Raw genomic sequence first — 64,667 nt, 5'->3', positions numbered from 1 at the left:
GCAAAATTAGTCTAGATTGCTCCTTGAACTGTGTTAATTATCCAACATGTTGACTTTATCAGCCCATGTTAACAGGTCACAAAGATTCAAAATGGTATTTGAGAGAATTGCAGGGCAAGAAATGGTGATCCAAGGTGGACCTGTTTTCTTTTGATTTGTTTTGTTTTAATAGGAAGCAGCCTAATTAATAGATGACTTCTACACAGGAAGTGAGAGGCTAATCTCGGAAGCTGCATGCACCCATGACCCTGAAATAAACAAACAAGACATCTGATTTTCAAACCATTCTCATATGAATAGATCGGTGTTTCTAAAAGCAGAAAATTATACAGGCGGATATCAATTCCTTGGAGATTTGTTCTTATAATTAGAAATTGTTTTTTAATCATGTGATTTTTTTTAAAAGCAGAGATACAGGTATACTAATAGGAACAATATTACAATTGGTCTAAAGCATCTCTATTAAGAAAGACTTTTTGTTCATCCCTCTTAAACAAAAACACTGTACAATGCCATTCATTTCTTTGGCTATTCTCGTCGGCAAATGCCCTTTAATCACAACCCTAATTTTATTGCAACAAGTACCAGAGTCTATTAGAACAGGGGTTCTCAACCTTTTCCTTTCTGACCCGCCCCCCCCATAACTTGCTATAAAAATTCCATAGTCCATCTGTGTGACAACTGTTTTTCTGCATATAAAAGCCAGGGCCAGTGCTAGGGGGTAGGAAGCAGGGCAACTGTCCGGGGCCCCATGCCAAAGGCAACCCTGCTAAGCTAAGTTGCTCAGACTTTGGCTTCAGCCCCATGCGGTGGGACTTCAGCTTTCTGCCCTGGGACCTAGCAAGTCTAATGCTAGCCCTTCTTGGCAGATCCCCTGAAACCTGCTTGTGGCCTTCCCAGTGGGCCCCGGACCCTTGGTTGAGAACCATTGTATTAGAGCAGACCAGTATTGTCAAATACTAGCTGTCAACAATTTGACCATTGTCCAGATTTACATGCTTATTTCTAATATTTCTTACTCTATTTCTAAGTCAGATCCCTCTGTTTTTCAGTTTAAACATACTTAAATGGATTGACTGTGACCAAATTAGACATTCTTTAGGCTAAGCAACATTTAGGTTTCATACGGTTTTTAAAAATCCTAGCTCTTGGAGTTCTACCTATACTAAGAGTTAATAAGATAAATGATTGCTCCCATCTTAACTGAAGAAAGAAAATATTGTAGTCCATAGTGTGCTACCAGATTTCTTATTCTTTTAAAATAATCATACCATTTATATTTTTTCCTCTATGGGTGCAGAATAAAAGCATTGACACCAACTTTCATAGATTTTAAGGCCAGAAGGTACCATTATGTTAATTTCTTCTGACCACCTGCATCACACAGGCCATAAACTCTAATTGAGCTAGATCATTTCTTAATTAAAGTCATTCCATTTTGTTTAAAGACTTCAAGAGATGGACAGTCCACTACATTCCTAGGCCTGTTTTTTCCAGTGGTTCATTATCCCTACAGTTAAAAATTTGCACCTTATTTCTAATCTGAATTTGTCTAGTTTCAGCTGCAAGCCATTAGTCTTTGCTAGATTACAGGTCCCTCTGCTCTCCGAAATCTTCCCATGTAAGTACTTACAGATTGTGATCAAGTCATTTCTTTGGTCTTTGACTGTAAGACTTGTGTCCCAGATCTCAGGTCATTTTTGTAGTCGTCTTCTGAACACTTGTTAATTTTTCAACATTCTTTTTCAAGTGTGGACACAAGAACAAGACACAGTATTCCAGTAAAGGTTCCACTAACGCTCTATGCAATTACTATACAATTCAATATTCTCTTGTTTATAATCCAAAAATCACAATCTCTTAGCCGCTACATTGTGTTGGGGATTTATGTTCAGCTGGTTATCCGCCATGACCCCCTAAAGTTCCTTTTGGAATCGTTACTTTGCAATACAAAATGGTGGTACCCAATTTTTAAAAAACCTGCAAAACACTACAAGAAAATCTCCTGGAACCTCAAATCTATCAGATTAAAATCTTCTGCCTAACTCTGTGTATAATCACTTCCTTCTGGATACAATGTCAGACCTCAAGTGACTGGCCTACAGAGGATATACTGCAGCTAGCAGAGATTTTACCTTCACTCAAATTGTAGAGGCCTGTGGCTTTGGATGAATGCCTGTTTTTGAGCCCCAATGCTAAAGGGGCGAGAGTTAGCTTGGTAGTTTGTGTCCTGTTTGTGACCATGGATTTATACACTAGATGCATGCACATACCATAAGAGCTCTCTTCTGGGCCCTCCAAAAAGTCTGAGAAGTTTCTAAACCAATTTCTGCACATTAGCCAGTATTTGGTCCCCAACAAGCAGTACTAATTCTAGTTTTCAGTTCAATTTTACATCCCCAGATTATTGGGAAAAGATGTGTTTTTGCATGTTGTTTCCTTTTGTGAGATTTTTTAAAATCACATTATATCAATCAACAGTAGATAATTAGATGTGTGTGATAAATTTGGGATAAAGATTACTGCATGTTAACAACTGGTCTCTGTGCTTTTTTGTATATTCTCAGTGTTCTCTTTTAACAGTACGTGGGGTTTGTCCATTTGAATTAAAATCACCTTAAATCACTAAACACTACTCATTCTTGGTGGCCAACCAGCATTGCTTTTCAGATTTGGGACTTTGCATTGCTATTCAATTGTGTCTTTCTATATCTGTGAAGAAGGCCTGGAATCGACACTCAGGAGTGAATGGAGAACTCTTTGGGATCAGCCAGGCCATCTATTGTAGTAGCGATGTGTTTTGTCTCTTGTTCAGGTGCCATACCCAATCTTATTCAATCGTTTCCTGACCAGATTTACATCATCAGCCATTGGCTGCTTACACCTTTAACCAGAGAAGTAGGTTGTAGACCAATGGCAATAAGAGACAAGGTGATAGGAGCCTATTGAGGGAAGAAAGACATGGCTGATGGACAAATGACACTGTCTGGAAAGGCTACTTCAGTGGAAAAAACATGGAAGCTAAATGTAGAAGTACAGTGCTCTCTTCTGCAGTTGTGGGCCAAATGTAAGGTGCTACACTTAGGGAAGAAAAACCAAATGCACAAATACAGAATAGGGGAAAACTGACGTGGCAACCTCAACATGAGTCAGCAATGAGATGCTGTTGCAAAAAAAAGCAAATGCAATTTTAGGTTGCATTACCAGAGGCATAGCATACAAGTCATAGGAGATGATAGAACCACTCTGCTGGGTGCTGGTTAGGCCTCAGCTGAAGTACTGTGTCCAGTTCTGCTCACCAATGTATAGAAAGGTTGTAGAGAAATTGAAAAGGATCCAGAGGCAAGAGACAAAGATGATTAAGGGGATGGAATTCAAACATATGAGCAATGGCTTAAAGGACTGGATATATTTAGTTTGGAAAAGAGAAGATTAAGGAGGATATGAGAGAGGTCTTCTGATGCCTGAAAGGCTGCCATAAAAAAGGATGGAAATAAATTGTTCTCTTTTGCCACAGAAGGCAGGACAAGAGGCAATGGGTTCAAACTACAGCATAGCAGATTTAGATCAATTCTCAGGAAAAATTTCTTAACTGTAAAAACAGTAGGAAAATGGAACAGACTGCTTAGGGAGGTTGTAGAAGCTTCTTCACTGGAGGTTATTAAAAAGAGGCTGAATAGCCATCTATCTTGGATAGTTCAGACACAACAAATCCTGCATCTCGGCAGCGGGTTAGACTAGATGACCTTTGCAGTCCTTTCTGACCCTATGATTCTATGAAATATTCCAATTGGTGTAAATTGGTGCAGCTCTATTGAAGTCAACAACTGAGAATTTGAACCTGAGTTCCTAAACACTTCCAATATGCATTTCTGTTGTGGGTTAATATGGTCTTTCCTTTGACAGACACTCAATTTAACATGCTACCAAAATGCTTTGTAAATTCAAACAATTCAAGGAAGCATGTCTATGAGAATCACTGACAGCATCATTTGGTTTTATTTGCATCATTGGCATTTCGTGTGTGAGATTTTCTTTTTTCTTTTTTTTTAATGAATAAAAACATTCCATCAGGTAGTAGATTGAAAATTTTCCATCGCCCAATGTATAAGTAAGCAGGTAAACAAATAAACAAACAAGCCCCCCAATGTTATAGAGAACAAAAAAAAATAAAACAAAATAAAACAAGTTAAACATTAGTACTTGGCTTTTTATGTATAATGCATTGACCTCAAAAATCTGAGTCATTCTGTCCATATAAACAAGTGATAGTAGTAACAAAGTGCATGAAACAAATTGCTAAATTTTAACTAAGATATTAAAATAAAAAGTACTTTAAAACAATACTTTTAATACAGTTTCTTGCCATGATTCCATCATGCATCAATACAAATCAAATCCTGAGGCAACCTGTGCCTTTGACAATCTTTCTGTATGACTATGTAAATAAATGGAAACGATGACCAAAACCTGCAAGAAGGTGACAAGCGTTGAGGCAAGTCCATCTATATTCAGAGTTGTATTAAAAAAAAATAATCAAAGTGCACTACTGGTACATCTCATTTGGGCCTATTTGGGACTGGTACCCCACAGGGGACATAACCAAAGTCCAAAGAAGTCAGTTTCCATTGACTTCACTGGATTTTGATTCAGGCACCAGGGGAATAAAAGGTGTTGGATATTCTGCTACTAGCATCACTATGACTATCATGAAAACTGGAAAGTTGTGCCATATTTTTGGGATAAACATCTTTTGTATATTTAGGAAGTGCACACTCTTAAATTATCTGATGAAAGAAAGTGTAGAGTACTGGTACTTAGTGTTTTGGTACCAGTACCAGACTGGTCCATTAATTAGCATTCAGATCTATCTCTAATTACAGAAAAGGCATATAACAAAGAGTAAGTATTTGGTTATTAATATTTTGTACAGTTCAGCATCCCAGCCAATCGGATTTTACATTGCCAACTTTAACGATCTTCAAGCTAGTGGCTTCCAGTTTTAGATAATACCAGTCCTTGAAAAAATAGCTGTACTCTGTGAAGAATAAAAAAAAAGATAAATATTATGGAAAACATAATTCTTGATTATAGTTTTTGTTTGTTTCTTTATTATTTTAGCTAAACCTATAGGAATAGAAGAATTTTTTTAATGATATTTAGAAGAAACTGAGTTTTATTTTTAACAGGGTTTTTTAAATGACATTTGTATTAATAACTTTATACATATATATATATATATATATATATATATATATATATATATATATATATATATATATATATATATATGAAATCCAAAGTGGATATCAAGGGAGGACTGATTTTGAATGAAGCCCATTTTGTGAGCCTAAGTTTTATGCACACAAATATTTGCTGGCACAATCAATGTCATTTAAAAATTTAGCTCCATGGTATGAAGGTGCAATCAGGTAGGCACCTCCATGACATCCCACAAACACTTGTGCCTGGGAAGTTGTCAGTGCAAAAATGGCAGGCCACTTCTGAAAACCATGGACTAGGTCCTTAGCTGCAGCTGAGCTACATTCAGAGATGAAAGAAGCAAAGATGACTCCAAGCTACCAATATATATCCCCCCAGTCCTGAAGCTTACCATGGTCTGATTCAGATCCTGGGAGAATTAGAACAGTGCTGGAACATGCTCTAACTGGCCACTCATGATTCCAAGAAGCCATGTGGGGAAATCTCCTGGTCACGCCCTTTCCTCTTGGACCAGTTCTTATGTCAGAGGCCATGAGGCAGGATCTTATGCTGACCCTGACTAGAAGAAGCCACCACAGGAAGGCGGCTATCTGGTTTTCAGGCTTCACACCACCAGAATGGTGCAAAGCAGAGGGATTTGACCCAGACATCCATTCCAAACCTTAAGGACTGTGTCATACACATTTATATTCCGTGTGTGACTGATTCTTCTCTTATATTCCTCTACATATAGAACAGGTTTGTAACCTTCTAAAGCAGAGTTTCCTAAACTTGGGATGCCGCTTGTGTAAAGAGAGCCCCGGCGGGCCAGGCCGGTTTGTTTACGTGCCATGTCCGCAGCTCCAGCCAATTGCAGCTCCCACTGGCCTCGGTTCCCTGCTCCAAGCCAATGGGAGCTGCTGGAAGTGGTGGCCAGTACATCCCTCTGCCCGTGCCACTTCCAGCAGCTCCCATTGGCCTGGAGCAGTGAACTACAGCCAGTGGGAGCCATAATCGGCCGGACCTGTGGACGAGGCAGGTAAACAAACCAGCCCTGCCCTCCAGGGGCTTTCCCTACACAAGCAGCATCCCAAATTTGGGAAACACTGTCCTAGAGGATAGTGACAGAAAAAGCTATGGCCTTCAAGCTACCCATGCACAAGACGTGGCATATAAAACATAAAGACAAAATGATGACCCAGTATACAAATTATATTGACAATGAGGTAAGTGTTGGGTAAGTGCCCAACAGTTCAGAATTGTTATTCAATTCAAAATTTCAGGTGTTTAGACAAAATCTAACATTGCCCTGACTTTCTCATGAGAAGTCTGTTTCCCCATGAGCATTTTGGCAATCTGATTCTGGTCAAGTATTCTGGCAGAAGACCCTTTTCTGAGGTATATTATTACTTCCACTTCTGATCCATGATGGAAACAAAGTGGAGAAAACTCCTCCAAAGTAGAGATGTTCCGGTTGGCAAAACTTGGCTTCTGACTCCCTTCAGGGTTCCATATTTCACAATATGGCTCAAACCCATCTCTGCTCCAGCCAGTTCTCTAATGGGCTGTTTTAAACATGGTTTTGGAATGGGGAGGAACTGTGTTATCTAATTTGGTTTGCTCATTTCTAAAAAGGGAAAATGAGAACTAAAAATCAAAGGATTCCTTTGCTACTAAATCTATTTCTAAGAGACTTCCTTTCCAAGGGACCGGTGTCAGGGGAGCTTAAATACTTTCAATATCAACGGTAGCAGATTTTTTAAATACAAGTACTGCATGAAAGTGGTACTGATTTGAAAGGATGGTTGTTTTTTACAGGAACCGGAAACGTTCAGGAAACGTAATAATTCCTAAATATTTTTCTTTAAGAGTAAATTGAGAGCAATGGGATATTTAACTGAAAAATTTATTTCAGCTGGCAGCATGCCAAGCAGAATGATTGATTGGCTGCATGTTCATTAGCCACTAGAAATGGATGTCTCCAGGAAGTCCAGAAGTAGACAAGCGCAATACACACTTGAAAGGAAGCTCTATAATGACTTATGCCATACTGCTCACCACTTCCGCTGAGATCCAGCACAGCATCTAGGTTATCTGGAACTCCATTCCAAGCATCAGCAATTAATTTAGGGAACCCAGGGTCCATTTTCTTCTTTACTTCATTGTACCTGCAGAAGATAACACCCCATAATCACGTCTTTATTTAATTGTAACATTTGTTGCTACCTTTCAGGAAGTCACCAGTAACTTTGGCTGTACAAAATATTTACATGTGAAATTCAATAATCGTGTTTTCACACTGTTTCATTTTCATTAAACTGGTCCAATTTTGTGAAAATCCTGTGAATTTTTGCAGCTTTTCCGTTTGAAAATGCAATCAGTTCTGAACTGAAAATGGACCTCACTTTCACCCAGACAATCTTTTCTGATTAATGCCATCAATTTCCCAAAATTCATATTTAAAACTTCAAAACATAATTCCAGTGAAGATCAACTTTTGCTCTGCAACCAACTTTTCAAAATGGCACATTTTGCTGTATAACAGCCGGTTTGTGAAGATTCCATGCAAAGCTCCATTTCTGAGCTATAGAAATTACCCAGAATGAAATTACAAATAGTTTTGCATGAAATTTAACCACAAATCTCCACTGTTTTCACACAGCCCTACCAGTAATGATAAAAATAATGGTTACAAGAGCTAAACTTCCTTACAATGTGTTACTACCAGTAATAGCTTAGCTTGGAAAACCCGAGAAATTAAACCAACCCAATTACTTTCATTTGTTATACTTTTGGGGCCAAATCCTCAACTAGTATAAATCAGTTTAGCTCCACTGGACTTATATCTACTTTCCAACATCCTTTTGAGGTGACTGGAGCTTTGCCAATTTCTACCAGTTGAGGATCTGATGCTTTGTTCACTTTGAGCACTTCACTCTAGACTAGCCTGTGCACAGGGAGAGGAAAGATGTAAGAAGCCTTTTCCCTGTTTTCATAGTCCACATACAGTTAATCCACAAGTGACTGTCCCAATGCACATAGGAGCATAGGGACTAATCCCATTCTGTGATGCTTGGGATGCAGGATATTCCCAAGGGGGCAGGGGGGCTATGGCCTGGCTCTCTACCTCACGTGGACCTAGGGACTGACACTGATTCCCGGAAGGAGGGGAGAGGAGAGTCTGCAAAATTTACCAAGGGATGGTAGCAATTGATGTGCCTATGCCCCTAGTACAGGACTGCATCAGTGAGCCTCAGTTTAACCTGTGGTGGTGGATTGATCTCTTCATGATCATCTTCACTTCCTACACACAAATACCATACAGAAGTGTTTATATTCTTGTTCTATACATAGCCTGATTCTCCTCTCCCTTACTAGTTTTACACACATAAAACTCTCTTGATTTCGACCGAGTTACTCCTGATTTATACTGACGTAATTTAGATCAAAATTAAGCCCATACATTCAAGAAGAGATTTAAAATTATGACTTTTTTTTCTATTACTAGTTAAGCAAAACCTACTTTGGGGGCTAAACCATCCTGCAGTGAAGTTTTAAAAGTTTAGCTGTGGAATTTATAAACCAACTCCCCTCACCACCAGCCCAATAAATCTTCCTGGCTTACCAATCCTGTCACGAAGACACTGAAAGGGAGGCAGTGGGCTTCATTCTTATACCTCTGTTTAAAGCTTGTGATAATGACATGAAAACGACTTTGCAAAGTAGTTATTTTGATTCTGTCTGGCAGAGTACTTGTATAAAATAAAACAGCTGCATATTAAATGGTTATAATGTCTGTGTTAAACACAGTTGCCTTTTCCCAAATGTTTTTTGATTGCTTGCTATCTTCTTTACGCAGATATAAATCAGTTAAGCTGTTAAGTTGCTTAACAATAAATTATACATTCTACAGTGACTGCAACTGATAAGGGGCTTTGATAGAAATAGTGTCTGAGATCAGAGTGATAAATTTCTTGAAGACCCAAAGGTACAGTTAATCAAAACAGTGAGTGTTAAGGAGGAAACTAGCAGCTTTGCTAACTCCTGGTCTGTAATTTCCAGTATTACAAATGGCTATATTATAAATACTTGAAAACATTAAACATGATCAGCTGCATAGTTAATATTTTCAAAGTGAGTGATAAGCAATCTTGCTTTTTAAGATCAATGCCTGTATTTTCAGATAATGGGGAAAAGAAGAGTGCTGTTCTCAAAGGTAATTAATCATACTTGTCTTTCAAATGGTAACCTTTGTGAAAGGATATTTTATGTACTTATAGGAATTCATAGCCACTAGGATATAAAAAAGACACACCATCTACCCTGTTCACAACATGAAATTATTGTTCATATAAAAAGGATTCATGCATTCTAGATGTATCTTTGATATGTGATATAGCTTACATTTCACTGAAAGAATACTTGAAACCTTGGGAACATATTACATCTGTAGTAGGAGCGTCCTGGTTTTTCCTTGTTTCTATATTGTCAATTAATGAATGGCTCTTATTTCTACCTGGAATTTAAAGTGTATGTTCTTAAAACCAAACCCTGCCCTAATTCTATGTGCGAAGAAGGTCTGTCTGGTGATTAAAGCAGGAGCCAGGATGTCAGGATTCCGCTCCCAGCTTTACTACTTTCTTCATGTGTATTCCTTAGGTAAGTCATCGCAGTTTAGCGAAGCACTCAGACAGGTGACTAATTTTAAGAACCTATTTTTGTGCCAAAACCTGCTGACAGTTATACTCATGCAACTCCACGAAATAAAATAAAATGAGTACATTTTTCTTCAGATACAACTTAAGATATTTGATACTAACCTTTCAATCACACTCATAGACCTGCGGTTAAAGACATTTCCTTCTAGCACAGGACTCAGTTAGACTTTCTAGACAGGGACAGGTGTGAAGGAGCTGTCCTTTCCTTCTAGCACAAAGTTAGCCAAAACTTCCTGCTGTCCAACTCTTTGAGTATTACTTTGATTATTTGGGAAGGAAGAATAATTTTCAGGAAACTGGTTTCAGTCCCCAGGTCTGCCACAGACTTCCTATATGACTTTAGTCAAGTCTTTCAATCTCTGTGCTTCAATTCCCTTTCTGTAAAATGGGGATAATCCTTATTTTCACCCAGTCTTTGTCTGTCTTGTCTATTTAAAGTATAAGCTCTTTGGTGCAGGAACTGTCATTTACTATATGTAACTACTATGTCTGGCACAACAGGATCTCATCTTTGTTAGAACCTCTGAGCCCTATCATAATACGTGACAAATAATAAAAATAAGAATATGACATTTGAATTCTGCCTTTGGTTACTTATGTTGCATAATATTATTTTAACTTTCTGACAGACATTTCCAGCATGACTCTTAGGGCACATTAATATACACACTAGTATTTCTGGGTTATCTGTGGACATCCTCACAAAGACAGCTTGCCTTGCTGTGCATGGAAAACATATGAAAAGGATTGCAGACGCAGTCAAAATAAATTTCAAATTAAGGTGTGACAAAAGATTAACAGATATATTTCAGCAGGATGTGCCCAGCTCCCCTCAACACCAACTAGATAAGTAGAGCAAATATGTTAGCCCTTTGTTATTTCTGTTGCTACATGAAGAGCAGTTATCCCAAAGTTTGCTAGCCCTATATTGTCGCCTCCCACCCCCCCACATATTTCTGGCCAATGCCCTTCAGGAATAGCAGTTTAAGGGGAGATTTTTCAAAGGCACAGATGGCAGTTAGATGCTTTCTGCCAGTGACTTTCACCTAGCTATGATTTGTGCCTCTGAAAATCTCAGAGATTTATTCCAGGCCTTGTCACCTGACCACCTTGTTTCTGTGCTGCCAAGGGATATAATTTTCTTAGGCTCTTGTCTGGCAAAACATTTTGCAGCAAACACCAGAGCCTAAATGAGAACAAGTATCCACCACAAGAGCTGTAAGTTTAGTTAAGGGCTCACCACCTTAACTGTAATGTGTCTCACCTCCAAAACTTGTCTCCTGCAAAAATGTATGTCTTCTTGTTTTTGCTCCAGTTAAAAGCTGCATTGACGTGTTGTACCTCGGGAGGTAACCCCAGACTGGTGAGTTTCTTTGGATATCCTCTCTCCAAAGTACTGGCGGAATAAACCCAGTACTCATTTCCTAAGTGGGAAAAACACTTAGTTACATGGTAGTTAACTCTATTACAAAGTGGATTAACCAAAAAAGCTATTTCTGTTTTGTGACACTTCATAGGATCTTTTATCATCCTACTTATATTACTAGTAAGCAATGTGTTCCGGTAGGCAGAGCACTAGACTGAGGCTCAGGAATTATGGTTCTGTTCCTGGTTCTGGCATTGACCTGATGCTTGGCTTTGGACATATAGCATCCCCTCTCTGTGCCTCTGTTTCCCTTCCTACTTGTCATCTGGCTTGTCTATTGAGATTGTAAGCTTTCTGGGACAGCGGGTGCCTCTGACTATGACATGCATAGGCCTTGCTGTCAGTTGGGTTTATTGTAGTACAAATAATTAACAATGATAATCTGGTTGGATGATGAAGTCTTAAAGCAGGGTAGTCTGAAGGCCAAACACAGCCTATATCCTACCCATACCCACCCTCTCCATGTATCTGTGGTTTGTTTATTTCAGAAATTTCTATTCATCCATCAAGTTAGATACAAGAATATCACATATTAAGTAGTCGTCTATATCTCTATTTTAAAAGGCCCTGATTCTGTGGTCCTTGATTTCTAATATGATCCAAAATACATACAAATCAAAGGGCCAAATTCTGCAACCTTTACATTGTTTGGTATCTTACTCAGTGAATATTTCCATTGACTCCAGTGAAATTACCCACCGGTGACCATGGAAACTTTCGCCATGAAAGAATATTTCTATTGGCCCTAATTATATTACAATAACTATGAATGTCAGAAAGCTTTCCGATGACTTCACTGGAAGTTGGCCAGAACTAAGTTATCTAACACAAGAAAGGTGCAAGGTGCAACATTGAACTTCCTGGCAAACTCATAGATTCGCAGATTCCAGGGCCACAAGGGATCACTGTGACAATCTAGTCTATAATGCAGGCCATAGAACTAACTCAGAATAATTCATAGAGCAGAGCTTTTAGAACAACATCCAATCTTGATTTAAAAATGGTCAGTGATGGCCAGATTAGATTGTTCCAATACTTAATTACCCTCACCATGGAAATTTACTCCTTATTTCCAGTCTGAATGTGTCTTGCTTGAACTTGGATCGGGTTATACCTTTCTTTTCTAGACTAGAGCCTATTATTAAATATTTGTTCCTCATGTAGGTACTCATAGACTCTGCTCTACTTCAGATTCCCCTGTTTATGCATCTCAGAATTGCAGTAGCTATCTTGGCCAATGAGTATACTAGGAGCTCATGTTCAGTTGATTATCCACCACAACCCGCAAATCTTTTCATAGTTACTGCTTCCCAGGATAATCTTCTCCATCCTGTAAGTTACCAGCATGGCCTTTCAGAAGCAAAATGTGGCTGCTCCTGTACAAAGCATTTTAGGGTATTTGGGCTAGAGGCAGTTTCCTACTGATCTTTTAGTGTTTGCTGGTCTTTCCTGTTTAGAATTTTTCTAAAGCAATTGCATTTCTCTGCAAAAAACAAAACAAAAAACTACACCAAACCAAACAAAATAAAATCTCCGAAGTCCGCCACAACTAACAATAATATTTACTGGAGATGGCATATCAAAGCATTTTGACTGTGCTGAGTTTTTATTTTTTTACCATGTTTCTTAACTCCAATAGCCAATCAAACATGGGGAATAAATTAACAATACTTTTTCCCCCTGAGCAGAAAATGTACAACAGCATTAGCCATGTGTTTTTTACATGACTGGAGATGTTTAGTCATGTTGCAATGGATTCTGAAGGATAGTTTTTGCTGGCTCAGTTTTCCAAACATTGAAAACAATCTCCCAGCTGTATTAGTTTGGCTAAGCTCACTGGAGCATATATATGACTGACTTAAAATGTACAGTATACTGATTTGTATCTATTATTATCCTCGCCCGTCAAGCTAGCCAGCATGCCCGCATGCGTCCTCTCTTCCTGATGAGTAATCCGAGTTAGACTCCTGGAATGCAGAGCAGGAATTTGTCTTTGACAGACAGTAGAGGTGCAGCAGCAGAACATGGAAAGGAATGGAATAAAGTCTAAGATTCTCAAAGAAAAGTGATCTGTACTGATACTGTAGCTGACAGTGAGGGTGACCTGGACAAAGGGAAGGGTGACATTCAGTGTGAGTGAAATGCCAGCATTCTCATACAATGAATCAGCTTTGCATATTGCCAAGTTTTTCTTTCAAGATGCTAACAGCCTTTCAGCACCCAGTGGGTTAATGGCAGCGGAGGGTGCTCAGCACCTTGCAGATTCTAGACCTTTAGTCACAGGAAAGGAATAGCTGAAATCCGACATTCATAATAGATCTGATATGGCTGCCCTCAGAGGTACATTTCCCTCATCCAGTGTAGCATTTAGAAGACTGAATTTGAATGCAGTGCTTATGCAAGCTATGTTTACAACTTCAAACCAATACCTGAAAAAAACACCGTCTTCTCTTCCTGAGGGGCCTCATAGACAGCATCGATTTTTTCTGGCACCTCTGGCCAGAATGTAGCAACAAGCAAGGGACCTGTGGGTTTATTTCGGGGGTTTACAGTCCTCCACATGAATCTGAACAGAACAGAAAATGGCACAGGCTTTACAATGAACTGATTCATCAGCACATCTGTTTCTCATCATATCTGGCAAAGGCATATGTGCCTGAACACGCACATGCTCTCACGTGGTCTAGCAACAGCAGCACAAACTTATAACTGCTTGGCTATACATTCAAAACTGTGCCTGGGAGGTTAAATGAATCCTCCTGCAGCAGGCTAATGAAATGGTTGCATAATCTGTGGCACGCCGGAACCCCACTGAAGTGAAGTAGATTAATGGCTGAAGGGTTCATGTTGCTTCTTGCGCCAGAGTAAAATGTATTCTGTGCTTCAATTATACAAATAAAACCATTTACAAGGCAGTTACATGATTACAGTTATCCTGCTGTTGTGTATGGAGCAGATGGACAAGCATTTGACAAATGCAGACATTTGCATCCCATGAATTGCTCTTGCAATTATTATTGTAGGGACTAAAAATTCAAATTGAATAACTATATATCAAGCAGCTGGGAAGTGAGTTTGGCTGTAAGAGAAACCTTAAACATTAAACATGTTCATTAGAGAAATGCTTATTTTATGTACAAGCAGTATCCTGATTTGATTTAAGATTTTAAAAAACTGTAATTATCTTTCAGTGGCAGTGCATTGTGCAGAAGGCACTTGATATTAACAAAGGCACTACTGTTTTTCTCCCCTGTTGAAGGAACAGCCTCCCGCCACCCCCAGCCCCAACAGAACAAAAGCATATAGCAATTTGCCAATTTTTTAAGATGAAAAATCAACAAGCTAGCTGAAGCCCTGTTGCAACATACTTTAGCTGGTAGCTAGTAAACTAATTATCAGGTCAAATCCAGCTTTAATCATTCTGAAAATTAGAAGCTGAAAAAAATGTGCCAGTTTTTCTCACCCCTAACTGGAATCCTTTTCTCATGAAACTCTCAAAGACTGAAATTGGATTTCAGTGTTGCCTAAAAATTGCAGGATCAGGCCCTAAATTGCCTTTATAGATTGCTGTACCACCCATCAGTTGAAATCTGACTATGAATAAAAGGAGCTAGCAAGGACACAAATTTAGAGCATTTTAATATGTATTTGTAGGTACGATAGTTTTTTGTCTCATTTCTAAAATTAAACAATTATGATGATAGGGTGTAGTAGCTGATATGAGGAAGATAGCAAATGACTAAACGTATGTTACTTTTCCTCTTTTTTCACAAAAGTTTTGTTAGATATAAGTTGGTCTTAATAACTGGGATAATGATGTCTTAATGTGTTCTATTTTTCACTGATATAAACATCAATTTCATATTTATTTTTAATGAAGAATAATCAGAGTAGCTATGGCAGGCCACACACACACACACACACACACACACACACACACACACACACACACACACACACAAGCAAATTTACTGATACACTATATGAAAAGAGTCCTTTTCCTATTGCCTATTATATGTTTCTTTTCTTTCACAAGCAAAGCAGATCACGTGACATAAGGAACTCCATGTAACACATATCTGCTACTACATATATAGCTTTTGGTAAACGATTATCCTTAGAGAAGGGCCTAAGTTGCAGAATTCTGATCCATTTTAGTGGCTCTGCTCCCTTTTGCAAAGTTTGGTTCAAATTTAGGCTCTAATCAGAGAAAAGGGCCTGTGATTCAAATCCACATTAGGATTCTAAACCTCCCAGAGCCCAGAAGGGTTCGAAAGCAGGGATGTGGTTCACGCCCATCTCTACTGAATGGAGCCCATCAAAATATTTTTGACACAACAGTTTTCTGTTGGAAAATTCAGTTTAGTCAAAAGTGATATGTTTTGTGGTTACGTGTTGATTCCAGCAAAAAATTCAATGCAAAAGAGGAGAAATGAACTTTCTTGTTTCATTTCAATAATGCTGAAACATTTTGTTTAGACTTTTATACTAAATATTAATTTAACATTGTGTATTACATATATATAAAATGCATATAATATATTCTGTTTTTACATTCGTGAAACAAAATGAGTCAGTGGATTTGAATTTACATTTTTTGGACTTTTCATTTTGCAGGAAATTTCTAATTTTTTTTTGTTCCAATTGAATGAAAACAAATTTCTAAATGCTGGAATTTCCCACTGAACATAAATTCCAATTTCCTCCCAGCTCGACTAATTAATAAGATTGCTTCCTATATCCTCATTGGAAAGGCTAGCAGGCCTTTTAATACGGGACCTCCTGCTTATGTAGAGTAGCACATATACACAGTATTTCCCTTCCCTCATTTCTTGATTCTACATACATCTGTACGGAGAGGAAAACCAAAACCAAAACCCTTTGCTTTGAAGAGTTCATCTAGTCGTTCTCCTTAGTCCTCTCTGTCTTACATCTATGTGATATAAAAATTGGATTCTTTGGTCATTTTTATTATTAAGGTGGGTGAGTCATAAAAGTCACAGGCCCCATGACTCAATGTTATTTCTTAATTCCAGAAATGGACCACAAGGTTGTTTTCTGCCTTCTCCTCTAATATTGGGAAATACAGCATACAAATATAGGCGAATGAATTCCAAAGTAAACCAAATAAATAGTCACACCCTCTCTTTGCTGAATGTTAGATAAAGTATGAGTCAGTCTGAACAATTTGTTTTAATCTTTATATTGTTCTTGGAACAATTAAATTATTCCGACTGTGTGTTGAATTTCATATTTCCCTATGATTTTGTATATTATAAAATGACCTGACATGGCTGATGCCTTGTACATACACATTCATAATACTTGCATGTGAGTTTCAAGAGCAAGAGATCTATGTGAATAATATAGTTGATTAAAACAAGGCAATTGCTGATTACACTAATGCTATGACTTGCACTACCACTAGCAGCTGCCAAACAAAGAAAGGAGGGGAGACAGGTGGAGAGGAACTGCCAGAGGCTGTTGCTGGGCTCAGCAGAGGTGCCCTTCATAAGGAAACGGAAGTATGGTGTATTTATACCTGACAACCTCCTCTCTCTTTCCCAGGACATTGAATGGAAATTTCTTCTGGAATCTTGGATTTTAAAGGCTGGGAAACTGTTTTTAGTAGGATCTGTTTTCAGAGATGATCTCTATTTGTGCCAGAAAATAATTATGGCAAAAATGGAAGCTGGCTTGGGGCCTGGCTGAAAATTAGGCCCTAAAAATGATACATATGGCACTGGAGTATCAATTTTAATACCACAATTCAGAAGTGGTATGAGCTAGCCCCTAGTCAGGCAGGTTTTGCAAACATTTCAAGTTACTTTTTGTGCATGCAACAAATTTGACTCCACAGATTTTTTTCCCCTGCATTTAATCTTTGTTGTTGTTTTGTTTAAAGGTGATTGACGTTATTGAAATGCCATGTGTTTAGCTAAAAGGAAGCCTGAGCTAAGGGTTGCCCTCACACATCGAGGCTAGCAGAAGTGTGTGCCCTGTGTGTGGTAAACAGAAAGTGGTTCAGGTCCTGCGGTCCACTCCTTTGTAGCTCAGGCATGGAACGGTCCAAAGGTGGCTTTCTGCAATGTTTGCCCTCCATGCAACTGCCCACAGCCCACAAGGGACCTTTCTGGCAGCTGCACATCACCAGATTGTAGGGAAGCCCTGGTCACACCTACTTTTTTGGGGGTTGAAAGGAATAGCACGGGAGCTTCTAAGTGCCCCAGTGCCAGCAGAGATTCCTTCCCAAGGGAAATCTCCTGAGGCCCCTTATACCCATAACACCACAAAGCAGCTTCAGCGGGAGTTTTCTTCATAGTCTCTCTACTGTGTTCCTCTCTCCTCCATCTGTTACCCCACTCTCTGTTACTTGACCAGAAAACCAGTAACAGAGCAAAAGTTAACCTCCCAAACCTTGGCCCTTGATTCTGATCTCACATGCATGTAAATTGGGAGTAAATCCACTGTGGAGTTACATAGTGGTGAAGCAGGCCCCAAGAGCTTGCCTCTCCCTTCTGCTCTTTTTCTCTGAAAGGATGATCAAAGAACATGGCTTAGGCAATATTATTTCGCAGAAAATCATAAGTGTTCCAGCTGAAAATTAAACGTGGAGGAGATTTCTGGGCATACAACACCAGCAGGCACAAATGATTATTAAATGGCCTGAGACTGGAAGCTCCACACCAGATATTTTGTGAGCATGCCCAGTTTGGTTATTTAGTTCCGTTCTGTGCATCCAAGTCTCTCTTGTTTCAGCAGAGCACATAGCTGTTGTGGTTTCCAGTACTGCTGGAAAAATGGCCTTTGTGCCTGTTTATCTAGGACAATAATATAACCATCGACATTCGGATTCATGCCAATTTCATATTTTACAGCACTGCATGAGCAGTTTCAAACAAGGAAGTCTGCTTCTTTTAAACAAGTGAGATTCATTTTTACGTTTTTAGCTATTATTAAAAAGCATAATTTCTAAAATGAATTTACTCACGCACAAATGAGTATGAATGTGCACACATATATACTCCCCCGCACATACTGTATCATGTATATAAACACATAGGCTGAGTTCATAGATTTTATGGCCAGAAAGAGCCATTATGATTATTTAGTCTACTCTTCTGTATAATACAGTTCTCTGTTTTTGTGGCAATAATAAAACATTGGATTATTGGAGCAATGAGTGTACTTTTCACTCTTTTATTGTGTGTTACTTTTTGCAACTCACAGACACAGAAATTGGATGGGTCAGTTCCATTTGATAGTTTGGCCAGGTTCACTTTCTGGTCCTAAATCTAGCTGTTGTGTTTGTCTCTCTCTCACACGCACGCACGCACGCATGCACGCACGCACACACACACACACACACACACACGGCCAGAACCTTAGCTATAGCCAGAGAATGCTTGGTGTAACCGAGCAATGAAGAGGCGGGGGGGAGCACAAGAGTGCTGTTTATACTCCCCCAACTGAAGCTGGTTGGGAGTTTTCTGGCTAAATGTTTTTTCATTACTGAGTCATCAAAACGGAACTAGTTCCCAGAAATATATTTGTTTCAATGATCTTCTGGCAAAACATAAGTGGGTTCCAATGGAGCCCTGTCTGGTTTCCTGCCACCTTGCCTAGCATGCTGCTGAGAAGTCCAGGCTCCCAATGTCAGTGGCTCTAGGAGCACCCCTGCTATTCAGACTGTCTTTGAGTTGGGGACCCCAGGGGTCTCCCTGTGGCAGAGCCCAAGCTACTGCAGAGATGGGATCTGGAAGCCCTTGGTAGCTCCAGCTCTAGACAAACCTCCCAAACCTGCAGAAGAGAGTCTGGGAAAATCTGAGGATCCTGAGACTTGTAGGTTCCTGGCTCCCAATCATTTAAACAAACAAACAAGATTAATTCTAAATCCTGCCCCTCCCTCCCTCTTCTCCCCCCCCCTCTCCCCACGATTTCCCTTCCATGAGAAATTTCATCATTTCCACTTTGTTCTGAAACAGAATATTTGGTTTCTTCAGAATTTTGGATTTTCCCTTGGATTGAAATTCCAGTTTTCAACCAGAATTTTACAGAATTGCTTTGACAGTATAGCACAAACTTTCCTTCTGCTTCAAGTAATCACAGAATCATAGGGTAAGATGGGACCACAAGGGTCATCTAGTCTAACCCTCTGCCAAGATCCACAGATGGCTCCAGCCTCCTTTTGAAAACCTCCAGTGAAGGAGCTTCCACAACCTCTCTAGGCATCTGTTCCGTTGTCCTCCTGTTCTCACATTGTTTCCTGAGATTTAATCTAAATCTGCTATGTTGTAGTTTGAACCCATTGCCTCTTGTCCTGCCCTCTGTGGCAAGAGAAAACAACTTTTTTCCATCTTTTTTATGGCAGCCTCTTATCACTAGGCAATGTGTCTCACTTACCTGTCTTTGAAGAAAAACGTTTCTCCTCTAATTTGGGAGACACCATCAAATATGACGTCTTGTTTGCATAACGTTGGGGTGACTGGTCCAAGTGTTGGAGCTGGCTCTGGCCCAAAATCAGTGGATCCTCCTACAATGAAGAACAGATTTATACTCTAATGTTTGAGTGTATTGTTGTTCTAATAATGTGGAGACCCCAAACTGCTATAAATCATTTAAGGGAAACAATCACTTCAGTTGTTTGGAGGTTATATTTGATGGAAATTAGAAAATGTTTCAGAGGCTGTGTAGTTCAGTGGACAGGGCACTAGGTTAGGACTCAGAAAGTCTTGGGGTGGGAGGAGTCTATTCCCAGCATTGCCAGTAGACTGCTGCGTGAGCTTTGTCAAGATAGGTCATTTCTATGTGCCTGTATTTCCTCTCCTACCCACAGTTGATCTAGTCTATTTAGTCAGGAAGATTTTCAGGACAGATAATTTTTGTTAGCAATTTGCAACTATTAACTTTGAGAATTTTTTTGCCCAGTGATGGGATAGTTTAAGATATAACAAACTAAAGTTTCTTAAAACAGCGTATGCCATGATATCTGAACTGATGTGCAGATAATTCTGAATACTATACATACTAGCTTTTGTACTGCAGTTTTTCCAGTCTGCTAATAGTTTATGAGTCATAAATACTCATTTTGAGCCATTTGTTGCCTTTCTTCCCTCATTAAGAATCAAAATGTTCTCTTCAGAACATGCACTTTGCCATCTGTTGGATTTTATTTTGTTTTGTTATTTGGCCGTGGCTGCGTTGCCTGGTGTAGCATCTGGCTGCTCCTTAGCAATCAGGTGATTTTACATCATTAAACAAAATGTGACTCCAGCTGATTTGATGTAGCTCCAACTAATGCTAGAAAATGTGTAATGAACAATAATTCCAAAAGAAAAATACAAGTTTGTTTACAAAAATGAAAAGTTCTTTGAGTTAAAGTATTACTTCAGTTAGTTAAAGAGGCAGGAAGGATGGTCTTCTGGTTAAGCCTTAGGGCTGTGACTTAAGAGACTTGGGTTACATTCTGAGCTCTTCCAGAATCTTTTAATTACGAACTTGTGAATATCTCTTAACCTTACTGTGTCTCACTTCCCAATCTTTTGGTAGTATGCTGCATCCTTTTCTGCTTCCATCCCTTTGTCTTGTCTATTTAGATTGTAAAATATTCCAAGCAGGAATACTTTTTACATGTTTATGTGCAGCACCTCACACAATGAGGTCCAGTCTTGGTTGGGCTCTCCAGACTTTACACAAATGATTAAATAATTTCAATTAAAGAGCCCAGGAATTGGAAAAAATGAATATCCGAGTCAGTTTTTTGAATAAAGAACATATATCTGGTAATTATTTGGTATTATTATTAGCATTCCTAAGGTGTCCAGAACTACAGAATCAAGGCACCAGTAATTAAGAAGTGATGCAGTTAGAAAACCAAGAAATGATATGATCCTTTCAAACTGTTCAGCAGTCTTATTTTCAGTGATATTTTCATCCCTACATGGTAGTTTAGCAAGTCTATAGACTGAATGGATTTTAACTGATCAAAGTTATAAAACCACCACCATGCAATATATACTAAAATGATCTCTGGAGAAAAATAAATAAATATTAAAGATGAACACAGAATACAAATATCTGATGTCCTCTTCTTCCCCACAGAAACATCTGGTATATACAGCTATCAGCTTCCACACATTATCGGCAAATGTTGTTTCTCCTGTTGTACAGCCTAAATCGTGGGCTGATTGATAGGATGGTGATAGAGGTAACATACTACACATTATACTCGTAAATTCTGGTCCATCATCAATAAATCAATCAGGTGAGGAGGCTTATTATTCACATATCATTCTGAAACTTATCAGGAAATAACAAGAAACATCTATCATGTGGAGAATAATCACTATATTGAGCAGAGTGGAGACAAGAAACTCATGAAAAGCAACTTGTCCCTCCAGCACAATTTATTCTCATTTTAACCACCACCAGCAGTCACCAGCTTCTAAGTCTAGGGAGTGTCTCCTTTATGAACACGGTAGAATTGCTCATCTGAAGCATCCCTATTTGAAAACAATAGTACGAGGCTGAAGAGGACGTGTGTCTCCATCTGTGAAACAGCTTTACCCTCTTTGCATTGCTTTTAGACAAAAAAGGCCTTTGGAGTATAGACTTAAATGTCCTTTACAGGCTAAAAGAGTGAGCTCCCTAGTTGGCGTCAGAAGAAGAAAATTGTGTACCCAGCCATTATACTCTTATCACCCCATTGCTTCCAGGAGACTAAATGAAGAGCTGAATATCTGGCATGAAGTTTTCTCTGGTTAGTACACTGTCCTTGGGAAAAGTCTCTACCCCCATGTTAGGCCCAGGTTCTGCCCAGAACTATGCATGCACATCTCCCATAGGGACAGGGGTGTGCGCAGGAATTTAAATGTTACCGCTTTGTATGTGTGTGGGGCACATGATACACGTTAAACCGTACCAACCCATGTACATGCATCATATGCAAAGAAATAAACAGCTACGTGTTCACCATTTAAATGAACTGTACCTTTAATCCACTTTGAATATGGGCTCCGTAACCTTATGGGGGAAACATGTGCAAACCAAGTAGGTGCATGTGCATCCATAATCTCAAGTTATGGGGATATGTGTATGACCTCACTGACTTTGCGCACTGCATGTTAGGAGGAAATATCTTAATAGAAAAAAAAGCAGGTTGGGGGGGAGGGCAGAGAGCTTTTCCCACCCTGGGGCTGCAGTGGAGAGCTTCTCCTGAACTGGGGGGAGGGCTTGGTGGGGGACACAGAACTCCTCCTGCCCTGCGGCTGCGGCAGGGAGAATGAGAGAGCTCCTCTTCCCCAGGGTTGCGGTGGGTACAGTGGGGAGGGTCCATACCAGGACCCTTGTACTGCCCTCTGCCATTTAGTCAGGATAGACCACTCCTTTAGCAATATGTAGGGCAAGGTGATTATGGTCCCCTGACATCTGGTCATGATCCCTGACTTAAGGACTCCGTGTTACAGAGCAGGTATCCCACAATTCCCAGCATGGAGTTTCATAGCCAAAGAGAGAGAGGGCCTTTGAAAGTTCCACCTAAAGATACAGGATTAACCTATGCTGCTCTGGGGCTTTTACTGCTCAGAAGCGTAAGTGGCTGCTTGTTGCTGAATTGAGCCATTAGTAGGAAGTAGGAACACTAACAATATCTTGAGTGAGGCAGGCAAGGAAATGGAAATTTGCATCTCTAATTACTCAGAAGTACACATTATTTATAATAGCATCTGAAAATACTAGGTCAGCCCGTACTTTTGATAAACGATGAATACTTTACCATAAAGTTCCTGGATTCCTTTAATGTCATCCTGAGACAATCTGAAGTTCTTGGTAAAGGTGTAGATTGGAGCCATAAGAGCTCCTGGGTCCTCAGAGTGCTCTAGTCCCATGGCATGGCCAAATTCATGAGCAGCAACCAAGAAAAGACTGTAACCTGAACAACACAATGAGTCAACACAGGTTGCTTGTATCTGAATAAAGATATATTGCATCTATTATCCCAGGCCCATAAAATTGCCACTCCTCCTCTCTCCACCAAAAGATTCCCATAATAAATATTGCTTGATGTGGAATTTTATATAATAATAATAAACATGCCATGCATATTGCCAAGTCTTAGGAAATGTCATTAGACAGAAAGGTTTCTTTTCAATCCTATTGTACAGTTGACTCTTTCATATATTTTCACTGCCTCCCATGTAAAGTGCCCTTGAACATTGACTTAATACTTCTGAGAAGGAAGGAAGCAGTTCAAGTGAAATGTTTGATTTATTTAGCCTGGAAGAATTAAACCACAATCTGGACCTTGAGTCTTGCTTTCAATCATTAAAAAACCATCCAGGGGATATACGGCTCTATTGAGGGTTTTTTTATTTTATTTTAACAAAATTGCTGTTTTCATTATTTGTCTTGCTTGAGCTGCAGATAAGATGAGGCAAGAGGAGGCCTAGGATTAGTGCAGTAGCCTTTCACCTCTGGATTTCTGAGTTTAAAACCGACCTTAGGTTACTAGTACTTTGGTACTGCCATCTTAGACTCTAGTACATATTTGTCAACACCCAGTCGTCACCTCCATAATCTTTATTAGTACAGGAGGGCATTGATTCAGTATGGTTAAAGTACTACTGATGGGGAAAAATCATCCATATTACCAAAGGGCAGCATTTTATCAACAGTTACCAAATCAGTGTCTGAATATAGCAGTTATTTCCTGTTCTAAAAAAATGGAAAATGCTTCTGTATGTCAGATACCTGAATTTAGCAATTGTTGGTAAATGTTGCAAGTACTGCATTTAAAAAACATCTCTAATTTATTTACAAATAACACCAAAGATTATTAAAATGAAAATAATTTATTTAAAAAAATATTTCCCCCACTTTTTCAAGAATTGTGGGGTTTTGTGGGGGGCTTTTTTTTTTTCTGCTAACCCTTTCTGGGAGTGGTGGGCAACCTGCAGCCCATGGGCCACAAGTTGCCCGCCACTGCTTTAGGGGAACATTAATGATTAAAAACCTGTTTCCTTTGCTGTCTTTTAAAAATATCATGCAAACATTTTTATGTATTTATTTTGACAAGCTTTTTCCAAAACCTAACTTTGAGCACCAGATGTACTCTGAGAGTGTTCTTTTATTTTCAAAAGTAAAATATGCATTCCCAAATTTTTAGGGAAAGTAATGCAAGTGAACGTGAATTATAAATATGGGTCCAAACTTATCCTGGCTGTAATGCCAATTACATCAATTACTCACAGCATTTTGGTCAACGTTCTTCTATCATTAGTTAGCCTGAGACAGAGGCGGGAGTAATACACATTGTTAAAGGTTTTCAAGTTATTGTTTGAGAAACTGTGTTACCTTGATCTGGACAAAAGCCCCATTTGCGGTCATCATCATAGTTACTAGTGGAAGCACACCACATCTTGCCATCACTACGTCCAGCGCTTGTGCAGGATTCATACTTATTGCCAAGGAAGGTGAAAGGAAATACGCAAGGAGCTCCTTCTGAATTTCCACCAACTGTTGACATTGCTATGGGGAAAACAATATTTAAATGCAATAAGTACAGAATCAATCAGCTTTTGTGACATAAAACTGACATCACCTTAAATCGTACCTAAGTCCAGAAAGCAACTGGAAAATCTGAACTGTTGTAACAAACACGGAAACAGTGACTGAAAATGACAGTTTGAAAAGGAAATTGCCTGCAACTGAGGAAAAGCGAGGGAAAGTCTAATTGTTCCTGCTGAAGCCATGGAAGCTAAAGACAAAAACTGCAACTGGCAACTACTTGAAAGAAGCAGTTACTCTACTGCAGCTCAATGGCCTGTGGAATTGGAGGGGGAACTGATTAACAAAGTGATATTAACAACTGGTATTAGCCTAATTAATAAGATCATTTCTGGTAATGCTTTCAGTTGTCTTCCATGAGTAGATTTATTGATAGAAACTTATAATTTTGTTATATATCAGCAGATTGTGAAGCGTCACACTGAAGTTTACCTAGCTTCTGAGGCAGGGCCGGCACTTGCATTAAGGCGACTTAGGCAGTTGTCTAGGGAGCCAGGATTATGGAGGGGGCGGCATTTTGCCGGGGGAGGGGGAGGTGGCAGGCGGCTCCGGTGGAGCTGCCGCAGCCGTGCCTGCGGAGGGTCCCCTGGTCCGTGGCTCCAGTGGAGCTGCTGCAGCCAGGACTGCGGCAGGTCCACCGGAGCCATGGGAGCAGCGGACCGTCTGCAGAAATGCCTGTGGCAGCTCCACTGGAGCCGCAGGACCAGCGCGGGGGGCGGCGAAATGGCCATGTGCATAGGGCTCTAAAAATACTAGCGCCGGTCCTGTTCTGAGGGCAAAAAAAGATCTTAGAGGAGTCAAAAAGTCAGATCTTGCACACTGAGACGGTCGAGGTGTACTGTTAGAAAGGATCCATTTAAAATCAGTGGTTTTTAAACTAATCTAATGAGAAGGATATAAACTATATGCGATACATGCTGTGGAATAAAATTTCTACCTTTGGTACTCACGGAGACCGCTTTTTGTCTTCCTATTCTACTATATCCACCCACACTTTTAAATATGGCCAGTGGGTCAGAACCATCATGGAAAGGATGCTGAAGAACCGCACCCCCTATTTTGTTGCTCAAGGTTGGAATGAAGGATATTGAGTAGCCACAGTGCAGGAGCGTGGCTTAGCCAGAATGCATGTAGATAGCACGGGATCCATGCAGGATGTACTGACTTTCACACTGTGAAAATAGGGAGTGTTAAATATGGCAGGGTTTGGGGTTTGCTTTGTGGAGTTGCAGAATCTACACCAATGCCATATGGTCATTCCACTTCCACAAACACTGTACTGAGGCATCACTGGGCTTAAATGGCATAGGGGGATTTGTGCCATAATTTGGAAAGAGCTCCTATATTTACTGTAAATCCATAGAAAGTTGGAATCAAGACTAACCAGGCCAGTTAGAAGATTGGCATTTTGCATAAACCAGATGTAAACAATAAACAAATGCAAAGCACAACAGGCTGATTATGTAGTAACTTCTTTAGTTAGTCATTATTGTATTACCAGAGCACGTTGGAGCCCCAGTCTTGGAGTAGGACCCCGCTGTGCTAGATACTGTCCAAAAAACCAAACAGATGATCCTTACAGGTAAGTGTATGAACTACTTCTAGTTATTGTTAAGATTTTGTGTAAGAATTTCAGTATATTAGTCCCAATGTTCTCCTGCTCATTTATCCTTCTCTTAGAATTTTCTGTGTCCTCATTACCAGTTATGCTAAGTTTGATCCTTTTTTGCTGTTAAGAGTAATGATGACTCAGAAAGTCAGAAATAATTAGCAACCAATCAAAATGCTGCAAGTACCTATTTTAAACAGAGATGGCATTTTAAAAAGCTTGGAAATGGATTTAATCGCTTGTTCATCCAGAGCCAGCCATTGCTTCCGAGTTAGGCTTACATTTAGTTTTGGTTTCATTACATTTGGTGGCTTCACCTTGGCTCTGTTAAGTGCCAAGAGTGCTGAACCATCATAGGCAGTTTAAATGAGTAACTGTGCTTTTCATCTGTATCTCAGAAAAATGATTCCTGCCAAGTTATACAATCCTCTAAACTAATTTTGTTCCTGTGACACGCTATGTAGTAACGACTGATGTTAACAAGCATTTAAAATTGTCAAGAAAGCAGAAAGATCATTCTTCTGGAGAGAAGACATAATTTTCAATTTGTTTCCTAGTATGTTGTAAATTTGTAAAGGCATATTTATTAAGTTAAATTTGACTGTGCTAAACACTCTTTTAAAAAAATAAAAAAAATGTTAATCATTAGTCATTTGCTGTTTAAGTTTCACATTTCCTTTGTACTGCTTTTTTCATTTGTGACTCATATTTCAGGGATATTAAAAAGTAATAATCTACCCACATTTACCATGTAGTGGAAGACATTTATACCTACAATTTAAAGTCATACATGTGTGCTTATGCTCATTTTTGATTTAGCTGTGCAAATTCCTCATGTCCATGGGCAAACTATCTAGGATTGTGGGCATGCATCCAAGATTTTTTCATCTGAACTGGGTATATGTAAAATTGTATGCAACCTTAGATGCATATGTTTTTACAGATCTAGGCCATACTTTGGTTGGCCTATACAGTATACCTCAAATATATGACTGTTGTAGTAGGTAATTCCATTTCCATCTGGAAGCTGAAAGAGCCAAGGAATCTGGGAAAGTTGCTATTTGTGACTTGCTTACGTTAGAAAAACGCAAGCAAACTCTTTCAAACCTCAGGAAAACTTCAGCTCTGAGCTTTGGTCCAATGTTCCAAGTGTGGTTCTGATTACATCTGAATGGATATATTCACTGCTAGTCAGGTGACTAGTGTGGTGTAGGAAAAAGCCATACCATGGCCTCAATTCATTTTTGGGTGTAATTCAAGGGGTTAGTTCTGATTGGTACTACACAGCTTTCTCTAGCGATTTTCCAGCACTTGGGCTGATAAATCCGGAGATTTATTTATCTGGGGACTGCTGGAAGAGCATACTCAGTAAAGGGAATGGAATTCTGGAATCCACTTCCCTTTTGGTCTGACAGAGCACTGCTCCCTACAGGTCAGGCATATTGAATAGCTGTTTTATTTTCTCTGACTTTTCTTGAGATGCAGAAAGGACTTGAGGATTTTTGTTTTTTCTGGGGGTTGGAGGGTTGGATGGGAATTCAGTAGTTCTTTATTCTTGTTAACTGATGTTGCCTTGGTTTAATGTTATATTGCATATACACACACATAGGTTTGTGTACGGGCTTATCTATAGGTTATATTGTGCATGTGCCTAGAAGCCACAATCAACACATTTTCAATAAAGTGGAAGTATCAACACATCCAAAGGCACATATACCCCTAACTCAACTACTTTTAACAATTTTATTAAAGGATGGAAAATTGCATGTGCAACATACAGATCAATGACAAACCAGACCAGCATATCAAATGTCTATTTACCAGTCTCTGGGCAGAAGCCGTATTTCTTATCTCTGTCGTAGTCTTCTGTAGTTCCACACCACCGGTACCCATCTGTCCTCCCCTCTGTTGTACAGCTGTCATAGGATGTGCCTTGAAATTTGAAGGGGAACTTGCAAGGCTGCCCTTCACTATTTCCACCCATCGTGAAAAGAGCTGCAGTGAAAGTGAAACAGAAAAAAAAATAGAATATTTTAATGAGTAATTATATAAATTATAACTAGAAATTGGTAAGAAAAAACATTATTGGTTAATTATCTGTAGTATGGCAGCATGTAGAGGCCCCAAATAACATGAAGGGCCCATTGTGCTCGGTGCTGTACTTACACATGGTAAGAGACCAAAGGGTTCGTGAGCTAAACAGACAAGGGTGGGAGAAAGGAAGTAATATCCCCATTTCAGAGATGGGGGACCTGAGGCACAGAGAGAGACAATAATTATTAACATGGCTCAAGTGAAGTCCACAGGGTTGCTCAAGTTTCTGGCAATATATCCTTTATACCCTGCCTCATAATATACTACTGCCTATTTGTAGCTAATACTTCTGCTTCAAACAAGGCTTTGAGGGAGTGTTCCAGGAAGCCATCTATTTTCCTTAGTGTTTTGCTAATTAATTTACACTGTGCTACAGAGGTGACTAAAATAGCATCTTAAACATGTAGACAGGTTTGTTCCCACTTTAGATGACAATTTTCCTAACGAGCATGTTATGTGACATTCCTCTGTTTGTTTAGTCAGCAGACTACAATAGAAGATACAAGTAGAGGAGACCATATCCTGGCATTTTTCCTATCCCACTTTTCTGTCCTTTAGCTTCTCAATAGCTCGGCTTTACTTTTCTGAGTGTCCACACAACAGTCACTTGATGCTGCAGTGATTGATACTCTATAAATATCCAAGCTAGCTAGGCTGAACTTCACTCCTCTGACTAAGAGGGAGAGATGGGCATGGCTCCTGTGTTTCCTCCCAGTTAACAGTTTTAGACATGAGATGCTCCTCTTTAAGAAGTTCAGGTTTGCATCCTCCCTCTTACACACCCACACATAAACAAGCTCCATGACTCATGAACATTCCCAAGCTTTCTATAGTCCCTGAGAATCATCTACCACATAAATGGGGAAGTAGGTTCTTGTAGTTCAGGCACAGAACTAACTCTTTGGCTGGAGATCCAGGTTATCTCCTTAGGTCTGCCACAGACATCCTGTGTGGCCCAGGGAAGGGCAATTAAATGGTCTTGGCCTGATTTTGAAAAACAGATGTGAAAATGAGTAATGTATGTGTGTGCTAATGACCTGGTATCCATCTAAAGGGAGCATTAAAATCTAGAGGGTTAGAGAGTTGCACCTAGGACACAGTATCTTTCCTTTACGGTATATGTTACTTTTAGCTCTATATTTCAGCAAGTTCTGACTACTAAAAAATTATCACAGACACTTTGTATTTGTGGGATTAGATTTTCCCAGGGCTTAATCTGTTATGTAAGCAGCAAGATGGCCATATTTACATATCCATTGTTTCTTGGCTTGATTTGCTTTTTTAGGGGGGGTGGAAACCCTTCTAGCTTTATAGGCTAACTGAACTGAGTGGCATCACTGCTGAATAGGAAAATATTGTGTCACAGATGACTCCCTTTCCAAGTTAAAGCATGGACTGACTAGGGCATTAAGAATCTGATCTTTCCAGTTAGCATGCTTTGGTCCCATTGAGGGGAGGGTACTCGGTACCTTCCAGGACTGGGTCAGAAGTTATAAAAGAACAAGTTATTGCTAAAATGTAGCAAGCATGGTCTTCCGGACTGGCCAAGCTATGCTCTACACAGGATCCAGGAGAGGGGGGCTTAATGCCATATTTATGATTCCCTGATCCTGCAATCAGCCACATTAGGAACCTATCTCTAGGGGGGCACTTCCAACTTCAGGGACCTCTCAATCTCAAGACTCTCTGGCAGTGCCCTAACATGTCCCCTATGGCCCCTATGCTGGGGGAGCTGGGAAAAGTGACAGAGCTGGAGCCAAGTGTCTGACTCAGTATTTATGTCTCAGATTCTGGTGGTGAGTTAGGCAGGGCACATACATTAAACAGTGCAGTCTTTATTTTGATTGGTGAAAGATTTTTAAGAGAAATGACACTTGGAAAGCAAAACGAAATTGAATTGTTTGGATGACTCATTTGCCACACATTCCGCTTCCCTCTGCAGATATGGCAGCCTTGGTCTATGAGTAGAATTTTTGATTGGTTTGAACAGGGATAAGTTGCAAAATCATATGGAAAGTCAGTACAATATTAAGACACAGTCAAATCTTCAATTTGCTCCTGGGTAATGACACATGATGCTAAAAGTCCCTCATTCCAACAAAGTTCTTACAGGTTTTTTTAAACTTAAACTTCTTTGAGTTTTATTGTAAATGAAAAAAATAAAGACACTGTATCACTTGCTCAGAGAACTGAAATAAAGGTGCAGTTACTTATCATCATTGCATCATCCAGGGCCAGATTCTGATGTTAAAACAGGGTAAATCAGGAATAATGCCAACGCAAAGTTACACTAATGTCAAAGTAGAATCAGGTCCAGTATTTCCAGCTCTCCATTAAGTGTCAAACCTGTGAGGGGAGCAACACCCTCAACTTTTGGAGGAAAGTCATTCAATCCTGAATATCTCTGAGCTGGCTGCTGTGTGGGGGACTGAGGCATGACTTTCACACAGTCCCTCCACTCCCCAGAGCACCAGGTGTGCGCTGCAGTTCAGCCTTCACATGGGCCCCACAAAATGGGATACAAGTTCTCTACTCCTACCCTGCCCACGGCACAAACTAACCCTGTGAGTTTGATTCTCATTTATACAAAGGGCCTTTTACAGCATTTAGGCAGTGTAAAGGGGCCTTTAAGTGGGTTATACCCTAGGCCCTTTTACACTACCAGAATGTTGTCGAAGGACTTCAGTATAAATGAGAACTGAGGCCATATGTTCTCAGCAGAATCACTGACTCTATATGTTAGTTAATAGCTGGGCTGGTGTTCTGAAAGGTGCACATACAGTGTTTAAAATGCCTATACTTTTTCTGGGCAGAATAGCATTTTAAAAGCCTTCAGTGCCGATTCGGGTTTTAAACCATTTCACATGTATTCTCTGGTTATATAATGTTATAGGAAAACTAAAGACACTGACTTTAGAAATAAAAGATCAACTTACTGCCAAATATAAATCTTTCCTGACCCAATAGACTCCATGATGTAAATCCCTAATCCTGCCCTATTTGAATTTATTCCTCCTAGGTTTTAGAAAATGGTGTCCTGGAATAAGAAGTGAACAATACCACAATGTGTTTAACAAGAAACATCTGTGCATAGCTGTTCATGGATCTTGCAAAACAATTACATCACAAACAAACAGCTCAAAACCACCAATTCAATTTCAAAACATTGACACCAGCATTTTGGCCGTGCAGAATCATAACTGCCCTTGACACTGGAAGAGACGGTTTAAATTCTTTAACCCATGTAATTTTAGGCACAGAAATAGCCCAAGATGCATGAATGTCTATCTGTCCACCTACTTACCTAACATCATCCCTCTGTATCAAAGCATCTCTAGTATTTTAAAGAAGCATCAACAGCAATTCCTCTCTCTGCATCCTTTCTCGAAGGAAAAGTAAGGTGAGGAAGTCGGTGGAAAGACTGAGGGCTTGTCTACAGGGTGAAGCAAAGTGCCCCAGAGGGGCTGATTTGTAGAATGCTTTAATGTGCTGAGTTCTAATTGCTCAATGTAAGTGCTGACATAGTCTAAGAGGTACCTAGTGCGCATTGAGATGATGGGAACTCGCGACCTCTCAGAGTGCACCAGCAGGGTTTACTTGGGGCAATTAGAAGGCAGCACATCAGAGTGCTTTACAATATTGACATGCCCTCAGAAATGAAGGACCCCCTTCTGTCACCTCAAGGCTGGAATACTGAAGTATGTGGCACTATACATGAAAACTACCGATAACTCTGAAAAACTTTGGCTCATTTTGCTAATGTTGAAAACCTCCTGTTCTGAAAAGTGAGCCCAAGAAACACCTAGGATGATAATATCTGCCTCTGATCACTCTTAGGATAAGAAGCCGAGCAGGAATGCATTGAAAAGGAAGGTATGAAAATGCCTTTTTTTGTACACAACAGCTATTATGGTCTTTCCAAAAATTATGGCTGCTGGACTGACAAATATATACATAGAAATACCCATCCGGGCAGTTATTTTATGTGAGCCACTGCTGATCTCTGCAGTACATCACATGGTAGTTAGGGTTTGTTAGACTGGCCTAGCATGGGCTTGAACCTGCAAGATATTGAACATATCTGGTTTAATTAGCTTTGCTTTTAAGCGTGGGATAAGATGTTTATTAACCCGCACTCTCTTTTCCAATACAATCTAGAGATAATCCAGCCTTAACCTTGCAGATAAGTGCACTGCAAGTGTTCCGAGGAGGAACAGGATGATTCCAACAACTTTGGTTTCAAACAAAAGCTCCAGTATTATTTCATTCAATTGTTGCTTTCTGACTCATTATTATTATTAATTACAGGAGAACCTGGAGGCTTCAAATGAGATTGTGAGCCCATTGTGCTTGGCACCGTATAAAACACAGCAGGGACACCCTTGAAATTTTTCACATGGGATGCACAGCTGAACTAGCCTCACTTTAACTTAAAAGATCACGACAGAGGGGCTGATGGGCCAAATTTCAGTGAGCGGCGCTGATGACCTGGAGCTTGGGGTCTCAGCACAACTTGTTATCCCAGTGGACCCTCTGTCAAGGGTCTTTTGGGTGAAATCTGAGTGATGTCATGAGCCTGTGTGGCAGATTGCAATGCCCCTTAGTTTGGGGGCCCTCCCCTCCTGTTCTGGGAAGACCTGTCCCCCAATTGGCACCCCTGCCAATGATACACAATATGCGTACAGCTGCGAGCAACAATGAAACACCTCAGTTCCTGACTCCAAGAGCTTACAATCTAAGTAGACAAAGAATGGAAGGGGTGTGTGTGGAGGTGAAGTGACTTGCCCAAGGTCACACAGTAGATCAGTTGCAGAGTTGGAAACAGAACCCAGTTATCTTGCGCTGTAGGCCCCAGCCCTACCCACAGGACTACACTTCCTCTCCAGGATATTTCCTGCAGTTTGACCTCCTTTACATCAAATTAAAGTTCACATAACATAAGAGTTTTCTATAATTTTCTACTCTGCAGACTCACCCTCAATATTTTAAACAATGCACATATTACAAATGTGCAAAGGGAAAAATGTTTACCATATTAGTGTTACTTTGAAAACAATCACAACATTACATATATGTACAAAAATTGCTGAGTTAATGAAATTGTTATACAAATTATTTCATCTGTATATGACCTTTCCTAAAAAAAAAAGTTCCAAATTATGAGACAAATTATCTGCGAGTCCTAGCACTCTGTTCACAATTCAAAAAGCTTAATAAAAAACCTTACATATGTTCTCAGCTTTTCAAAACCCACTAGAATTTTCCCATTAATATGGTTTCTAAAATACTCAGTTCTATTCCGCTGTCTGCACTGGGCAAGTGAAAGTACTTTTTTAAGTAAAAGAGTCATTTGGTATTTGTTAACAATAAAAACCTAATTCTAAAAGCATGCCTACTTACCTGACTAGCATTTTGCAATTATACCATTAACTATATAACTTCATAATAACATTTATTTCTCATCATCAGAATTGTGTAAAGGAGTCAGAGCATTTCAGTGTAATGTGATGTGATGGAACAATGTATTCCAGAGAAGGGGGCCTGGATTCTAACAGAAGACATGGGCTTGATCTTCAGCTCTGTGAGTTGACAGAGCTTCAGTGACATCAATGGAGGTACAGAGGTTCTGGCCCACTGACTCTTTCTGCCTTCACCTTGTGAGGTTCACAAACAATGGTCTCAGTTGTTGCTTTTTGGGGGCTACAATTCCTGCTGAAGCGGCATGGTGTTCAGGGGGGAAAGATTTGCTGCCCCAATGCTTAGATAAGTGCAGCATGCTCCCCTCTCTGAATCTGGCCCCATCTTGCTAGGAGAAGCTGACCCTATGATTCAGGGAGCATGGGGAGTGTGCTTGTACTTGGCTGCGAGGTGTCAAGGAGCATGCACAGAAGGCTTCTTGTGCTATCTCCTGCTGCTGAGCAGCAGGTTCAAGCTGGTCCTATACTGGTGATATTTAATATCAAGCAAGTCAAAATCTAGGCATGGTGAATCAAAATGAAAACATCTTTCTTTTATCTGTTCTCATTCTCTTTGCAATCACACCACCCCCTTAATGGGACTGTTATCCAGTGGAAAAGCCTGTGACTTCCTCAGCTGGCCTCCATGTGCCATAAGACTTTTGGAAACTCAAGATCTGTATAAAGCAAGATTAGTTCCTTGCAAGGCTCACCTGTTCTGTATGGGGAAAATGCTAAACTACTCATGAAAATGCGAGCGCTAGCCCTTGCAATGGCCGCATGCCCAGTTTGGGCCAAATCCTGGTCCTACTGAAGTCAAAAACCAAATGCTAATCCTTTCCATTCCTCCCCTGTTATGTGGACCTCTCTTTGGAGAGGGCCAACTGGCAGGACTGAAAAAAGAGGAGGATTTCTTACTAAGCAGGCAGATCATTTATTTTATTCAATTCACCTGACCTGAGCACAAATTTCCTCTCTGATGCCAAGAAGGAGATGGTGGGAGATTGTTTAGCTAGTGTTTTCTGTTGATGTCCTCCTCATATTTCCCCTTTTTTATTTTTTTCATATAGTTAATAAGGACCGACTGTGGTCCCATTGAAGTCAATATTATAATCAGATTCCAGGAGCTGAAGATAGTGGCCTAGATTCTCTTCTGGGTGCACTGAAAGGGGGAAGGGAAGGGACACAAAAGAGCTGACACTGCTACTTGATCCTGGGACTGACATTTCTATATCAGTTTCAACATACTTCAGAGCGTTCAAAGTGGAAAGGTACAATGGTAGCCTGACATGCAGAATAACTACAGTTGACTCCTCTTGGCTAAAATCAGCCTTGAGACAAGCCTCCAACCCAAGTGTTCAACTTACATTCATGGGGACAGAATCCGTATTTGCCATCGGAATCAAAGTTGTATGTAGTGGAGCACCAAAGGAATCCATCATTGCGCCCTGCATCAGTACAGCTGTTATATTCCTTATCATTGAACAGGAAGGGAAATTTACAGTATTCGCCATCAGCATTGCCATACTTCACCTTAACAACTGTAAAGGGAGAAAACACAGCAGTGCATCCTGTTACCAGTTGTTTTCATCCATTATGGTTTCTGTGTACAGGTTTGTTTCTTTTCTGGAGTGAAACTTTTGTGATAAGGGACACTAGTGTAGAAATTTCAGGTGCATTTACACTTTGAACAAATATATTCTGTTGGTTTCCCAGTTGGCATGATGACTGTAGCTGAAACTGTAATAAGTAATTTTGGGGGAAAAGCATGGCTATTACTTATGTTGAAGAGCCCAGAAAGATCATTATAGTAGTTGCTATAGCAATGCAAACTTATACCCAAGGTGTTAATTTGTTTAGTAATTTAGATCCTTTAATAGCATAATCTAAAATGTGCACTATAATTCCAAAGGTTCCAGGGAGTCGTTTCAGAGCAATCTTAACATGCCTCTTAATCCATTTTGGCATTTTCAGTCAGAATTGAATCTGATCTTCTGCTGTGCTAGCGGATACGTTAATGCATACATCCCCAAACCTGGTTTTTATTTCAGGAAATTGTAACATATAGAAACTATCCTTAAGAATACAACACTGGCATGGTAACTTATTTTAGAGTGCACTCAACCTAGTTTCCCTTAGCGATTTCTCAATATGAGGAACTAATTAAGAATATAAGAATGGCCCTACTGGGTCAGACAAGTGTCCATCTAGCCCAGTATCCTGTCTTCCAACAGTGGCCAATGCCAGGTGCCCCAGAGGATATGAACAGAACAGGTAATTATCAAGTGATCCATCCCCTCTCGCTCATTCCCAGCTTCTGGCAAACAGAGGCTAAGGACACCATTCCTGCCTATCCTGGCTAATAGCCATTGATGGACCTATCCTCCATGAATTTATCTAGTTCTTTTTTGAACCCTGTTATGGTCTTGGCCTTCACAACATTCTCTGGCAAGGAGTTCCACAGGGGACCAGTCATGATTTTATAGACCTAAATCACAAATTGACCATTTGTAGAATAAATCCAAATACACAAAAGAGTTTCCTGTTCATTGTTACTTTTAGGGAAGCATTCAGTCCAATAATGAGAGCCACAAATCTATTGCTTCTGCTAAAGTTTGAAGAAATCCAAAAAAGATGGAACTTGACTACCAGGATATAAGGGTTCATTTATTTTTCCAATGAACAAATGACTTCAGACATTTTGAATTTGAAGTGAAATAAAGAAATGAGTATGCATTTTAAATTCTGCTTTTGTGAGCTTCCATTCCTGTTAAATTTCTGGCACAAAGAATGATAATCAGTAGACTATTATTTTTGTCAAGTTAAAGAGAAAAAATGACAATAAACATCAATATTATTTACTTCTAAAAGGTGAAATAATGGCCAAATCATGCTGGCCTGCCTCAGGTGAGTATTTTACTGAGATCAGAATTTGGTTCATAAGGTACAAGGCAAACAGTATTTGGCCAACAATTTGCATAAAGAAAACATCCCCTGATTCTCCAAAAGACAAACTTGCAGACATCTCTAAGTCCCGTTTTTTCTCAGTCCTGATATAGATCTATATTTCAATTCAAGTCACAAACCTGCGGAGCTCAGAAGCTTTTGACAGATGACATGAACCAGCAAATCTTTACTCATCTCAATGGTCCCACTGAAGCTAATGAGGCAACATTTTCAAAAGTGATCACTAGTTTGGGGTATCCAGCTTAGAGAGGTCCAGTTTTCAGAAATCACTGAGCCCTCTCCTTCTAAAAAAGAAGCCCCTTTAAGGGTATCTCAGTGGTTGGGACCGAAAACTGGAAGCACTCAAAATCCTTAGTCACTCTTGAAAATCATGGCCTGGTACTTCTGCCATGAGGGGTCCTTACTCACTTCTCTCTGCTCACATGAGTAAAGGTTTGCAGGATCAAGTCCATAATTAATTCTAATTTCTGGGGAGAAATATGCAACTTTTTCTAAAAAATTATATAAAAGTTTGATAAAAGCAGAATTTCAAATTATTAAAATGCAAAACCATCAGTTTTCAGAGTCATAGTTCTATTCCAGCATTTACTACTTAAGCCATTTCAGTATCAGAAGTTCAATCTCTGGCCACCATTTCAGACACAGCAGTCTATAATTCAAATGCTTTGAAACATTAAAATGTTTCGGTACCTTGTCCCTCTCCCAGAGTCCACTGTTCATCATCATCAAAATGGGAGTCACCTCCAACACCTGGCCCAGGTGCAAAAGCATGAGCCAGGAGGCCATCCTTGCCATCAAATGGATATCCATCACCATGCTCTGCACAAGAAAGAACACAGAAGAGGAGCACTTACAAGTTATTAAGCAAACACAATCATGAGTAAAGATAGTCACATGGCTATTCCCAAAAGAACACATCACTGGGAATACATCATATGTGGAAGGTTTTCAGGATTGGACCCTAGGAGAGGAAACCGTTTCATATAAAAAACGAAAGCACACAAGATTAGTGTGTGTATTACAGCATGTTTCTTTATATGTACTAAGGATATTTGGAAGGGATTCTGGTGTTAGCGAAGCTCTGTGAGATACCCACACATTACACTGTGCTATACACATCCATGATATGTTCACAATTTTGACTGGTGGGAACAGTAAAATATACATTGTAGTTAAGTGATAGTTTCAGAGGAATATAACTGTCCATATCGGTCTTTGCAGGCGCCTTTAGTCAGTTACACAGCAAGCTATTCATTTACAATGTACTCTGTTATCTTTTCCTGTATGTTCCCTTCTCTTTGCTCAGGCTACCAGTGCTGCTCGCAGGAAAGCAAATTAGCTTCATTTTTCTCAGTACTGAATCCTTGAAAAGCGTAGTTCTGTTCAGTATCCTGATGTCTGTGGTTTAGCCCATCCTACTTCCACATCAACCATGCCTAGTCTCAGCCCGCTTGCCGGGCAACTGCCTTTTCAGTAGTTCTCCTGTTACTTCACTGAAGGCTTTTCTTGGAAGCTCACCACACTTGGGTAACGCAAGCTGGCAAGGGCATAACCCTGTTATTCACAGCTTGTTCACCACACTGACCTGACCACCAAAGCTGCCAGTGTCTCCAATTACATCACTAAAAGCCTTTTGGTCTGATGTGTTGCCATTTGACAGAAGCCCTAAATACACAGGCCTGAGTCGCTATTCCATTGCACCTATTTTGTGCTGGCCTCACTCCATTGACATGAATGAAGTTTCTTCTCTCCAATATTCCCATGTATCAGGCATTAGTCTTCCTTCGTCGGTAAAGACTCAGTTTGAGAAAACTTATGAACAAAAAAAAATGCTGTATAGGGCCCCTACCAGTTTGACTCCGACACACAGGGGTGTGAACAGTGATTGCAAAGAACTGAAACATGTCTCTAGTGTATAATTAAGCATAAAATACCATAGGGGAAGCAATTCTTGTGCTATTTCTGGGCTGCGGTAATCAAGTGGTACTAAAATCAGCATGAACATTCTGGATTTTGTGAGACTTCAGTTTTGTGAACCAAACAGGCCTAGTAAGAATCTGAAATTTTGAGTGGGTGCTCATCCATACTGCACAGAATCTCTGAGCCTTCTGAGGTTGACCCATCACTAACTTAAGCAAAGAAAACAAGCTTGAAATGGACACCTCCTCAGAGAACTCAGCTGTTCCATGAACTGTTCCCGTTGGTTCCAAATGCCATCTCCCAAAAGACTGAACATGTGAATATATTTATTAAAATTATATAGCCCTCTACAGCTTGTTGGTTAAAATGCCAAAGGTTCCTTATGAAACCCAGGCTCTTTTTGTGTGAAGTAAAATTAACAAATCAAACTGAATCAAGTCTAATAACACTGGCTGTTCAGATCTAGAGTTTGGAACTCCCAAAAGCTAAGGATGTTTGGATTAAGGGCCTCAGTTTAGCCCATAAAAGTAAATAGAGGCTAAGTGTGACGTTCAGATGGCATGTCCCAATTCATCTGTAGCACCTAGGAGTATTAGAATAGTCTACCCTCTGCAAATAACCTTTGAAGACATTTGAAAACCTAGCAGAGACTTATAAATTAACAATATAATATCATTCCATTCACTTCAATGGACCTGTGCCAATTCACAGCCGCTAAGGATCTGGCCCAATATTTTCCAGTTTATTACTGATAGTTTAAATTCAGAAATAATGTTTCATCCCCTAGTAATTCTCTTGTAACAGATAAATCAAGAGTGTATGTGTAAGCACACACACACCTTTGTGAAATCTGACATAGTCTGTACAAATCAAGTGAAAACTAGGGCATCGTTTGCCAGAAGGGCTCATTGAAGTGCATGCTTGAGGGCAGGTCATTCCAATGCTGAGGATTAATGGAAGGAAGAAAACCAAGAGCATATATAAAAATAGAAAATATACCCCATCGTCCAAAATTAATCATAATGTCCGCTTCTCCATCCTTAATTCGGGAAAATGTCAGTGGTGTGACATCACTCCAGACTTTAAAGGCTCGGGCAAAGGCATCGTCTACTGTTTCAGAGTCCAAATCTGGTGTATACCCTAAAATCCTTAACAGTAAAAAGGGGAAAAAAATCAGTTTCAAAAGTTAAACAACACCTAAATGTGCTGAACTTTACAGCTTGCTGTTTAAAGTGTTGAAAGTACCAGTGAAATTAACTCCTTTGGCAAAGGGAGGTGCCAACTGTGCAAAAAAGATCAGGACATTCCCAAGGCTCAGGGATATTGAGACTTTGTTGGGACCATTCTCTAATTTAAATGTAATTATCTGCCAGAGAGTTACTGATATTTCCTTTAAGAATGAGGACACTGCAGGAAGCAACATGGTACGTAAGTGGTAATTTGACCAGAGTCTGTATTATTTACATTTTTAATACACTCTGAACTAAGTACAGTATATATATTTATGTCAGAGCTGGCATATAGGAAGAGCCATACCTAACAATATTTTGCCTCTCTGAAATTAAAGATCCTTCCAGTCATATCATCCTATTAGACGTATGTTTACACAAGCACCCACTGGAATCATCAGAATTTTGGGAGCCTCCTAACTAACAGAAACAATTTGGAGTTCCAAACATGGAGCATTGCCCCGTAAACTTAAAAATCACCTTTTTGTTCTTAGTCATGTTTTGGTTTTGTGATAGTTAATTCCTTGCCAGTATGCCCAGCAACCCTGCCATCAGGGATGTGGTACAGACTGAGAAGGGGAGACACAAGCACATAAAATAGAGGGACAGCTCACAGGAGCACCTCTTTCTTCATCTTGATTTATGCTGACCGGGACTTATTCATGGATCTCATTTCAGACAATGATCTTCCTGCTAAAGAAAAGCTTCCAACACTGTGTGGCTTCTTGTGGTTACTGCATCGGCTTTGTGTCTGGGATTACTGCAGTGGGATGATATCATCTGGCGCACATCAGCAAAAGAAGGCCTGCAAATCTACCACAGTGTTCTCCAGAATTCTCTGGTCTGCTCAGTCTATGAAGGATGCTCTGACCCCCTGACCAAAGAAGGATGAACACTAATAGAAAAGCAGCTAGGAAGAATCCGCGAGGATTTCTGATCCCCTCACTGGTCATTAAGAGCATCATCTTGTACAACTGAAGTCAGTGGGAGTTTGGCCATTGATTTAAACAGGAGCAGGATTGGACCTTCATTCTTTGGCACATTTTCCTTTGTTGCTAAAACCACAATCTATGAAATACATTTGCTGCTTCTTAGACAGACTGCCTCACAGTCATAAATAAAGCTTGTCAAATTGTTTGTGAGGAATATTAATCCTTTCTCCCTCTTTCCCCCATTTTTGCAAGTTATTTCATGAACCAGTCTGGATATGTAAGGGCATGTTGTCATCCATAAGTATTCACACTTGGATGAAAAATTTTCATCCTACAGATTGTTGGAAAACTGTTCACTTTGACTATTGGCTACTCATTATTCCTTAGTCCTTCCTTAGTTTGTTTTAATACTCATTAGTCCCTGACTGGATGAAAAATCTTAAAATTAGACACTAAAGAATAGCAAATAGTGAATAGTTTTAGTAGCTTCTATGGTCTTCATTGCCATAGTTTCTGAACACTGTTGGGTTTATCCCCATAATTATCCGGTGCAGTCAGGAATACTATTACCCCTATTGTACAGACAGAGGTGAGATTAAATAATTTGCCCAAAATTACAGAGGAAGTTTGCAGCAGAACAAAATAAAACTCAGATCTCCTGCACTTTAACAACAATTCTCTCCTTGAATTTATGGCACACATTTTGGATGAATGTTCATTACATTTTAAATTTTGGGGATTCACAGACATTTTCCAGTGGTTGTCCAAACACAAAGGGATTATAATCTGGGGATCCCTGGTTCAAAGTCTGGAGCTCAGGCCACTAGAAAATTCCTTCATTTCTAAATGCCACATTGAAGCACTTCAATTCTCAAGGCATCGCATGTTTGTGAAAAAACAATATTGCTAAGGCATTACCTGTACGTTATCTGATTTTTTTCCCATTTTGGCTTTCTTGGAAAGAAGTTATAATTGGCCACATCTGGATTACCACAGCGGGGCTTCTTCATTGTCTCAATAGTGTTTTGATCCAGATCTCCTGTTTCAGGCAGCCCAAAGAATTTCTGCATTTTCTTCAAAGTATCTTTCAGCACGAATAAATTGCAGTTGTCTTTTGGGCACCCATAATATGTATTCAGGTATTGCTTTAAAAAAGGAAAACAAACAAACAAACAAAAAACGCACAGAGAACAGAGGTTTCAAAACTCTGAAACAGGAGAGACATCCCTACAATTATTGGCACTGCATGTTAACTTTTACTTGTCTATACTTGTCTGTACTTCACAAGGTTTTTTTAAAATGACTGTGTTAACAACCAACATTCAGATAATCTTCTTAGTTGACACAGACCTCCAGGGACACAAAATGCTGCTAAATTAAGCAATTGTGCCAGTTATTAGAAATATTTCAGACTACATTGTTGTCTTTATTTCACGAATTGCTTTATAAAAAGCAGGGCACACAACATTAAAAATGAACTACAAAGGAAATGATGGGTCCATCTTGTATTGGTTTCTGCTTGTTTTATATTTTAGAGTTTCAGGTTGTGTCTATCCCTTTTTTTTCCTGAAAGAGTCCGTGGATGATTGAAGAATTTTAAGGTCATGGTATCAAAGGAAACCAATGGAACCATATTAATTAAGAGGGAAAGTGCTTTTTATTCAGACGGTTAGAAATGACTGGGGTTTTAGGTTTTTTTTGTTAATCTGTTTAACTCAAATGCTTGAGAAACAGTTGGAGGAAAAGATGTCTCTGCTAAAGCTTCACTTACTGTTCCTCCCATACAATTAAATATGAGGAGCGCACAATCTACATCTCTGAAACCTCCTCTGAATCCTCTAGCAGAACAAGGAAAGACTTAACCTTCCTGATAAGTCCATGGAAACAAACAGGCCACAAAGTCATCTTTCTTTACGAAACAACATTCAGGCTTCGTGATGAATTGTAAAGAAACACAAAGAGCAGCACTAACCCATTTTTCCTCCACACTGTGTTCATCTACATTGTTCTATAGAAACAACTCTATTTTTATACATTTGATGCATTCATCGACCCTAGTACAGTTGAAAAACATGAAGAGAACAAAAGGGCATGTGAGGTACTGGTTTGCTCCTTTTAACAATTGGAAATAGTTTTCAGGCACTAGGTGTTCCATTTCAAATGGATGAAGTATGTCTTTTGTGGTCTGTTGTGTCTATTCACTGACGTACATTACACTCAGTCTGTTTCCTAGCAGTCATCTCAATTAAGAAGTCCTACCATTCATCTGTATGCTGATTAACTGGATACCTCTGTTAACATAAGCATTAGGCATACAATTGTTGTTATGATTATCCTTTTAAGGTGTGTGTGTTCCTCCCCAAAATGTGCATATGCAGAGAATTAACCAACCAACCAACCAAAAAAACCCAAATCCTTATTTTATCTTTCCCTTACCCTAGCCCACAATTTAATTATCTCACTGTGAGCTTCTTGGGGCAGAGACTATCCCTGTTTGAATGTCTGGAAAGTACCTAGCATGTTGTGGAAGCTGCCATAGAGTAATAATAATACATAGAACATTGTGTAGCAGTCATGAGTTTCAATACTTGATACTTCATTTTCCCATCCAAAGTACTCTCTTTTTCCCCTCTGAAGCTTTTAGAAGATTTAAACTATTTCTAAAACATCCAGTGCGTGCTATTATAGGATGCAAAGCAAACAGAATTGGGTACACAAAAGGCTGTTAATTTAAAGTATAATTAAAGGCCTTAGCTTCAAAATTTGGATCCAGAGATGGATTTCAAAAGCCCTACCTAATCTTCATAGCTCAGGGTGTTCAGACCTGAGGGACTGGTTTGGCTTATAACAGAGACTGGACCAGCTATGGGATTTGGATTAGGTACTGGGTTCCAATTTGGGAATGGATATTTCTACCAAAGTTTGATGGTGTTCAGATACATATTGAGGATATTGGTTTGGGTACATCTGTAATAATAATGACTAATTGATATTTTGACCATAACTTTCATCCAAAGATCCCAAATGCCTTGACAAACCAGCTTCAAACTAAAGGCCCTGTTCTCACAAGGTGATCCATGGGGAACCTTCACTTTTGTGCAGAGACAGACTCATTGACTTCTGTGGAACTCCATGTTGAAGTCTGATGTCTGCAGATTCCTTTGTTGGTTCTGAGTGTGTGTATAAAAGGATTATTTCAGCCATCCCTGACACACATTGTAGAATGAAAGGCAGGGTATGTGCTGCATTCAAAAAGTGAAGAACATCCTTAACCAACAGAAAACATGGCAGCTAGAATACAGTTATTCTAGTTGAGTTTAGAAAAGATACCAGGACAAACATCCCCACAACAGTAAAAAGTAGCAAGGGATTTTTAATGACTAAAAGTGGTTAGGGCCTGGATCTCATCTGAAAGCTGGCACCCCATATCACCGTGCCAAGGAAATAATTCACTGTTGACTCAGAAGAAAGGTTGCAATATACTAATTTTATGCAACCACCTGGGTTCCTCTGAAGGTGCTTTATTCAAGTACTGACCAAGCTTGACCCTGCTTAGCTATAAGATTTGATAAGACTCTAGTCTGAGGTGGCATTTTTGCTCTGGAGACCATTGCATCAGCATATAAATTAACAAACAAATCTTATGCAATATCTTCATATTGTTCTGCCACCATGAGGTTCCTTCTGCCAGAGCATAGTTAATGGGGCCTATTAGCTTCATGTGAAATGGTTCAACACCGCATTCTACCCATATCAGCACTTGGGATAGGTTATCCTGATTTTCATATTGACATGTAAATATCCTGATCATGCTTCTGTCCTTAACTCTCAACTATGTGCTATGGTCTCAAAACTAGGGTGTACGGAGCAAAAGTTTACAGGGAGTCTGAAGGGGCAGCATGCTTCTGTTCCCATATACTGTAGTTTGGGAAGTAGCTGAGCAATAAGAACAGAGGCGCAATAAAGGTATTTACTAGCTAAAATATAAATCAGGATAACCCATATCAATGGAGTTAGGGTTGAAGAGAAATGAACATAGCCAGCTTCTCTATGAGAACAGGCTTTTGAAAGGGGATTTAGTAAATTATATCTTGGCCTGAGCTACAAAATTCACCTCTCTCAATGTCAGGAGAGAAGTGTGGTACTCTGGGGGTTTTGATTCAGGCCATCATGGAAACAGAGTCCAGCTGCAAAATTTTGATCTAGGTTCTAATTCTGAGCCACAAGTTTACTCATATCCAGGGCTCAAGGAAAACCTAGTCATGTAGTATTATCTAGGAATACTACAAGAGAAACCAAGAAGAACTCACACATTAAAGCACCCTGTGATTTTCCTTGGAATATACACAATAAATCAGTTTGCTGAATGAAATGCAGATGAGATGATTACCGTTATTCAGTAAAAGCCTGATTATGTCTAACAAAATGGAGAGAGTATTTAAGAGCAGTTGATGTACCGTTAGAAATATATGACCCATTGTCATGCTGCCAAGGTCAGTAAAACCTTTGGTGATTTGTCCTGTGAGAGCCAAGACTGGAAATTGCTATTTTGGGTCAGTTTGCTTGCTTTTGCTAACTTCTCCACCCCCTTTTGGAAATTCTCCACCCCTTGTCCCCACACTTCCCTTCTGCCTGGAAAGTTTCTCTGAGATGCACATCAATTCCTAAAGAAAGGGGGACCAACTTTCTATCATCTACATACTAAAATAAGGACAATCTATCTCAATCTTCCTTAAAATGGATTTACTGTTGAAGAAGAGAAATGTCTATAATTTATATGCTAAAATAAGGATAATCTATCTCAATCTCCCCTAAAATGGATTTCCCCATTATATCATTTTAAGAAAAGTCCACAGGGTTACAATAAGGTTAGGATAAAATTCTACATATCCATAACTTGCTAATGTCACATTCAGAAATCCCAAACTCTTTCCTTTGTTCCAGATTGAATTTGGCTTAGGAAAAGTATATTGCAAAGTTAGAACTAGTCATTATCTTCTTTGAAGCTCAAACCAGCTTTAAGCTATAATTGTCCCTTTAAGCTATAATTGTCCCTTAAAGTTGTGCTTATGCAATGCATAGTAAACAACAGGGAAAACAACCTTTTGAAAAGCTGTGTGAACTGCTAACAATAAGTTCAGGTTTATGTAAGTGTTTTCCTATATTTTCTATTCCATTTTATTTACTTTGAATTTAAGTTTATCTGTTCTCTCCACTCCCCCTTTTCCACTTTAGTGAAAGTCACAGAAATTCAATGAAAGTATTCTCCTAGGTATTCAGACTTCAGGGTGCGGGAAGAAAAAGACTCGGTGCTGGCTTTAAAAATTTTAAGAGAGGCAACATTATTTGGCTCTAGCTTTTACATCTGAAAGCTGATATCCTTGTTAGCCAGCTCTCCCTTCCAGAGACTCTAAAGAGAAAAGGCTACAGTCATTTCCTAGTCTCAGCTGAAACAAGAAAGAAACATCTGCTATGGAGAACAACAATATAATTCCGAAGCAAAAAATCAGAACTTACCACTGCTAGTTCTTTGTCTGTTTTGGGAGAGTTGTCTCCAGGAAACTTAATGATTGGTGACGGTGCAGCTAAAGTTTGGTGAAAAAAATATAGCTGGAGCAAGAGTACTTTAAAAATGAAGGCAAAAAGGCTAAAAACAGTGTGAGTCTTCATTTTGCCTGAACTCAAGTTACCCTTTTTGCAAAGAGATTTCTCCTAACGGACTGTTGGTCACTTTAGCTGCACAGTCCACCCACCAGTTGCTTATCGGAACATCTTAACTCTCTGCACCGTTTTCCCTTTTGCTTGCTCTAGCAATTCCTTTGTATGTTTAAAACATCCAGATGCGCAGTCTCGAGCTACCACAAGAGGAAGTCTGAAAACCAGTGGAAACATGAGAAAAAGGGCAGTTACCAGATGTGATTTGCTGTGATTTTAAGGTAGCCACAGGCAGATATTGTGATTTAGGCTGAAAGAGACAAAAGGCCAAATTCTGCCCTCATGTAATTACATTCAAGCACTAGGTTTGCCCAAGTGCAACTGGGAGCGAAATCCGACCCAAGATTAATTGCTGATGAGGTATCGGATACATGGTTAGTAAATTTTAAAAATAAAAGCCTAAAGATTTTTTTTTTAAGGTTTGGTATTTGCATCATTTTGTTCAAACTATTTTCTTGCTCCAAGCATGCTTTAGCCCTATGTGTCTCAGTACATTACAGCGCCTTTGGTTCGACATTTGGAGTTAGACTGTGAACCAACACAGGAGAGAGATGTCTTGTTACACTCAGGCTACATGCACCATAGATCTGTGCATACAGGACTCATTGAGACCTCTTCCCTGGCGTGTACAGAACACATACTATGTGATATAAAATTTTTATCAACACTTATTTGGGATAATCTGTATAACCTATATGTGGCTTTACCCCCTGTATGTAATGTACATTCTCTCCTTCTCTCGGTACAGTTAGCCAGGCTGATTTTTGCAGATACAAGTTGCAACCTCATGTGGATGTTATGAGATCCAGACCTTATCTATGCTAGGGATTTTATCTGTCGGTGTAACTGTACCAGTGCAACCTCACTTGGCCACATGCATGGGTACTTTTCATTTTTATCTCATGCACAGTGTGGCCAGCTTTCATGGTTGTATCACAAGTCTCATGATATTCAATGATTTTCTTAAAGGCCCAGCTCCTGGAGTGATGGGCTTAGGTGTGAATCTCAGCTTTTATTTAAAATAAAAATAAATGTCTAGGCCTTATATTTGCAGAGAAAAACTTGAAAATGTGACCCAAGTACACCTTAAAGGCTCAAAATAAAAAAAAAGCTAAACGAACCCATAATTTGGTTTAAAAATCATGAAGGTTTTTTTTTAATCTCATGACTTCTGGGGCCTGACTCATGACGCTGAATGCCTGGGTTTGGTAATACTGCATGCATACCATGTGCACTCTAATCAGCATGAAACCACAAAATAAGTTCTGTTAAATGTGAAACAGCCCTCAGTGTTCACCAGTGTTCTTGTGATCCAATGGGCACCACAGAGATTGCATTGGCACCATACTAATTACGACTGAATGCAATATTGCAGGATGTCCTGGAACTTGTGCTTTTGCCAAGTGCAGCTGTTTGAAAAAGAGGAATTTGTTCACAAGAAGTTTTTATATTGGACATTTTGTATCTGCTCTACTGCCAAGCCATTGTGCTAACTGCATGCCAATGGAAAGAATAAGGGGCTTTTACCATGTCTATGAACTCAACCTTCTTATAATGGGGCCACAGTTTCAGGGCAACTGCACCTATATTTGCCCTCTGTGGTCCACCAATGGCACTCACTCTCAGGCTTCCTATGGCCAGCTGCCACCTCTCTTGGGCCAAGACTTGCATCTCTCTCCTTACTATACAGGGGTTTTCCAGGCTGCATAGTTCCCTGCTTTACATTGTGATATTCCCAGCTGTGTGCTTTGTTTTCTGTCCAGAGGTTATGCCCAGTGTATTGCCTGCAGATACAGGTCACCACAGAGCACTTCCTAAGCAAGCACATTTATTCTTAAGGTGAAAGCATTGTACAGAGAACATATTAAAACAATAAAAGAACCTGCACACACAATAATAACCTTACCAGAGGTCATCCCAATCCAACCTCAGGCTCTGGAAGATGCCAATCCTCCAAAACCCACATGGTTTTCCTGTAGTTACAAGTTCATAACACCCTTAGATTCCGAGCCAGAACAATGGCTGGACAAAGCAACTGTTTCTTTATACAGCTCAGCCCTTTGATCTTGGCCATTGGTAACAGGTGATCAGCAGACAATGACCCACTCTTCAGTGTGTAGCTTCAAAAGGAGAATTTTTGTATAACCAGGAGTGGGGAATTTGCATTAATCTCTCCCTGGATATTCCCCAGGTAAGCCACTTCACACTTATTGTCTCAAAAATCCATTCTGCTCTGGCATATTTTCAGTATAGTCCTTTGAATTCATAGGCCTCACATCACATCTCCTCCTAGAAATGTTATGTGCAATCCTGGCCCACAGTAACACATAAGTTTTGCATTTAATACACTGGACCCCAAAGATACTTAATCTTAATTCAGTAAGTGCTCCGAAGGGTAGGAAATTGCCATGTGTGTCACACTGTGGTCATGGGGTTCTATATGAAATCAGTAGAAGCAGCTTCTGTGTCAGTGAGTGCTACTGTCATGAAATGAGAAGCTTAGTTTCCTCAGGAAAAAATAAACTTCAGGAGATGAGCCACTATTTGAAGAATAGAAGCGTAGGAAGAGGTGCTGAACCACCACCGGGGGAAGGGAAGTCCAGGAGCTGTTAACATGAGATCTTTGTGGAGCAGGGCTGAGGACAGGAGATCCCTGAATAGCCTACCTATTTCTGAGAGAAGGTACTGGGGCTCCCCTTTCTATACAGAGCTCTTCTGAATCTTGATTTGCCCTAATTCCCCTTTGGACAGGTCTTCTCTGACTGTCCAGAAATTTACCCAATTCAGGAGATGTTCCCCAGCCATGCTGAGAGGCTTACTTTCCTCTCCACATCCTCCACACCAGTGACTCTCAAATTTTTTTTACTGGTGACTCCTTTCACATAGCAAGCCTCTGAGTGTGACTGCCCCACCCCCATACATTAAAAACACTTTTTTATATATTTAACACCATTATAAATGCTGGAGGCAAAGTGGGATTTGGGATGGAGGTTGACAGCTCTCGGCCCCCGCCATGTAATAACCTTGTGACTGCCTGAGGGGTCCCAACCCCCAGTTTGAGAACCTCTGCTCCACACCCTCTTCATTTCATTCTCATGTGCCTTGCAGTTGGTCTGCCACACAGGAGTTAAAATGAACAGTTCCCTACCCTGGTCCAGTTTGGAACTACACCTCCCAGTTTAACCTTTCCTTGAACGAAATGCTCACATTCTCCAAGGACACGTCACTAAACTCTGCACAAACACCAATACAAAAAATATGGACCTATTTTTTCCACAGCCCTATGCTAAATTGAGGAGAGAACTTTTGTCTTCTGTTTGTAATGGCAGGTCCTATTTATATCTGGCCTCATGCAGTTATAAAAGAACAACAGCTAAGAAATCCCAAGATACATTTGCTAATTTGTCCCTAATTAAGTAGGTAGAAATTTTAAGCACTGTGATTCAGGATTCTGAGATCTTCCATCTACTGGTACATTTTGCAATAGGTCGGACATTATGGTAGACTATTGCACAAGGATTTTCCGACTTTCATGCAACTCTTAAAAGTAATTTAATATAGTTTAGTGTATTTCATTTTCTAAGGGTATTGTAATGCCAGCCATTTAAAACAGAATATTTCCTGGTATCTTTTAGTTCCCCTCACTGAAGCACAGTGAGTGCTCAGGCATTCTCCTTGCATTTTGATTAATATAGCATCAGAAAGGAATGAAGAAACTCATGAGTGCAATGCGAGATCCCTGCAGTTTGAAAAATCCCTTTTGTTTCCCATCTGCATTGACAACAGGTGTTGCTGAAGGTTCCCACTGAAATGAATTCTCCTATATAATCCCTCTTTGAATTAACATGGCAACAGAGATGTCACAGATTTTGTTCTGAAATGTTGCTTCTGACCTTTGACATTAGTTGAACAGATACATTCCACCACTTCAGCTGGTGAGCTGTTCAGCAACTTATGTTAAATTAGGAACCTTAATAAACAGAAGAATACTGGGTACTGTATTTGGAGATGATGCTAATGTTTCAGTGAATGACATTCTTCCTTCTAAGTCAGTATGAAATCAGCAGTGATCCAGAATGATGTGAAAGGGCACTCGCTATGTGTAAGAAGTGCCATAAGACAAAAGCCACTTTTGTTGTTAAAAATCCTATGGCAATCCTTTTCAACAGGGCAAGTGTTTGCCATGTTCTGGCCAAATTCCAACTTGTTTGTTTATTTCTGACCTCCTTAAATTCCTATCTAACGTCCTTAACAAGTGGTCAGATTCGATGATCACAGTTGTCCCTTCTGGCCTTGAAACCTATGAATGTCTTGTGGTATTTAAAAGTTTGTGTTCTATGGGCCCACATAATTCAAAAATCAGAGCATTAAAATGGTTGCATTTATAGTAAATCATTATTTATGGCATCACCCTTCTCTTCTGTAGAGAGGGCCATATCTATCCCTTTCTTAAAACCACTGGAATCAGTGGGGTAACACCAGAGATGAACTTGCTGGAACCTCAGTATTGCCTGAATTGAATATGATGAAACATGCTGAGAAGAACAAGGAAACACGATGTTTTGGTGGATGCTCCAGTCTCAGCTCATCCCATTGTGCCTCATTATAAATCACAAGTAGGGTTCCCCTCAACCCCCTTCTGTGGTTCCTATCCTCTCACCATATTTTTAAAGTATGGGAGGCTCCTGAGAAGCAAAGTAATAAAACACTAGTAGTAATATCCTTTTAAGTAAATAATATATTTAGAGTAGTGGGTAGCGTAAATCCTGTATTTCCCTTTCCCTCCTCTCCCCACACACCAAGTGGCTCCACTTCTCAGATCCAGGGCCCTGGGGCAGACCCTATTCCTCCTGGAAGAAATAGCTCCTAGTGGGGAGAAATCCAAGCCACAGCGAGGCAGGCAATGCTGGGAACTGGGTAGATATGTGTGCTGGAGGCTTCTGATACAGTGATAGGCCCTTTTCTTTTAGGGGCTGGACTAGGAAAGCTGCCTAGATTGGATTGGGGCTAGGAGGAGATGCTGTAGGGAAAGGAGGAACATTTGAGACTTTATTTGTAATTGTTTCATTGTGTTTAGCTGAGAGATGCTCATTTATAACAGAGATGAGGGTTGTTTATGTTCCCAGGCAGAGAGTGGGCCAGGCATTAGGGGAAGGAGAAGGGAATGCCCTGGAACACAGGGTAAGCTGGTTAGTAGGACAGAGGCTCTCGTACAGCTAGGGAAACAACAACAGGAAGACTAGAAAAGCAGCACTAGCAATTCTTTGGCAGCAGAGGAACCTCTAGCACCCTGTCCAGCTACACAAGTGAACTGCCTCCTGCCCTGTTAGCTAGCTCCCAGCATGCTTGCATCCCTCAACTGTGTTCTCTAAGGCCCTGCTCCTGGACTCTTGCCCTGTTCCCTGGGGCTGCTACATGGCTCCTTCTACTGCATGTTTATCATGTTCTATAACTTCTTCTGGTCCTGCTCCCCAGTTCTTTCTCCTTCCCCTGATCAGGGAGAAGGAGCTCAGAAGGACCAGGGAAGTCAAGGAGCCAGAGGAAAAGGCCAGGCATGGATGCTGATTGAGGCAGAGAAGAGACACTGACACTCTGTTCACCACCTCTTTTTCCGCTGCCTAGCACACCAGTGAAAGGGCAGCCTCAATCTAGCGCACACACGGCCACTAGACAATTGCCAGCCTGTGTCCAAGCTGTAAATGATCCATCTACCTACCCACTGCTGCTATCTCTCTGATGTCTAATATATGTCTGAAGTCAGCTTTATCCTGAGTGTAACAGGAACAACGTGAGTTCATTGTGGCTGACAAGTGCTGACACAGGAATATTCAACAGAGGAAAATTTAATACTAACAGTTTTTCTGTTCGGGGAGAGCTGTCTCCAGGAGACAATGATTAGCAACAGCAGCTCTAATGTGAGTTTAAAAAAAAATAACTGGAGCAAAACCAGTATATACTGAAGCCAAGTGAGCTCATCTAAATACAGCATGTGTATTGCTTGCTCTATGATAGATAAGGAGTTGATCCTTTCCAACACATAATAAGCCTTAACTTCTCAATCCCTTCATTTTCCCTCTTATTTGCAACTCTTTTCTCCCTGCATGGTTACTGGCTCAAGTCATTGCTTTTGTACCGAATATGCCAATAGCCAAATGTACAGCTTCCAACTACCACACCAGGTAGTCTTTTTTAACCTATTGGAAACCAGAGGGAAAACACAATGGTTGTCACCTGATGTGGCTTACAGCATTTAAGGTAGAAAAAGCAGTTGTTGTTTTTTCTTTTCCTTTGCTTTCCAAAGGACAAGAAGTTACGTTGACACATGGAATCATTTTGTCAGCTTGTCATTGAATTAGAAATGAATTTTTGGCAATTCAATTAATCAAAGGTTAAGGTCTTTTCTATTCTGGCTCAAATCCTGGCCCCATCAAAGTCAATGGGAGTTTTGCTCTTGACTTCAGCAATGACAAGGTGTTACCCTATGATTTGATTTATTATCCATTTGCATTCCGTCTAGATTGCTCACCAAGATGTTACAGCAATGAACACACAAGAAATCACTAAACAGATAGACTAAAGCTTGGGTGGCCAGAAAGCTGAAAAGGGGGGCCTGGCCAAAAAGGGGCAAAAGATTTATTGTTTAGGTTTGGAGGTGAGCCCAGGAGGGGAGAATGACCGTGTGTTGTGAGACCAAGACCAGGAGGGGCAAAGGACAGTTTGGTTTAGGAACAAACCCCAGAACAGGGTTTAACTATGTCTGACTTGGCCAGAGAACTGAGCCTCAGTAGACCAAGCAAGGGAGTCCAGAGAAGGGATTGACTAGGTCTTAGCCTTGAGACTGGGTAAGTGGCTACCAGAGCGGGAGCCCCAGGAAATACATTTACATGTGGTACCAGAAATGTTGTCTGAATGGCTTCTGGAATAAGGAGAAAGAAGGGACAGACCCTAAAGGGAGACAAGAGAGAGAGAATCAGAATACAAGAAGGACTTTTTTGGTGAGGCTGCCCTTCTTCCTTAGTGTAGAGAGGGACAGATATGGGCACTGAATTTCATACACCCATTTCTGGGGAGGACTATGTCTGTAAAGCAGCTTCAGCAGCTCAGTGAGGCTCACAGATTCTCTGAGAAAGAGACAGCAATGGGTACCACACTGGGTAGACAGGAGGGATCCAAAGGACTGGAGGTTCAGCCAAAGAGATGTTATGGAATGGACAGATGGGACATCTAAGAAGAGCTTTCCTTGGGTGAACTGGGGGAAAAGACTGAGTTTCTGGGGTGAATTAGGCGAAGAGCCACAGAAACTCTGCCAGTGGCTGAGAGATAGATAAGGCTGAATTGCTATTGTTGTGGAGAAGTAGGCCCCATAAATTTGTTTTGCCCTTTGAAGAGGTGGACATGCTGAAAGAAGAAATGTGGGGGAAGTAGCTTGCACCACAGCTGTTACTGGAGACGATGAATGTTACAAGTGCTTAGCAAACCCACCTGGGCAAGGATAAAGGAGAGTGGAACAAAATAATTGTGGTCACTGATGCAAATCTCCCTGAGATGTCAGTGCCCATGGAAATGCCCCAGGGGCACCTAGAGCTGACAGTGAAGAGCCCACAAGGGGAACCAAGTGATGTGAGGCAGACTCTGTTGGCAAACCTAAGTGAACAGCAGTTTGTGGTGGAGGCCTTTTGTGAAACTTGGGAGGAGAACAAAGCTGTGGGTGAGGTGCAAATGCAGCCTTGAGAGGAGAGGACGTGAGAAACCTCCTCTCCTTCCCCACGCAGGAGTTGTGAAAAGAACTTGATGCTACGCAAGAGACCAAATGAAGAGCCCAGGAGGAAAAGAAGCAGTTGCTTGTGGAAGTGGACCAGATGAAAGAAGAGCTTGTGAGAATGCAAAATGGTCTGAAATATGGATGGTAATGTGGCCCAGGAAGGTTTAGAAGAAGGGGAGGTATGTGACAGGACTTAATCCCCATCACCTGCAGGCCAGAGAGAATCTACTTAGGGATGTTCCCCACTGGAGGTGATTAACTGTTTGCCTCCTGGCCTAAGGAGGTATAAGTACCTGAAAGAGCTCAGTTTGGCAGGAGAGAGTTGTCTCTCACTGGGAAAGGGTTTGGAGGAAGGTCTGACTGTGGCATGAGGTAGAGCTATAGAAACAGGGTTAATCCCAGATGGAAAGGAGTCTTGAGCTAGGGTTTGTAAAATCCAGGGAGGGAGGTAGAAATCCATAATGGGTAGAAAATCAGGTCAAAACCCCAATTATGTGGTATAGGGCATGCCTCCTTCATGGGGATTTTTTTGATGGGTGGAATTATCTTTAAGTCTCTATTTCACAGGATGTGTGGTTTCTGTGCCATCATATGGACAAGTGTGATAAAGCAATGGGGAGCTCAAAGGGTGGGTGGAGCTTTTGTTGATAATTTAGATGTTATGCATAGTAGATTAGTTATTTATTAACAGAAGCAACAGCAATCATGTCTCTACGATGATGTGTACTTGGCATAAACTGACAGGCCCTACTTACAAATGGCCCAGAAGTCCAGTAAATGAAAAAGCCTATTAAATTATGGGGTCTTTGAGGTGGAAACTTTCCAAAACCCCAATGAAGGGGACACAACCCCAGGGTGAGTCTATGCCCACGTCGAGACTAACCTGCGGCATGGGCGGGTTAAAATCGATTGCTCGGGGATCGATATATCGCGTCTAGTCTGGACGCGATGTATCGATCCCCGAGCGCGCTTACATCCATTCCGGAACTCCATCAACCCGAACGGAGTTCCGGAATCGACACGGAGAGCCGCGGACATCGATGCCGCGCCGTCTAGACGGGTGAGTACCTCGATTTTAGACATTCGACTTCAGCTACGTTATTCACGTAGCTGAAGTTGCGTATCTAAAATCGATTTTAATACCCTAGTCTGGACGTGGCCTATGAAAATTACCCAGAAGAATCATTTTTCTATAAGAACTAATAGAAAAAATAAATTGAACAGATACTGTGGAGCACTGTGAGATTGATACATACATCATCATCATCATCATCATCATCATCTCAGAATCCAGCCAGGGTAACAACTGCATCCTTTTGACCGTACAGGTGCACCAGCATTTAAAGAAAATCAGCCTGACTGTGTTGCTAGATAAGCTGCTATGTGAAACAAAGAGTATGTTTACACTACAATGGAAAGTGTGGATGTAGTTCAGGTAGGTGAGCTTAAATGTAGCATGCAGAGCTAAAAATAGCAGTGAAAGTAAAGACATGACAGCACAGGCTTCAACATGGGCTTTACAAGCCCACCCCGAACCCTGGGTATGTATTCTCATTGCTAGCTCATACCTGGGTCCATACTGCCCTGTCTTCACTGTTTTTTTTTAGCTGTGCTAGGTAGCTTATAGGTATACCTACCTGAGCTGCAGTCATATCTCCAGTTGCACTCGAGGCATACCTAAAAACTAAGGCAGAGGTAGCCAGCCTGAGAAGAAGCCAGAATTTACCAATGTACATTGCCAAAGAGCACAGTAATATGTCAGCAGCCTCCCATCAGCTCCTCCCCTGACCCCCTCCCAATCAGCTGTTTTGTGGTATGCAGGAGGCTCTGTGGGGCAGGAGGAGGAGTGAGGGCACTGCAGGCTCAGGGGAGGAGGTGGGAAGGGGTGGAGTGGAGACAGGGCCTGTGGCAGAACCAGGGGTTGAGCAGTGAGCACCCTCCAGCACATTGGAAAGTTGATGCCTGTAGCTCCAGCCTCGGAGTTGGTTCCTATACAAGGAACCACATATTAACTTCTGAAGAGCTGCATGTGACTCTGGAGCTACAGGCTGGCCACCCCTGAGATAAGGCAGAAATATGGAGCCAGCTTTCACACAGCTACCCTGCACTCACAATATAACCCACAGAGGGAAAATCCAAGTAGCATACACATGAAACACTGTTTGAACACACTTCCATTCCTTGGAAGTGGTCAGGAATCCTCTCAGACTTCTCCCAGAAAACTGACAGAATAAAGTATTTAATTCAGAGCACTCAATTAATGTAGGGGGAGGGCAAACCCTGTTTAGTAAATGGGACAATCTTATTTTTTTATTCTTTTGTCTTCTGGATTTGCTTTGTCCCTGGATTACTGATCGAGCCCTGAACTGGTGTTGAATGGGAACCCAAATAAAAAGAACATTTGAATAGATTTGTACTGTTTATGTTCAGATAAGTTTGTGCTGGGAATTAGCACCTGCAATTTATACTACCATTTTCCTCTGTGATCTAACTCTGTTACTTTTAAAGACCTGATCAGACAATCCCTTACCACTGAGATTACTGCTGACTAGTGCACAAAGCCTCCTTGGCTTCAACATAAGAAAACAATATGTAGAAACCTGAAGGCCAGATTCTGTGTCCTTTACTCATGTTAAGAAACACTTTGTGAAGCAGTCCTGCTTCTTAACCTGGGCAAAGAGACTAACTAGTGGCTGATTGCACCTGTCCTTAAAATCAAATTCTATGTTAAGACAAATTCAATTGCCTTGAAAAGAAATACAGCATCTCATATGGCCTGACAGAAGAATGTAGTCCCGATGTTACTAGATTTCCCTAAGCCTGGATAACACAGCATGATCATAAATAGTATTAGGGGCAGATTCTACCATCTTTAATGATGTTGAGTTGTGTCTTTTCCTGCAAGTAATCCCCTTCATGTTAATGGGGCTACTTACAGAGTAAGGTACTACTCAATGGAGTAGGCTTGGAAATATTAGTTTGGTTGTTTTTTTATCAGTAAATGTTGATTTCACCATACGCACACAAACAGATAGGCAATGTAAGAAAAACGTTGCTTGAGAACTTATTGGCATTTGATTTAAGGCTATTTACTTTGTGCATTTTGACATGGGATGTTACAATGTGTGTGTTAATGGTTATAAAGTTTAACTTTTTGAATCTCAACGTCTACCATCATGAAACAAGTATTGCCTGACCTCTCCACTGTTGGGCTTCTTCCAAAATGCCCCACAACTGTGAAAATTTAAATAAAGAAAATTTAAAAATGCTTAAGACCTACAATTTTGCATGTGTGAGCATTTAAATAGATAAAAATGTTTAGAAATAAACATTGCTATTGCCTGTTAAAATGATTAAAAATAAATCTAATTCTGCCAAGTGTAAGTAGTAGTGGAAGAATCTAGCCCTTAGCCAGCAAGCCACATTGCAATTGTACTTCTATTAAGATGATGGCTACTCACAGTAGTGAGCATTAGACTTAGCAATAAGTGCTTTGAGGATCAGATAAGCAATCACATAATGTGGGCCTTGGTTACTTTGCTTTTTGTAATTTCTTAGGTTCACCCTGAGGAGTAGATCACTGAGTGACCTATTTATTTAGTCTGAAGATGTGCTTGGTACTTCCTGCCATGTGCCATTCCAGAGTGTCACTATTCCCCATTGTGGGTGTGTTTGTATTCTTGGGAGATGTCTTTTCGGTAACAATTGGAAAGCGCAGTCCTGAGCATGTCAGAATAATAGTTCTGCTTGCTTTGCTGTCTCTGCAGAACCACTTGCTGATAGGCACTGTCCATCTCACTCATCATTATAATGTTAGTATGCAGACACCAAGGGGCTTTAATTAATGACTGTGAAGATCTGGTCTTTTATAATTCATGACAGAATGTTAATTAAAATCAAATGCATAGTGGTTGAAATAGCAAAGGATTTAAAGTGCAAAATCTTTGATGGGGAAAGTGATTCCCTCTGACCACTAGCATATAGGCTGAATGCAAATGACTTTTAATTAGGCTAGATTCAGAGACGAGAATGTGCTTTTCTTAAAGCAAAGAGGTCCCTGTTGTCATGCTCTTTGTGAAAGGGGAAAGACTGGCAGCCTGTAGTTATTGGATTCTATTCTTTTCTTTACAGAGTTCATATACAGGTAAAAAGTCTGCTTGTTCTAAAAGAAATTTGTACAGGTTTGCTTAGTGTTTATATATTAATATTTGGGTGCCAATACTATGAAAGCACACTAAATAATCATCTCAAGAATCCTGTGCAAGATATTAGCAATATAATCCTCCTTTTACAAATGGTGAAACTGAGGCATACAACAGCAAGATCACTTGCTGAAGACAATGAAGCCAGGATTAATTAGAATTCCCATCCATAGCAAATTAAATCAGCAGGAGTCTTTGCCGTTCTCTCATGAGCACAAACTTACTTTACATGCTGGATCCTTAAATAGCAACAGATTTTGACCACGACCACAAAGTCATTCAGGAATGAATGTTTATAAAAGTTCTAAACAGGTCACACCTGCAACAGTTCAGCCCTTCAAAGGACAAATGACAATATGTGCCCTTGCTCTGGTTGAAACTCAAATGTTTGTAGCAATGTTCTGTTGAGTCAAAGCTGAGAATGCTTCAACTGCTACCACTCTCATCCAGAAGATGGAGTGGAAGTTGGTGAGTAACTTAAAGACTGCAACCTGACTTGCTAATCAATTCTATTTATTTATGGCTATGGTATAACCAAGCTTAAGCAAATATTGTAACATTAAGGTTCCATTGCTCTGTTTCAAACAGTTTGTGCTGTGGAAGATGTTTATTTGAAGGCCATTTAATTTGTTCCCGATCATTTTATTCTTTGAATATAATTTAAGTCAAAATAAAACTCCCATTTAACCAGAAATTCTTAATTTAGGACACTTCGTATGTAAGGGATTTATCCTGCTGCTCAATTACTACAGCCTCTGAGCACCTTCCACATAAAATCAATAGCAATAGTGAAGATGCAGTGGGTGGCATAGAGTCTCTGGCACTTCCCTTTGATGGGGCAAAAACTCTGCTTGGGGTAGGATTTGCGGTTTTGATTTTTTAAATTTCTGATTATTTTAAGGGTGTTTTGGTATGGGTGGTTTTTATTAATTGGCTGGTTGTCTTACTTGATGTACAGTCATTTATTGTTGCTAAAATCTCCCCATTACACAGAGAAACCTATTTCCATTATTTCTCCCTCAACAAACAAACATACTCAAACCCGTAAGCAGGGCTGGCTCCAGGCCCCAGCGCACCAAGTGCGTACTTGGGGTGGCATGCTGCGGGGGGTGCTCTGCTGGTTGCCGGGAGGGTGGCAGGCGGCTCTGGTGGACCTCTCGCAGGCGTGCCTGTGGAGGATCCGCTGGTCCTGCGGCTCCGGTGGAGCATCCGCAGGCACTCCTGTGGGAGGTCCACCGGAGCCGCGGGACCAGCGAGGGGCAGAGCGCTCCCTGCAGCGTGCCGCCGTGCTTGGGGCGGCGAAGTGGCTAGAGCCAGCCCTGCCCGTAAGCTTACAAAAGCTAGCAAGTTAAACACTTCACAATTCAACAGAGCTAAGGAAAATTGGATAATAAGTCAAAATAAGGCAGAGGTGGTGTTTAACAGTGAAGGCCAGCTTTTACAAGTGACTGAATAGTGGGGAAAAATTACCAAATGTTGGCAAATTCAGGAATAGCTTATTTCCTAGCCACAGAAATGATTTAACAGTGGGAAAGTTTTATTTGCAAATCACTTATTCAGTAGCTGATTGAAAGTGTATTTATTAAGCTATTTTTGAACAACATTCAACCAGCTGTATTTGCCATCTTTACTTATATCCAGGAAGTAAATTCTAGCTTATTTCATATAAAAATTAATTTCTCTGGAAAAAAGAGATTAGCAAGAGTGGGTATTCAAGATAGCAATAAATCTTGGAGAGAGTTACAAAGTATTCCTGCTTTATATTACCAACTTTTCACATAGTAATTCAACCAGCTGTTAAAACTAAAAATTGAGAATTGTCTTAACAGGGTTCCTGGGCATGATCTTAGGGTGAGAGGATTTTCTGGAGTTTTTCCACTTTGTTTTTTTTTTAAATCAGCTGGCTTAAGTAGATTGTTACATCAGTTTGATTGTTTAAGGCTGCTTGCCTGACAGACTTAATGTATTTGTGTATTAGTATTAACACTCTCAGTTATGGCAAGGCTAGCTATTGTCAGAACATTTAGAGTTCTGCATGGACTTATTTTTAAATTAAACTTAAAATAAATTTATATGGGGTCTTCCTGTCAGTTATTCTGAGTCCTTACATTTCAGGCAATGTGGGTTACTTTCAAAATTAGGCATGTGCAATTGCACATCCAATTTGTGTGCAGAAGTACCAAGATTGTGCAAGCAACTGAAGTAACTGTATACACACAAGAGACTCCCTGTCTGAACATATGTAGCCCTGCCTCAGTGCAGGGGACTGGACTAGTAGGACTAGAAGAGACTGGAATAGGTTATCATTTCTATGCAATTACCCAATTTGTGAATGAAATTGAAAAATTGGTCTCTTAATTAAATTACTTTCTTTTCTGCATAATTAGCGGTAACATTCAGCATGTTTTCTTTTAACTGGACCAGTAAGGCAGCATGAGCAAGACCTGTCTCATTATAGGTTTTAGTTCTATGAGGCAGACTTTGTGATAGACCTATGACCTTTGAAAGCCAGTAGAGGGGAGAGCTATAGGGAAGCAATGGGAATCCCAAAGGGGAGTAGCTGGTTAAAGCCTAACAGCCTTCAGTGGTATTGAGTTCAAAAGAAACCATCCATTAGAAGGAAAATGTGAACTAGTGGCACCGCCTGCATTTCTTCATATGCCTTGTGTTAGTTGTTAACAGGAACAGTTGAATAAAGGCAGTATTTATATGGCCAATGAGAATGTGTCTATAAAAAGATTAAATTCCAGTGTTCTGTCTTTCAACATTTTTATTGCCCTTCCTGTGCTTTTTATGAGCTGTTAATTTCTTTCATACTTGACTATTATTAATACAGGGCATATAAATGGCTAAACTGCTTCCAAAGGGAACTTGGAAGCCTTACAGTACTTCCATGTTTTCCAGTTAGTGGGCCTGAGTCTAGCCTTGTTCACCAGTTTTACATTGGCTTAACTCCACTGATCCAAACTGAATTGTTTTCTGATTTTAAGCCAGTGGGAGATCTGGATTACACCAGTTTTTCTGCTCCAAAGAATAAAATGTCTAAGGGTTTAGCTAGGAATCTAAATGAAGATTTACTTTGCCTAGTTGTCTGTCTTTCGTCTTGCTCTTTCTTGATGCTAGAGAGAAATTGAATAGCTGGGCAAAAGGAGTTGGTTGGGCAAGTGTGATCATGACCAGATCAATCCATGTTTTCTGTTAAGAGTAAAACAAGTAATGGGTACTTTTCTCTGTGCACTGCCCAATGATAGATAAAAAAGCAGTAGTGAAAATATCCAGCCTATTCCGTTGATATAGCAACATTGGTTTGTCTAAATCTAGTAAGCTTCCTTTTCTGTTTTTTAACTTTGCCTACTATACTGTTTACATGGGGAGTATCTAATGTTCAGTGTGTTGGTTGGTGTGCTATGCATTAAAAGTTGTCTTTTAAGAAACCAGTCTTGGTGCATCATAGTATTCATATGGGGAAGGGGTGACGATAAAAAATGTATTTGAAGGGCAGAAAAAGGAAAGAGCTGGATGTATGAATTACTAACCCAATGTACAGACAAAAATAAGACAGTGCACTACTAGTGTTATTCATCTCAAGGTCTCTACTTGAATGCCCACTGAAGTCAATGGCAAGCCTCCTATTGACTTCCTGGGTGTCGGATCAAGCCCTAAATATGACAGACACCCAGCTTGTCTTAAATACCCAGTGCCAAAAAGGGAGCTAATCTGCCATGATTTTAGCCAATAATAAAATAATCCCTGCTTCCCAATTTGAAAAATACCCTTTTTAAAAAAAATTACATTTGGATACAGGGAGTATATCCACTACAGGTATATCCATGACAGGTATCTACAGGTAGCCAGCCACTGCCACTGGACACAGTAATTACTAGATAAGCTGTCCTCAGAGACACAGTGTGTACACAACCTGAGTGGTACAATTCAGGATCAGTTCCTTTATAACAGCACATCACCAAATATATTTATAGTGAGAACAATTTATTTATATAATACATTTATTAACAAAGGTTAAGATTTAAGAGAAACCTAGAATGGATAATGAGAGCTGGTTACGATATAAAACAAAATATAAACTACAATCCTAGGTCTACACATGTTAATGGTTATCTTTCCTATTTTATAAAATAGTTTTTCTCCCAAGGATTCAGTCTTTGACACAGCTGTTGGGTTTTGGTCCAAGTTTTCATGAGTATCCTCACACTTTGCAAGGAGTTTCCTCAGTAAATAGATACCAAAATGGCCTTTTGTTTTTCCTTGTTTCCCAAAACTCGTGGGTATGATGCCAGAGTGAGGATGGCCCTTTGTTTGTTCTCCACTGTACTGGCTCCAAGTTGTCTTCACATCCTCCTGTTGACTTGAAATGTAAATGTAGCTCCCGTTGTGTTTTTCTTGCAGTACTAAATCTACATATGAAGCTAGGCAAATGTGAGTATCCATCCCTTTGTCTGGCAAAACCAGTTCTTTGCCTCCGCTGGGGAGTAACCCCTTGATACAAACTATAAAGACATATTTTCATGAAGTAGATTATATAGACACAACTTTTAAACTATAATCCGTACATACATTTACAATAATGATAATCCCATGATCCTGACTTTCATTGAAAATCTCATGTGACAGTCTTTATAGATAAATGCTGGACAGCAAAGTGTTAGGTGTAATGAGTTTGTCAGGCCTGAATGGAGCTGCTGTTACAGAGCAGTGAACCCTTTGCCAGTTGGCATCAAAGGGGTCATAGGGTCACAATATTAACATAGCACCTTTCATCTCAGGAGCACAAAATTCTGTAAACAAGTAAATTATTAACCCTTACAACGCCCCTGTAAGTTACATATTATTTTCAGATGAGGAAACTGAAGCATGGAACTGTTAAGTGACTTATCTAAGTGACTCAGTGGTCTAGGAACTGAATCTTGACCTGGCTGCGATGCGACTAGTGCTCACCCCAGCTGTTAAATCATTTACAAAGCCTATAATTTACAGGTTTTGTCATTCTATTGGGGTGGAGATTTTTAAAAAGCCGTTTCCATGTAGTCATGGTTACACTTGTTTCCTTCTTTCAGAGCTTCTTTGTTTGTTTTTTCTCTCTTGTGATACTGCCTCTAGATGTCATGTTTATTGCCTTCACCCTGCATTTCGCTTTCAATGTACGGTAAATCCAGGCTGCCCAAATCAGCTTGTCCGATATCAATAAATTTCTGGAATAAAACTCTGGATAATGGCAAGACGTGGAAAGGGGAGAAAAGTAGTCCATGGGTGGTGTACCCAACCCCACTTATCTGCTGCACTCCAATCTGGGTCTATGCTGGTTATGTAATATGTATGTATCTCTTCATCCTTGCAGCCGATACCTGTAATCCCTCATAACTCAATCCTGACCCCAGATGTACAGTACCTTTCCTTTTAACTTGTGTATATTTAATTTTAAACATTAACTTTAATAAAATTTTTAAATCTTTCCTCATGACTCTTATCATGGGGTTCAATGGGAATTGTGAGGTAGGCTACAGGAGACACAATACTCTGAAATAGCTGCAGTGGCTCCCTCCATACCACCTAGTGACTCAGCTATCTCTACAATCTCCTCCAGGCCAAAACTCTTACCTGTCTCCTCTCTTTCTCTCTTTTATAAGAAGATGAAGAAAGTGGATGTTTGCTAAGTCTTCTCCATAGGATTATCTGTATGGCTCACCTTGCCATTATGGTCAGTTCTATAGTGTCTGCCTTTCCTGCCCCTTTATTGCATATTGAAGAATAAGAACCTCAGAATTTTTAGCACTCCAAGATAGACAGAGAAACCACTTTTGTTTTGATCAGGAATTGGTGATAAAGTGTTAAACTGTGGTGAAATAACTGGGTA

At 40.1% G+C, this 64,667-nt stretch overlaps 1 protein-coding gene across 1 annotated transcript; it reads right to left on the bottom strand.

Moving 5' to 3' along the window:
- Positions 1–3,968: 3,968 nt before the first annotated feature.
- MMP2 (matrix metallopeptidase 2) lies at positions 3,969–46,963 on the bottom strand. Its single transcript, XM_050922699.1, has 13 exons — positions 46,634–46,963; positions 42,035–42,261; positions 39,955–40,103; positions 37,726–37,854; positions 35,436–35,609; positions 28,340–28,513; positions 24,697–24,870; positions 23,120–23,275; positions 19,750–19,879; positions 13,776–13,912; positions 11,185–11,344; positions 7,261–7,370; positions 3,969–5,038 (listed from the first exon to the last, which is right to left on the bottom strand). Exons 1-13 carry the CDS (start codon positions 46,784–46,786, stop codon positions 4,935–4,937), a joined length of 1,977 nt encoding a protein of 658 aa, XP_050778656.1. The 5' UTR covers positions 46,787–46,963; the 3' UTR covers positions 3,969–4,934.
- Between the last annotated feature and the right edge of the window lie 17,704 nt (positions 46,964–64,667).

This window comes from Gopherus flavomarginatus, chromosome 14 (genome assembly GCF_025201925.1).
Source record: "Gopherus flavomarginatus isolate rGopFla2 chromosome 14, rGopFla2.mat.asm, whole genome shotgun sequence".
Taxonomy (NCBI): Eukaryota; Metazoa; Chordata; order Testudines; family Testudinidae; genus Gopherus; species Gopherus flavomarginatus.
This window is presented reverse-complemented; position numbering and strand designations above follow the sequence as displayed.

What these genes read in the sequence shown, in the direction of transcription:
- MMP2 (XM_050922699.1), bottom strand. Translation starts at nt 46,786, where the DNA reads ATGAAGACTCACACTGTTTTTAGCCTTTTTGCCTTCATTTTTAAAGTA. An exon ending in GACTCTGGGAGAGGGACAAG is followed by an intron (nt 35,610 to 37,725) that starts GTACCGAAACAT and finishes CTCCCTTTACAG; the next exon opens with TTGTTAAGGTGAAGTATGGC. An exon ending in ACGTTTTTCTTCAAAGACAG is followed by an intron (nt 13,913 to 19,749) that starts GTAAGTGAGACA and finishes TGTTCTGTTCAG; the next exon opens with ATTCATGTGGAGGACTGTAA.